This window comes from Coregonus clupeaformis, chromosome 23, assembly GCF_020615455.1.
Source record: "Coregonus clupeaformis isolate EN_2021a chromosome 23, ASM2061545v1, whole genome shotgun sequence".
Classification (NCBI taxonomy): Eukaryota; Metazoa; Chordata; class Actinopteri; order Salmoniformes; family Salmonidae; genus Coregonus; species Coregonus clupeaformis.
In genome coordinates, this window is record NC_059214.1 from 23,724,995 (window position 1) to 23,797,083 (window position 72,089).

Sequence of the window (72,089 nt, forward strand, 5' to 3'; positions counted from 1 at the left end):
TTGGCAGTGACTTTTCTACCAAAACAAGTGTGGTATAAAGATTAAAGACTGAAGCACTTAAAGGTTATACATTTCTACTTGCAAATCATACATGTAACATTTATACCTCAATCACATACTGTATCAGTAGTAAGGAATAAAAATCCACTACAGAAAAACTGGCAGGTAGATCTCCCCGTTTTATGATTAGTTTGTGTTCGCGAGGTTGACAACATTAGCAAAACATTCACATTACAAGTCTTCCTCAAGTCCATGCAACAGTTGTTTCACAACAGTTTTTGTGAATTAAATGTTTGTTATATTTCCTATACCATCCTGTGTTGTGTGGTTAGTCTTTAACCATTGATATGTTCTAGGCTATTTTGAGACCTTAAGGGAAAGATTCACCCATTTTGAATGTTATATCGTTTTTGTGCATTTCTGAGCGATGATCTATCGATTCCTGGGTTGATTTCCTGTTTTCATGTGTATCTGATCTATTCACTGTTCAAGCAGGCATGAAATACAAAACTCGTCATACCTGCTGTATTTCTGCCTGCTTGAACGGCAATAGCTCAGATACACATGAAATGACCCCAGGAATCGATATAACATCACTCAGAAATGGCATGTCCATCTTTTTGTGAGAAATTACACTGGTCACTCAAAACATTTATAAAGTATTTATAAAGTATAAATAGCCCACACTTCAGATGAGGCCACACAAAAAGACTAATGATTAATTATGATTAGTAAATGGTTAATAAGGACCTATATTAAACATCTTATGGAGTAATGACTAATAAATGAATAAACTATTTACTAATCTATTATGCTTTATTACGTAGAGTTATTACAAAGTGCTACCAGAAAAAGAAAACATATGTTGATCGATCTTCTGTGGCAGCAGTTATCACTTTCATAATTTGCCTACAGTACATGGCATCTGTAATGCTGACTGTTCAGATTGACAGTCGTGGCTTTTTCCACATCCAGTTTATTCAGTGACTATCTTCAGGGCATCAGATAAGTTAGTCACTCAAAAAAGGTATATTTCCAACACACACACAAAAATGTACAGAATGTCCCCAGGTGTGTGTGTGTGTGTTTGGGTCTGTGTTACATGAGAAGGTGTGTGCCAGAGCAGAGTCTAAATGTCATGAGACCAGATAGTGGGAGATGAGGTCTGATTAGATACAGCAGCAGCAGATAATAGCGCGTAAACATCAGTACAGCAGCTAACCAAACCATCCACACGAACCAATACAGGCTGACAAAATTGGACAGAAACACGATAGCATTTATCTTTATTGCAAGGCTTGAGTAAATGAGGCAAGTCTTTACAAGCACAAAAGCAACATACAGTAGACTACCTTGTCTTCATTTTGTTTTGACATAATAATCGACACGCTTTTCTTGAGAAACTTGTCTACTTACACAAAAGGTTGGAAATGTACATTTCAATTGATTTAGGACCTTAGTCAATATGTCACTATGGCAGCTGCCATAGACCGGTTGGTTGTTTAGCAACATAACCGAATTGTGCACAAATATGGGGCAAAACAGACAGTGTTGGCTTAGATTGACAACATGTAAACTATATTTAGTCTCCAATGTTTATTGAAAACATAAATAAAGTTGCACAATGAGCACTTGTCTCTCAAACACATCATTACAGTTGTAAGTTAGCTAGCAAATTTTTGCCATTTTAGCATTGACGTGACATCAGTGAAAATCCCTAAAAACAACACATTGTACCAAGAACAAGATAACACTAGCTGAAATTAGCCACTTACGATTCCCCACATGGCAGTTTCTATTCATTGTTGCTAGCCATCCAGAATCACAACACACTGCCTTCTGCCACATTGAAGCGTACACATCGTTTTTGTGACGTTCTCAGCTAACCTGTGTATATCTCTGCACAGCACTGGAATCATTCATTATATTTCTATGACTGGAATAAGGATTTTCAGAGACAACCTGGGGTGTTCTCTTCTATAACAGAATCCCAGACCTCCAACCGCACTTCAAGTCCTCAGACCTTCTGATCGTTCACATAGAAGAGTCATATTAACCGGGTTGTCAAAACTAGTCGAGTGGCGCGGCCAAGGCATCATGTAACGCACCCTCTTCCAGAAGCTTGAGTTGGGCAGCGTCGACCCACGCTTTCCCTCCTGCCACATTAAGGGGGCACTCTTGCGGACCAGGTGCTGCAGGCCGGGGGACAGGTGTGTGTAGCCCCCCTCCCCCATGTCTCCCAGCTGGATGAGTATGACGCTCATCTCACTGTGGACCAGAGCCTGGTGGAGCCCCACCTGACAGTCATAGTCCTCCGCTGAGGTCAACGATGACGAGTAGCCCCACTGGCCCCATGACCCTTGACCTCCTGAGCCTGACCTTGAGCTTGAGCTGGGGGTCAGGATGACAATCAGCCTCCTGCTCAGCCGCATGCAGGCCTCCACCAACTCCATGCGGTCTGGGGACAACAGAACAGAGAGGAGCAGGAGAAGTTAACTTTCGACTTTGGTACTGTTTATTACTGTTACATTTGCTTCTTAGAGGGCAAGACACAGTCTGAAAGAACCAACCTTCTCCAGGTAGGTCGTCTCTGCCGTGGATGAAGAGTCTAAAGCCACACTTCTGCTCCAGGACAGTCGGCAGAACGCTGCTCACAAAGTGAAACACTTTCTCGTCCATGTCTTTGTCTATGCCATCCATTTGGTAGACAATGTAAGCATCATAGACCTTCCCATCTGAAAACACAGACAAAGAGGAGGTTTATGTCAAACCTCAGCATGAAAGGAGTAGATTTGAGAGATTTGATTAAATTCTATTTGAACTGAAATTGAGTTATTTTAGTATAAATGGCCCATTACTTCTACACTAGTAGTGGGATTGACCCAAGGCGGGACCTGTTGCGAAAGGCCTACTGCAAACAACTGCTGTCACGTTCGTTGATGAATGGGTCAGACCAAGGCGCAGCGATATGCATACATGTTTATTTGAACCGAATAAACAACGACAAAACAACAAAGCGAAACGTGAAGTCCAAGGTACACAAACAACATACCTAACACGGAACAAGATCCCACAACCCACTAGTGCCAATAGCGACAGCTGCCTCTGATTGGGTACCACACCGGCCAACTTAAATCTAGACATACTAGATCTAAACATAGAAAATCACAACAAGGAATATACACACCCTGACTCAACATATAAGCGTCCTCTGAGTCAGGGCGTGACAACTGCACTGCACAATCAGTGGGCCGATTGAGACATTTACTGTACAGTACAAGGTTAGAGTGCTCCTGTGTGGTGACTAAAAACTAAATGTAGTAATATGTTTATATGGTACGCAATACTATACAGATAATGTAGGCTGAATAAGCATTTCTGTACAATGAAATATCTTAGTGAAATAGCATCAGTAAACTTTAGTCTATGGCTAGATGTTCTTACCCTCAGATCGATCATAGCATTTGAAAACTCCACGGAAGAGGAGAGCCAGATCGATGTCAAACACTTTGACGGCTACAGCAGCTAGCAAGAAGAAGAGCAGCAATGCCACACATAGACCCATAAATATAAACCCTGTTGGGGGAAGACATGGAGGACACAACACCAAGAAAGTTACAGAGTGTATATGTGTGATTTTGTTTGTGTGACATGTGGATGTGTGTCTGAGTGATGTTTGTGTAAGTGTGTGTGCACTAACATCTTGGTTTGAGAGTCACCACTGCATGAATCAATGTCTGGTCGTTTCTGGCAACACACTTGAACTCTGACTGGAGGTCCTTGATAGTCACTGTGTCTATGGTCAGGATAGCCGTGAAGATACTCCGCATTGAAGATACCTCCACCTCGCTACAGTAACACATACACACAAAATATTCACACAGTGAATTCTCACTGGTGAATCTGGGGTCTGTGTAAATTCTGTTACCATGTTCTCAAAAACAAGTGTGTGTATGCTTGTGTGTATGCGTGCATCCATGTGTGTGTGCGTACCTACCTGGTGGTGATCACTGAGTAGCCTTGCTGCTGCGAACCCACTGCCACTCCGTTCATCTGCCACGACACGTGACAGTTGTCTACAATGTTCTGCCCACAAAATGCTTCACACCTCAACTTCTTTGTGGTGTCTATGAAGAACAAGAGATACAACGAAGACGGAGAGATATACCGGGCAAACCAAATCAAGCACAACACAAGTATATGAAAGTATTTGAGCCAGGTGTGATCCCTACACAGGTCAGTGGTCTCTGTGCTTCCGTCTCTAGGCAGGTTGATCTGAGGAGGATGCGAGGCAGAGGGAGCTGAAGGAGACAAACGCACAGTTTAGTCAGAAAGATACTTTTGGATACATTCAAAATGTAGTCATTGATGTTTTTGATGATTGTTGCTGCCTCAAAGACCACACGTGATATGAGGGTTGCTTTTGATGTTGCTTTTGATCCTGTTTGTTTGTGTAGCCTAATAACCTACTGTAATTTAGCCTAGAGTTTCTATGTTTGCTGACCCTGCTGCCATCTTGGATGAGGTTTCAGTAAAGCTAAAATCAAATAAATAAGATGCTGAGTGGATTGACAGAGCTGTCATCAAGCCACGACCTACTTACCTTGGATCTTTAGTCTCCTGGATGCAGAAGTGTTGAGAACCCTCCCGTTGTGATCCCACGTGCACACACACGTATAGATGCCCTCGTCTGCTTTTGAGGTGCCATTCACCCACAGATTACTCTTAGACTCGTTTGGAATGAGACTGAAATTCTGAAATGAAAGACAAACAATTTGACAAACTTCTTTGCTGAACTAGCAGTAAGATACCTGATTCCACTAATCAAGAGCTTGATGATGAGTTGGGTGTTTGTGCTGGGCTAGAACAAAAACTGTGCAACACTTATGAGCTTTAGGACAGGAGTTGAGAACCAATGGTAAATAGTTTTGCAGGATTGAGGTTTGTGTTAGCATTCTGGTCATGTTCAGTACCTTATACCAGGCTAAGTTTTCTTTTCCATCCTGGCACAGTTGTTCCACGGGGTCAGGACATGGGATACGGATTTTGTTTGCTGAATCTGAGATATCACTGAACAGGACTGAGTGATCGAACGGTTGGGCTTTGACCACAATCACCTTTGTCACAAATATGACGCAGGTGTTTGCTGCCTTTCTCCTGGAACATATGAATATACACAGTGTACCAGTTATCCAAAACGGTTCTACCTGGAACAAACAGGGTTCTAACTGGGGGCCAGCCGAATAACCCTTTTAGGCTATAGATAACAAATGTTTTTTCTAAGAGTCTATACAGCCTGAAACTAAGCAGTGTAAAAACGTAGAAAGTTTCCTTACAAGCCAGAATGTTTAATACAATTGTATTACATTTTACCATACCAGTTGTCTGTGTGGTTGGTCCTTCAGTGGGTCGAATTTTGAGACAAAATATCGACAGGAAAGTATTATTTACCTGACTTTTTAGAGTACCGGTACTGCCGTTGATATTTCTATCATCTGGCACATGCTCAAAACCATGTAAACACCTGCAATTTTGGTCAGTATGCATATATCGGCGTGCATGTCCTTCCATCTTGTGCTTGGCCTTAGGTCAGGAGCAAACACATCTTTATTGCCACACACGAGACCCGCGTTTTGAAGACGGTTATAATAGTTTTTTGTGGATATTTTGCCTCAAATTTAAATTGGCAGAGTAAGTTCAAATACAGTGCATTCGGAAAGTATTCAGACCCCTTCCCTTTTTCCGCATTTTGTTACGTTACAGCCTTATTCTAAAATCGATTAAATTGTTGTTTTTCCTCATCAGTCTACACACAATACCCCATAATGACAGGTTTTTAGAAATGTTAGCAAATTAATAAAAAATAAAAAACTGAAATATTACATTTACTTAAGTATTCAGACCCTTTACTCAGTACTTTGTTGAAGCACCTTTGGCAGCGATTACAGCCTCGAGTCTACTTGGGTATGACGCTACAAGCTTGGCACACCTATATTTGGCGAGTTTCTCCCATTCTTCTCAGCAGATCCTCTCAAGCTCTGTCAGGTTGGATGGAGAGCGTCGATGCACAGCTATTTTCAGGTCTCTCCAGAGATGTTCGATCGGGTTCAAGTCCGGGCTCTAGCTGGGCCACTCAAGGACATTCAGATACTTGTCCCAAAGCCACTTCTGCATTGTCTTGGCTGTGTGCTTAGGGTCTTTGTCATATTGGAAAGTGAACCTTCGCTCCAGTCTGAGGTCCTGAGCAGGTTTTCATCAAGGATCTCTCTGTACTTTGCTCCATTCATCTTTCCTTCTATCCTGACTAGTCTCCAAGTCCCTGCCGCTGAAAAACACCCCCCAATGCATGATGCTGCCTCCACCATGCTTCACCGTAGAGATGGTGCCAGGTTTCCTCCAGACGTGACGCTTGGCATTCAGGCCAAAGAGTTCAATCTTGGTTTCATCAGACCAGAGAATCTTGTTTCTCATGGTGAGTCCTTTAGGTGCCTTTTGGCAAACTCCAAGCAGGCTGTCATGTGCCTTTTACTAACGAGTGGCTTCTGTATGTCCACTCTACCATAAAGGCCTGATTGGTAGAGTGCTACAGAGATGGGAGATCCTTCCAGAAGGACAACCATCTCCACAGAGGAACTCTGGAGCTCATTCAGAGAGACCATCAGGTTCTTGGTCACCTCCCTGACTAAGGCCCTTCTCCCCTGATTGCTCAGTTTGGCCGGGCGGCCAGCTCTAGGAAGTCTTGGTGGTTCCAAACTTCTTCCATTTAAGAATGATGGAGGCCACTGTGTTCTTGGGGACCTTCAATGCTGCACAAATGTTTTGGTCCCCTTCCCCAGACCTGTGCCCCGACAGAATCCTGTCTCAGAGCTCTACGGACAATTCCTTCGATCTCATGGCTTGGATTTTGCTCTGACATGCATTGTCAACTGTGGGACCTTATATAGACAGATATATGCCTTCCAAATCATGTCCAATCAATTGAATTTACCACAGGTGGACTCCAATTCAGTTGTAGAAACATCAAGGATGATCAATGGAAACAGGATGCACCTGAGCTCAATTCCGAGTCTGAATTCTTATGTAAATAAGGTATCCATTTTTATTTTTACATTTGCAAGAATTTCTAAAAACCTGTTTCCGCTTTGTCATTATGGGGTATTGTGTGCAGATTGATGAGGATTTGTATTTTATTTAATCCGTTTTAGAATAAGGCTGTAACGTATCAAAATGTGGAAAAAGTAAAGGGGTCTGAATACTTTCCGAATGCACTGTATAATATTATTCAACGTTCATGCAAGACAAGGGACATTTAGGTTTTTTTTTCTTTGTAAATGTGCATGCCTACCCTAGCCCTAGCTTCATGTACACATCCAGGTTCAACACTAACCCTAGACTCAACCCTCAACCTAACCCTAAGCCCCCCAAATAGGGCTCCCCCCACCTCCGAATTACCAATTTAACCCCTAAAACACACACACATCAACACACTGTTGTTGTATTACCAGTAGGTGTAGTACTGATCAGAGTCGTTGATTAAAAGGGGGAGGAAGAAGAGCACCGGCCCATGATGATGCACACGCCCTTCCTCAGAGGACGGGAGCTCCTGGGTTCCGTTTCTGTACCAGGTAAACTCAGTCACGTTGGCCCAATCCAACTCACTCAGGTTATGGTAGGCTGGCAAACTAAGGCCCTCCCCCTCTGTCACAGTAGTTGCATCCCCTCAGATCGGTTACATGGGGACTCTGCTAAAATATTAACATACATTACCCGACTAAAAGAGGTCTATTGTTCTAGGTACAATATATTCACTATGCTTTGTAATAATAGGACGTAAAATGTGTGAAATGTGAAGATGCTATACCTGTGTAATGACCTATTGTAGTGGGGTTTAAGGACATTTCTCTCTGTGCAGAAATCCTAGTCAAACTAAGGAGCAGAAACATGAGACCACCATCCACCAACTACAAGACAAGGGGAACAAAAAAAAGTTATGTTACCTTATTGTAAAGTTGGTCAGGAACTATCGTTCCAAACAAGACCCTATATGAAAACATCAGGACCATGCTTTACTTGTTTTTACAATAAATGACACTTATTTTCAAGAGGGAATACATATGCAGAATTTTTTTTAGGTTCGGAGTGAAGAATAACTGAAAGAGCATACCCTGAAAGTGTAGGAGCACATTTTCTGCAAAACAGGAACTTGCATCCACTGATACGAAAGACCATGAGTCACATTTCTCTTGAAAGATCTTGCTAGGATATCCTGTGTTAGATACTGCAGAAATGATTAAATCTGAAATGTTGACCAAATGGGGATTATTGAAATGGCAATGCAACATATTAACCATCACCACCACGCTTGACCTTTGGTATGATGTTCTTACTGTGGAATGCAGCGTTTGGTTTTCGCCAGGCATAATGGGACCCATCTCATCCAAAAAGTTGACTCAAAGTTTGCCAAAAAGCACCTGGACGATCATCAAGGCTCTTGGAAGAACGTTCTATGGACAGATGATTCAAAAGTATAACTTTTTGGACAACATGGTTCCAGTAATGCCTGGCGAAAACCACAACGCTGCATTCCACAGTAAGAACATCATACCAAAAGGTCAAGCATGGTGGTGGTGGTGTGATGGTTTGGGGATGCTTTGCTGCCTCAGGACCTGGATGACTTGCCTTAATAGAAGGAACCATGAATTCTGCTCTGTATCAGAGAATTATACAGGAGAATGTCAGGCCATCCATCTGTGAGCTGAAGCTGAAGTGCAGCTGGGTCATACAGCAAGACAATGATCCAAAACACACAATCAAGTCTACATGAAAATTGCTAAAAAGCAACAAAAATTGGAAGTTTTGGAATGGCCTAGTCAAAGTCCAGACCTAATCCCAATTGAGATGCTGTGGCAGGACTTGAAACGAACAGTTCATGCTTGAAAACCCACATGTCACTGAGTTAAAGCAGTTCTGCATGGAAAAGTGGGCCAAAATTCATCCACAGCAACGTGAGAGACTGATCAACAACTACAGGAAGCATTTAGTTGGAGTCATTGCAGCTAAAGGTGGCACAACCAGTTATTGAGTGTAAGGGAAAATGTAAATGTAAAATGGGGCAATTACTTTTTCACACAGGGGAATTGGATGTTGCATAACTTTGTTTATGAAATAAATGAAATAAATATGTAATTGTTGTGTTATTTGTTCACTTATGTTCCCTTTATCTAATATTAGGTTTTGGTTGAAGATCTGATAACATTCAGTATCACAAATATGCAAAAGTAGAGAAAATTAGAAAGGGGGCAAATACTTTTTCATACCACTGTACTGTATTTGCCAACAACAAAAAATCTATCGCTTTGGTGCTATTTTCATAAGCATGTTGTGAATTTTCAAAACTTAGTACAAAACTCCAAACTGCTAACACCTGTAATGCAGAAAGTCTTATATATTTTTAACATTTTATTGTGCATTTATTTTGTATGGAGACATCTATCACCACGCAACCATTGATCCAAACATTTATTCAATTACCAAACAACATAATTATATATTTTCAATTTATGACATTGTTGCCAAAACCAGATAGCAACCTCTGTCCAGTGAAGTCCACAAAGCATATTGCATGTACAGTAACAGACATGACCTACAGCATTGTCAAGCAAGTTAATGTTTCCGACATTTTCGGACCACTAAACAACTATTGATTTAGAACCAAAGAGTGTTACCGCAAGTCGCAAAGAAAACAGGAGCTGCCTCCACTATTCCAGCACCATTTCAACTTTAACATTTAAACATAATCAAATCACCTCTGCTTAGTCTAATACTGTGACAACTAAAATATACCAAAAACAATTTAGTCCAGTCAACGTAAGCTAAATATGATGTGGCTGTCCATGGATCTGATTTCTGTGTGCGTTTGTGCATGTAGAAAAGCATGTTGACTCACCCTACTTGTAGAGAAACGGCAATGCCATCCTCCTCGCTTTCATGTTGACAAAACGGTCTATGACTCTGTCATACAGTACACGTGTAACAGTTGTTAAAGTACTTTGTGAATTTCACCAGGTTCATATATTAATATAGCATGTTGATTTGTTATTATGCATGCCTGCATCCTGGGAATAGGGGAGTGTGTACTTACGTTTTGCCCTGCGTGCTCGTGCGCAAATAATTTTGATGCACTATGAGAGAGAGAATTCTGATTAATTCAAACAGCTAATACTAGCTTCAGGCTCTTCATGGGCCGCTTACTATTTAGCCATCAATATTCATTGATATGTGATTCAGACACTGCAATATTATGCATGTTTAGCTTCATGCATGTTTATCTTTAGTGTTCAATTGAGAACAGTATTGTATTTAGCTTAACTTGTGTGATGCAGTAGTGTAAATATGTTTAGGCCCAATTGCCTTGTATAGCCTTTGTGTATAACTTTGCATGGTTAATTATATTTCCATTTATCTCTTTCCTCCTAGAAACATCACACCCTGTTGTATAAGTACCCAAAGTGAACCGGAGTGCGTTGTGTGGTGACAAGAAAAACCCTTTGCCCTGACATCCTTTGGCTCTGCTCTTGCCAGACATCCTTGCCATTCACACATCCCTGAATCAGTACAGTGTGTTTAGTAGATGTCATCCAGTTTTTTAAATAACCACTTACCTCAATGTCTCGCCACTGTTTCATTGACTCTGAATGAGTAACAATAGTTGGATAGTCTGATTTCTTCACACAAAAGGGTAGCCAGCAGATCTGCACAGCTTGTTTGAGCTCCAACAAATAAATAAACTCTTCAAAGACAATGTTCTAGTGTTTGGCTGTTTATTGCCTTTATTAATGCACCCTTGACAACAATGACATTGATTACCAATTAATTATTCTACTTCAGACGAGCATCCATAGACTTGGGAGAGATTCACCTATCGTGCTTTTAAGACAACTGGCAACATGAAAAAACACTTGGTCAAATCATGACGTCAGTTAGCTCAAAATAAAAGTGACGTAATTAAGCACATGGAGTAATGAGTAGGATTGTGTTTTCACACATGCAAGAGCAGCTATGTTTCAATTAAACTTGTCCAGTGAAAGTTTACATAGAAAATAGATGTGACAATTGCATGCTAGGGTGCGTTTCCATTTAACTATACTGAAAACAGCTGTATGTAATGACGTCACCCAAATCATTAAACGTTGAATACAAATGTAGGTTGAAGTATTTCCATTACTCATTTAGGCAAATTGTGCATACAGCTGTATGCCCTCCCACTTAGGTTTCTTGTCTCAGGTAGCCCACGAAAGCCAGCATGGATATAATGCAATAATTGACATATCTTTGCCAAATTCTAATAATTCTCATCATTAACATAACGCCACAGATCTAGCTCCCATGCACTATCGGCTGCCTAGGCTAGTTCGTGCCATGGTGAAACCTGCATTCCTGTAGATCTGAAATAATTGGATGGTGAAACTTGCCAGGCAACCAGAAAAGCAAGGTGAAGCAATTCAGGCATTTGTTATGGGTGGAAGATGGCACAATGATGCCATCTGTTGGTATATGTTAATTACTGCAACTCCCGTGTTTTACCGGTGTACTTGAGATACCCGGATTTATTGCAATATACTGAACAAGACTGGTTACTTGCATCAATGCCTCTGTCTCGTCATTTAACATTCAAACATGGTGTCAGAGTCAGATAACTAACCATGCTTTCCGCAAATTAGAGTCACCTGTTCTGGTTTACAAAAAAAAGCTTAGTTGAGTAAAACGTCGCCGGAATTGTCCTTAGCTAGATTGAGTTTGCTAGTTAGCTTCTGTGTTGTTAGCACCGTTTAGACATGGCAGCGAACATTCCCCCTCCCGCCGTTATGAAGCTCAGCAGAGATTGGAGCACAAACTGGGATACGTTTAGAGGTGAATGGGAGGACTATGCACTAGCAACGGGACTTCGGGAAAAGGACAATGAGGTAGTGGCTGCCACTTTGAGGACTATAATGGGAGCTGAATGCCGACACGTATACAAACACAACCTGAACCTAACAGCAGCTCAGCAAGGTAACGCTACAGCTATTCTTGATGCTCTCGAACTTTACTTTAAGCCAGCAAAGAACGTTATCTACGAGCGTTATGTTTTCGGTTGTTGCAAACAGGAGGACGGGAGTCCATTGACAGCTTTGTCACTAAGCTAAGGGAAAAGGCAGCTACATGTGACTATGGTGCTTTAAGAGATGAACTGATCAGAGACAAGATAGTGCTTGGCATAACTGATGAGGGCACCCGCAGACGTTTGCTTAGAGAACGTGACCTGACACTGGTCTTGGCAGTGGAGACATGCCGTGCAGCAGAGCTTACAGATAAGGTCCATGGAGCTAGAAAGGCAACATATGGACAATGTCAATGCTACATTCAGGCAGCCAGTAAAGAAATTCCCTTTTGCCACAGCTAATGCTAATACTATAGCCAACTCTGCAGTAGACAACCCCAATGCATGCCGATATTGTGGCATTTCTCATGGACGAGGAAAAGAACACTGCCCAGCCTATGGAACAATATGCAAATCCTGTGGTACAGCTAATCACTTCCCAAGGGCCTGCATGAAAAGCTTGAGAAAGGTTGGTAAAGTGCACTCCATTGAAATAAACACAGATGAAGGGAACAACAGCACAGAGGATGTATATGCTAGCGATTGCATAGGGGCAGTAAGGGCAAAGAAAAAAAATTGTTTGTCACCCTGCTACTTAATAATAAACCACAGCAATGCCAGCTAGATTCAGGGGCCACGTAACATGAGCCTTAAAGAGAAAAGGAGGCTCGCGCCCAGAGACAAACTCACACAGAGTAGCACCAAGCTGAAACTGTATTCAGGCCAGTTCATGACCTCTTTAGGCCTGTTTGTGATAGAGTGTGTTTTACGTGGCCAGAAACACTCTTGAGTTTGAAATAGTTGAGGCTAGTCAACAGCCATTACTGTCAGGTTCTACATGCGAGGACCTTGGGCTTATTAACTTCACCATCCCAGCTGATCTTAACATTATAGACAAAGTCCAGGCTGGGCCCCTGAGCAAGGAGACTCTCCTAAGCAAGTACCATGATGTCTTCAACGCACCGGTCGAGTCAGTTCCCGGCGAAGTCCATTTTGAGTTGGATGCAGCAATCCAGCCTGTCCAGTGTGCACCCCGCAATGTACCAGTGGCCATGAAAGCAGCTACGAAGGCTCAGCTTGACAAATACGAAGCAGATGGCCACATCATATCCGTCACCGAGCCTACAGACTGGATAAGTAATATGGTTATCGTCAAGAAACCAGACAAGCTATGGATATGCATGATGCAGACAGGTCAAGCTAAGGCTAAGCATAAAAAGCTTCAGTTTAAAGTGCCAGATGTTCGCTTTCATGGGCACATCTTGTCCTCCACCGGATTGAAGGCGGATCCAGAAAAAGTGAAGGCTGTCTTGGATATGCCCCACACATCTGACGTGAAGGCAGTGCAGCGCTTCGTCGGATTCGTCACCTACCTGGCCAAGTTCCTACCGCTGCTCTCTGAAGAGTGTGAACCACTAAGGAGGCTCATGGACAAGGACACCATCTGGCATTGGCTCCCAAAACATGACACAGCGGTGAGGGAAATAAAACAACTGGTCACCCAGACACCTGTACTGCGATACTACGATGTGTCAAAACCTGTCACGATTCAGAGTGACTCAAGCCAGTATGGACTGGGCTGTTGCCTCATGCAAGAGGGCCAGCCTGTGGCATTCGCCTCTAGGGCACTCACTCCAACAGAGCAGAACTATGCCCAGATAGAGAAGGAGTGCCTCAGCATTGTGTTTGCATGCCAACACTTCCACCACTACCTGTACGGGCGTGACAATATTACCGCAGAGACAGATCACAAGCCCCTTATTGCTATATTTCAGCAAGCCTCTCCTGAATGCCCCCGAAACAACTGCAGAGCATGCTACTGGCCCTACAAAACTACAACCTCAAGGTGGTGTATAAGCCAGGGCCAGAGATGTATGTGAGTGACACGCTCAGCAGGGCTACTGTATCAGGCACTCACACACGCTCCATGCATGAACAACATGCAGTGTGCAGCTTACAAACAGAGCAAGTGGATGTTGAACACATCAACCAGGCTGACTACCTCAATGTTACGGACCAGCGCCTTATACAAATCAGACAGCACACAGACAGGGACGAGCAACTCCAGGCATTGAGGTCTGTGATTCTGATGGGCTGGCCCGACTGCAAGGAAGAAACTGCTTTAGCCATCAGAGAATATTGGCCAGTCAAAGAAGAGCTCAGTGTTCAAAACGGAGTAATATTCAAGGGTCAGAGAGTCGTTATTCCCCGGTCTCTGCGCCCTGAGATGTTGGTGCGCGTGCACTCAAGTCACATAGGAGGTGAGGCCTGTTACAGACAAGCACGTGACACACTGTATTGGCCAGGAATGCAGAGTGAAATCAAAGACTGTCAGTAAATGCACAATCTGCAATGAATATGCCATTGAGCAACAGAGAGAGACGATGTCCTACGAGCTACCAATGCGCCCCTGGCAGATAGTAAGTCTAGATCTCTTCCAGCACAGTGGCAAAGACTTTCTGCTGGTAGTTGATCATTACTCAGACTTCTGGGAGATTGACCTCCTCCCTGACCTCTCAGCAGAGACAACGATCAAACGCTGCAAGGCTCAGTTTGCCTGCTATGGCCAGCCAGATAGGGTAATTTCAGATAATGGACCCCAATTCACCGGATGTGAGTTCCGAAAATTTGCTGCAGAATGGGAATTTGAGCATGTCACTTCAAATCAAATCAAATTTTATTGGTCACATGCGCCGAATACAACAGGTGCAGACATTACAGTGAAATGCTTACTTCATCACCACGACACCCAAACGCTAATGGGAAGGCTGAGTCGGCAGTCAAAATCGCAAAGAACCTCTGCAAAAAAGCTCTGCGAGAGGGCAAAGATGCCTGGAAAGCAATCCTGCAGTGGCGCAATACCCCGACAGAAGGCATGGATAGCAGCCCGGGCCCAGCGCCTCATGGCACAGCGTTTAAAAGCAGCTCTGCCAGTAGCAAGCACTCTCCTGGAGCCATGTGTGGTGACAGACGTGCTGGTGAAGCTACGTCACAGAAGACAGGTCTCCAAGTTCATCTACGACAAATCAGCAAAAGACTTACCTGAACTCAGGGTGGGTGAAACGGTGCGAATGAAGCCACTACCAAGGGACCGGACGGGCCTCTGGAGACTCGGATCCTGTGTACAGAAAGTGGCACCACGCTCCTACTTGGTCGAAGTGAATGGATCACTGTACCGTCGTAACAGGGTTGACCTTCGGATTGCTGAGCCAGCATCTACTCAGAACTCTGATGGTCATAGGGGTCGCATGACAAAAGACGGAACCCCAGCAAGTCACATGGGGCCTGAGGCACTGGGCGAAGAGCCAGGGGATCACAGGTCGGCCACTCCCTCGCCCATCAATACTCCCCTTAGACAGTCAGGTGACAAGCCTGTGCGGGAGCCCACAGTCCACGCAGACAAGCAGTGTGCCACTAGAGATCCTGGTTCGAATCCAGGCTCTGTCGTACCCGGCCGCAACCGGGAGACCCATGGGGCGGCGCACAATTGGCCCAGCGTCGTCCAGGGTAGGGAGGGAATGGCCGGCAGGGATGTAGCTCAGTTGGAAGAGCATGGCGTTTGCAACGCCAGGGTTGTGGGTTCGATTCCCATGGGGGGCCAGTATGAAAAATAAAACAATAATGGTATGCACTCACTAACTGTAAGTCGCTCTGGATAAGAGCGTCTGCTAAATGACTTAAATGTAAATGTAAGCCCCCTGTCTTTTCACTCTGCGGGCGTCTGTCCCAGCCACCAAAAATACTTAATCTGTAGGTTTCCCATTAGGGATTGTTGACAGACAGAGATAAAAGTGAAGAGAGTATCAAAATGTGTTAAGTGGTTAACAAAAAAAAATATATATATATAATAATAATAATACTAAACTGTTCATGTTGGAAATTACTACTAGGTTTGTTTTGTTAGTGAATTGACAGCTCCTGTCCTATTTTATAAAAGGGAAGATGTTATGGTGGAAGATGGCACAATGATCCCATCTGTTGGTAAATGTTAATTACTGCAACAGTGTTTTACCGGTGTACTTGAGATACCCGGATATAATTGCAATATACTGAACAAGACTGGTTACTCGCATTAATGCCTCCGTCTCGTCATTTAACATTCAAACAGCATTCTTGAAAGTCAGGACAATCCTTGTCCTACAAAGAAAAAAACATTGTATAGTTGAACATTTTTGCTAGACGTAGGCTAGGTATTTAGAATGAAATGTGGAGTGGAGCTTTTAGTTACGTGAAGACATCACATGCACCGCGTAGCCTACCTTCAATAGTATTCGGCAATCATCATTTATTTGAAAAACACAGTTTATCACTTATCGCTATAAATAAAGTTCGACAAAAGAAAAATCCACCCGTCGAATGGATAAAAATGCTGTTGCTCTTTAGATGTCTCCTATATCTGACTTAACATTACGCGTCGCAAATATTTCTTTTGCAACATTGCTTTTGTCGAATAAACCTGGGTCAACGGAAACCTGCCTACTGATTTGCCTTCCCAATGAAAACTAGTTAGAAAATTCAACAAATAAAATGTTTAAAAGAGATGTTTCTAGATGATGTACCATGCTGCCTTGTTGACAACGTGACAGAGTGGCGCAGATTTCTGTTCGATTTGAGAAGGGGCTCCCCTCTCACCGCTTTCGCCGTTCATGTCACGGGCCAAAGACCAGTGCCCTGCAGCTCAGCATTATCGAATCCGCCCACTGTCCCCGACATTAGTACCATAACATCAACTATATTGTAATGACCTGGCTAGATCATAAAGGAACAAATGCCCAGACAGACGCTTGAGTTTACGAATTCCCGATTTATTACCAAACTCAACACAGGCTACTGTTTGACCGTAGCCTCGCCAAATAAATCAAGGATAACCATATAAAACAACCATGACCATCTCTTGTTAAGACCAGATGTAAGAGAGAGAACAATGGCTAAGCATGGTCTTATACTTACCTCACACCTGCATTCACCAGCTGCTCTCGGGCGAAGGTGTGGGCTGCTTCCAGGCGGTTCTGGAGTCTCCAGGGGCTGACCAAACGCCATCTTTGCAGATGGTCCTGGATGCAAGGAAGCTTGGCCCCAGTGATGTACTGGGCTGTACGCACTACTCTCTGTAGTGCCTTGCGGTCGGAGGCCAAGCAGTTCCAATACCAGGCAGTGATGCAACCAGTCAGGATGCTCTCGATGGTGCAGCTGTAGAACTTTGAGGATCTGAGGACCCATGCCAAATCTTTTCCAGTCTCCTGAGGGGAATAGGCTTTGTTGTGCCCTCTTCACGACTGTCTTGGTGTATTTGGATCATGATAGTTTGTTGGTGATATGGACACCAAGGAACTTGAAGCTCTCAGACAAACAAAGGAAAATAAAACCCACACCAACTTAGGTAAGGGAGTGCAAATAAACGTGGAGCAAACCAAACAGGTGAGACAAGATAAGTATTTTTCACAACTTAAGGAGAAGGTGCTAAACAGCAGTGTCGCTCATCCAACATCTTTCATGCCAACTGGAGCACTCGGCCAGCCACTCTTAAATAGCACCTGTGCCTGCATAGGTTAAACTAACGACTGACTAACGAGGCAACAGGTGCAACACATCCTGACCAACGAGGATGATTCAAATCAGGGCAAGCCACACCCAAAGAGAGCCAACCTGTAAATCGAAAACAAAATCGAAAACGAAATTGAGCAAAACCCCAAAGCCTATAACAAGAGGTTGTTTAAGAACATATATTGAACATTTTATTCCAAAACAGTTAAACTGTTGTAATATTGTGACGTGTAACTTCAGACACACTCTATGCTGAGTAAAATAACATTATTTATTCTCCAAAAATTCTAACATTAGCATTTCTTGGCAGTGACTTTTCTACCAAAACAAGTGAGGTTAAAATATTAAAGACTGAAGCACTGGAAGCATTTAAAGGTTATACATTTCTACTTGCAAATCATACATGTAACATTTATACCTCAATCAAATACTGTATCAGTAGTAAGAAAGGAATAAAAATCCACTACAGAAAAACTGGCAGGTAGATCTCCCCGTTTTATGATTAATTTGTGTTCGCGAGGTTGACAACATTAGCAAAACATTCACATTACAAGTCTTCCTCAAGTCCTTGCAACAGTTGTTTCACAACAGTTTTTGTGAATTAAATGTTTGTTATATTTCCAATACCATCCTGTGTTGTGTGGTTAGTCTTTAACCATTGATATGTTCTAGGCTATTTTGAGACCTTAAGAGGGAAAGATTCACCCATTTTGAATGTTATATCGTTTTTGTGCATTTCTGAGCGATGATCTATCGATTCCTGGGTTGATTTCCTGTTTTCATGTGTATCTGATATATTCACTGTTCAACCAGGCATGAAATACAAAACTCGTCATACCTGCTGTATTTCTGCCTGCTTGAACGGCAATAGCTCAGATTCACATGAAATGACCCCAGGAATCGATATAACATCCCTCAGAAATGGCATGTCCATCTTTTTGTGAGAAATTACACTGGTCACTCAAAATATTTATAAAGTATTTATAAAGTATAAATAGCCCACACTTCAGATGAGGCCACACAAAAAAGACTAATGATTAGTAAATGGTTAATAAAGACCTATATTAAACATCTTATGAATGGAGTAATGACTAATAAATGATGAATAAACTATTTACTAATCTATTATGCTTTATTACGTAGAGTTATTACAAAGTGCTACCAGAAAAAGAAAAAATATATGTTGATTGATCTTCTGTGGCAGCAGTTATCACTTTCATAATTTGGCTACAGTACATGGCATCTGTAATACTGACTGTTCAGATTGACAGTCGTGGCTTTTTCCACATCCAGTTTATTCAGTGACTATCTTCAGGGCATCAGATAAGTTAAAGTCACTCAAAAAAGGTATATTTCCAACACACACACACACACACACACAAATGTACAGAATGTCCCCAGGTGTGTGTGTGTTTGGGTCTGTGTTACATGAGAAGGTGTGTGCCAGAGCAGAGCCTAGTCTAAATGTCATGAGAACAGATGGTGGGAGATGAGGTCTGATTAAGATACAGCAGCAGCAGCTAATTTTTTATTTATTTATTTATTTTATTTCACCTTTATTTAACCAGGTAAGCCAGTTGAGAACAGGTTCTCATTTACAACTGCGACCTGGCCAAGATAAATAGCGCGTAAACATCAGTACAGCAGCTAACCAAACCATCCACTCGAACCGATACAGGCTGACAAAATTGGACAGAAACACGATAGCATTTATCTTTATTGCAAGGCTTGAGTAAATGAGGCAAGTCTTTACAAGCACAAAAGCAAAATACAGTAGACTACCTTTTCTTCATTTTGTTTTGACATACAGTGGGGAAAAAAAGTATTTAGTCAGCCACCAATTGTGCAAGTTCTCCCACTTAAAAAAGACGAGAGAGGCCTGTAATTTTCATCATAGGTACACGTCAACTATGACAGACAAATTGAGATTTTTTTTCTCCAGAAAATCACATTGTAGGGTTTTTAATGAATTTATTTGCAAATTATGGTGGAAAATAAGTATTTGGTCACCTACAAACAAGCAAGATTTCTGGCTCTCACAGACCTGTAACTTCTTCTTTAAGAGGCTCCTCTGTCCTCCACTCGTTACCTGTATTAATGGCACCTATTTGAACTTGTTATCAGTATAAAGACACCTGTCCACAACCTCAAACTGTCACACTCCAAACTCCACTATGGCCAAGACCAAAGAGCTGTCAAAGGACACCAGAAACAAAATTGTAGACCTGCACCAGGCTGGGAAGACTGAATCTGCAATAGGTAAGCAGCTTGGTTTGAAGAAATCAACTGTGGGAGCAATTGTTAGGAAATGGAAGACATACAAGACCACTGATAATCTCCCTCGATCTGGGGCTCCACGCAAGATCTCACCCCGTGGGGTCAAAATGATCACTAGAACGGTGAGCAAAAATCCCAGAACCACACGGGGGGGACCTAGTGAATGACCTGCAGAGAGCTGGGACCAAAGTAACAAAGCCTACCATCAGTAACACACTACGCCGCCAGGGACTCAAATCCTGCAGTGCCAGACGTGTCCCCCTGCTTAAGCCAGTACATGTCCAGGCCCGTCTGAAGTTTGCTAGAGTGCATTTGGATGATCCAGAAAAGGATTGGGAGACTGTCATATGGTCAGATGAAACCAAAATATAACTTTTTGGTAAAAACTCAACTCAGTCGTGTTTGGAGGACAAAGAATGCTGAGTTGCATCCAAAGAACACCATACCTACTGTGAAGCATGGGGGTGGAAACATCATGCTTTGGGGCTGTTTTCTGCAAAGGGACCAGGACGACTGATCCGTGTAAAGGAAAGAATGAATGGGGCCATGTATCGTGAGATTTTGAGTGAAAACCTCCTTCCATCAGCAAGGGCATTGAAGATGAAACGTGGCTGGGTCTTTCAGCATGACAATGATCCCAAACACACCGCCCGGGCAACGAAGGAGTGGCTTCGTAAGAAGCATTTCAAGGTCCTGGAGTGGCCTAGCCAGTCTCCAGATCTCAACCCCATAGAAAATCTTTGGAGGGAGTTGAAAGTCCGTGTTGCCCAGCGACAGCCCCAAAACATCACTGCTCTAGAGGAGATCTGCATGGAGGAATGGGCCAAAATACCAACAACAGTGTGTGAAAACCTTGTGAAGACTTACAGAAAACGTTTGACCTGTGTCATTGCCAACAAAGGGTATATAACAAAGTATTAAGAAACTTTTGTTATTGACCAAATACTTATTTTCCACCATAATTTGCAAATAAATTCATTAAAAATCCTACAATGTGATTTTCTGGAAATGTTTTCCTCATTTTGTCTGTCATAGTTGACGTGTACCTACGATGAAAATTACAGGCCTCTCTCATCTTTTTAAGTGGGAGAACTTGCACAATTGGTGGCTGACTAAAAACTTTTTTCCCCCACTGTATAACAAAGTATTGAGAAACTTTTGTTATTGACCAAATACTTATTTTCCACCATAATTTGCAAATAAATTCATAAAAAATCCTACAATGTGATTTTCTGGATTTTTTTTCTCATTTTGTCTGTCATAGTTGACGTGTACCTATGATGAAAATTACAGGCCTCTCTCATCTTTTTAAGTGGGAGAACATGCGCAATTGGTGGCTGACTAAATACTTTTTTTCCCCAGTGTAATAATCGACACGCTTTTCTTGAGAAACTTGTCTACTTACACAAAAGGTTGGAAATGTAAATTTCAATTGATTTAGGACCTTAGTCAATATGTCACTATGGCAGCTGCCATAGACCGGTTGGTTGTATAGCAACATATGCGACGTGTGCACAAATATGGGGCAAAACAGACAGTGTTGGCTTAGATTCTTGACAACATGTAAACTATATTTAGTCTCCAATGTTTATTGAAAACATAAATAAAGTTGCACAATGAGCACTTGTCTCTCAAATACATCATTACAGTTGTAAGTTAGCTAGCAGATTTTTGCCATTTTAGCATTGACGTGACATCAGTGAAAATCCCTAAAAACAACACATGGTATCAAGAACAAGATAACAAGATTCTGAGCCTGCCTGGCAGGGTTGGTCCTACAAAGCCAGAGCCCCCTGATGGGAGAGCATAATATACAAGGAAATTCTCAAAGCTGCTAATGAGAACCTTGACGACCTTTTACCTAGCCAGTGGGGATTCCGGTGGGGTACGCCCACCCAGGTAGTGGCAGTGCTGGCAACACTGGCTGCAGTAACCCATGGGGAGGGGGGTCACACTCGGACAATCAGAGAGGGGGTTTATCATTGTAGCCCAGGTGGCACAAAATAATCAAAGGTCTGACCGCATGGAGATGCTTGGGAAAATGGTTACAACAGGGGATCAGAGTGTTTGTGTCTCAGGTGAAGAGGGTGGATCTGATCTCCATCACCTAGGACTTGACATAGATTAAGTAGATTAATCAAATCTCACATTGTTATCAATTTCTGCTCAATCTGCATGCTTTCTCAATCAGCTTTAACTGTATGGGCACTCGTAAATCAAGTTATTTCTCGAGTTGGGCTCTGGGATATAACAGCCGTTGAGTATCTGATTTTATGGTGGATTGTGGAGGAGGGGGGTTGAGTGTGTTGGAGTATGTGAGTATGTGCGTGTGTGCTTGTCTGGCATCTGTTGTGGGGGGTGGGGATGTTGGGGGGGAGGGTATGGGATGGACCGCGGGAATTATTTGCTAGGATAATAATTGCTTGTCAATGAATTAAATGTAATACAATGGCAATCCGGGTTATATGTTAGAATCCTACGCGTGAACTGCCGACATTATTACGCATATTAATTGATAATGATGGAAAATAGGATATGCATAATTTTAAAAAATATATATATATATATATATAGAGGTGAAAGCATTGGAAATGCTTTTGGCGGTTAATCTGCTTCTGTTTTGTGGGTGGTACTGTGTGCTGTTTTCGATGGATGGGTCCTGGCCTCTCGGGGCCTTAGGGATACGGAGGGACGTGGGTGGGATGCTGATCACTGGGATGACGGCTCAACTTGGGATGGGGAGGGGCTTTAGCGGGGAATTAGTGGAGAACAATTGAAGGGTTACTCCGTAGCAATGCAAATATCACGGTACAGCTATATGGACACTCAATCATTACGCTATTTTTTTATTGGTAAATTTACAAACATATATAATGATAAATAGACTTGAAACTTGTATCTCATTATGGTGTATGGTGAAATAAGTATAGCCAGTTATAATTGTAATGGCTTAGCTGATAATTACAAAAGAAGAACAATATTTACACGGCTCAAAGAGAAGGAATATAATATCTATTGTATACAGGAAACTCATTCAACAATTCGAGATGAAGTAGCGTGGAAAAAAGAATGGGGGTGAAATATACTTCTCCCATGGGCAAAGAAATTCAAAAGGGGTGATGATATTAATTTATAGTAATTTCGATCCGAATGTGCAAATTGTACAAATAGATACACAAGGTAGATGGATTATTTTAAATATGTTATTGGACCATAAACAGATATGGCTCATTAACCTTTACGGACCAAATAATGATGATCCACAATTCTTTGACAATATATATAATAAATGATCAAGCCTGCAAGCAACTCAAGACAATATTATTATGGTGGGGGATTATAATACTGTTTTAAATAGCTCAATGGACCGTAAAGGAAATCACACCACAAACAATCACCCACATGCTCTTAAGGAAATTGTGAATGTCATGGATACATTAGAACTAGTAGATATATGGAGGCTTAAATATACTGATCTAGTGATATATACATGGCGGAGACTGAATCAAGCTAGTCGTCTTGACTTCTTTCTTATCTCATTCTCGTTGGCACCAAAAGTAAAAAAAAGTGTTGATAGGGGACAGAATGCGGTCAGACCATCATATAATAGGCATATACATTACTCTTACTGAATTTCCACGTGGGTGAGGATATTGGAAATGTAATCAAAGCCTATTGGATGATAATTTATTTATAATTAGAACAAAGGAATTTATAACTGACTTTTTCCAACATAACATAGGTACAGCGAATCCCCCTTATTGTATGGGACACCTTTAAATGTGCCTTTAGAGGCCATGCAATTCAGTACTCATCTCGAAAACAAAAGCAATTTAGGTCAAAAGAGTTTATACTAAGAAAGGAAATAGAAAGTCTAACAGAACAGATAGATGGCAATAAAAACTGTAACATAGAGGCTCAGAATAAATTAGAGGAAAAACAAAAGAAATGGAGAAACTTATTCAAGAAAGATCAAGTGTAATATATTATAAAAATAAAGCAAACTGGATGCAATATGGGGAAAAATGCGCAAAAATTCTTTTTTAATCTTCAACATAGGAATGCTACCAAAAATAACTTAATGAAACTGGTTACAATTGACGGAGTCACCCATAATTCACCAAATGATATTTTGAAGGAAGAAACAAAGTACTTTAAGCATATGTTTTCTTTTCAGTCGCCTCCATCTCCTCTAACTGAAGCTAATTGTAGAGATTTTTTTCTATTGATAATGTCAAATTAACAGCCACACAGAAAGACTCATGTGAAGGTGAAATTACAGAGGAGGAACTTCTGGATGCAATTAAAGACTTTAAGTCTGGGAAAACTCCAGGGTTGGATGGCATACCAGTCGAGGTATACCAAACCTTTTTTGATATACTAAGAGGACCGTTATTAGCATGTTTTAACCACTCCTATGTAAATGGTAGATTATCTGACACTCAATAAGAAGGTCTGATCTCATTATTACTGAAACAGGATACAAGTGGAAAATATAAAGATCCAGTCCATTTACAAAATTGGAGGCCCCTTACACTTCAGTGTTGTGATGCAAAAATCCTAGCAAAATGTATAGTGCATAGAATTCAAAAGGTATTGTCGGATATTATTCATTCTAATCAGACTGGTTTTTTACATGGAAGATACATTGGAGATAATATAAGGCAAGTATTGGAAACAATAGAACACTATGGAACATATGGGAAACCAGGCCTGCTATTCATAGCAGACTTCGAAAAGGCATTTGATAAAGTTCGACTGGGGTTTATATATAAATGCCTGGAGCATTTCAATTTTGGAGAATCTCTTATAGAATGGGTCAAAATCATGTATAGTAACCCTAGGTGTAAAATAGTAAATAATGGCTATTTCTCAGAAAGTTTTAAACTGTCAAGAGGAGTGAAACAAGGTTGTCCACTATTGGCATATCTATTTATTGTGGCCATCGAGATGTTAGCTATTAAAATCAGATCCAATAATAATATCCGAGGATTAGAAATACAGGGCTTAAAAACAAAGGTGTCATTGTACGCTGATGATTCATGTTTTCTTTTAAATCCACAACTAGAATCCCTCCACAGCCTCATAGAGGATCTATATACATTTTCTAACCTCTCTGGATTACAACCAAATTATGACAAATGTACTATATTACGTATTGGATCACTAAAAAATACAATGGTCTGATGGTGATGTGGATATACTCGAATACATATCCCAAAGAAATAAATGATCTCACTTCAATACATTTTAATAGAAAGTTAGCAAAAATAGATAAGATCTTACTACCATGGAAAGGAAAATACCTGTCTATTTGTGGAAAAATCACCCTGATTAACTCTTTAGTATTATCCCAGTTTACCTATTTGCTTATGGTCTTGCCTACGCCTAGCGAACAGTTTTTTAAATTATATGAGAAAAAAATATTCAATTTTATTTGGAACGGCAAGCCAGACAAAATTAAAAGAGCATATTTATATAATGAATATGAATTCGGAGGACAGAAATTATTAAATATTAAAGCATTAGACCTATCACTAAAGCTTCAGTCATACAAAAAGTTATACTTAAATCCGAACTGGTTCTCAAGCAAATTAGTAAGATTGTCTCACCCAATGTTCAAGAAAGGCCTTTTTCCCTTTATTCAGATTACAACTTCTCACTTTCAGTTATTTGAAAAGGAAATAATCTCCCAAATGTCACTATTTCTAAAACAAGCCATAGAAAGTTGGTTGCAATTTCAATTTAATCCTCCAGAAACGACAGAACAAATAAGGCAACAAATATTGTGGTTAAATTCAAATATACTAATTGACAAAAAACCTTGATTATTTGACAGAATGTTTAAAAAAGGTATAATCTTCGTAAATGATATCATCGGTAGGACTGGTGGAGTTATGTCGCACATGCAGCTGACAAAAACATATGGAAATGTCTGCTCTACCCAAAATTACAACCAAATAATTGCTGCCTTACCGCAAAAGTGGAAGAGGAAAGTGGAAGGGGGAGAAAGTAAGGAACTTGTCTGTCGGCCTTGCATTAAAGAACATAATTGGTTAAGGAAAACTGTGATAAATAAAAAAGTATATCAGTTTCACTTAAGGACCAAAGGATTGACAGCCGTCCCATATAGATTGCAAAATAGTTGGGAAGAGATCTTTGACGTACCGATCCCATGGCATAGTGTTTATGAACTGACACGCAAAACGACACCGGATTCAAAAATTAGAATCTTTCAATTTAAATTATTATATAAAATTCTTGCTACCAATAGAATGTTATTTATATGGGGGATACAATCTTCCCAGCTCTGCAGATTTTGCTGTGAAGAGACAGAATCATTAGATAATAATATAATAATATGCCATTTAGCAGACGCTTTTATCCAAAGTGACTTACAGTCATGCGTGCATACTTTTTTTTGTGTATGGGTGGTCCTAGGGATCGAACCCACTACCTTGGCGTTACAAGCGCCGTGCTCTACCAGCTGAGCTACAGAGGACCAGAGATCATTTGTTTTGGTTCTGTCCATTTGTAGCTTGTTTTTGGACACAGGTCCAGGAATGGCTAAAGGATTGCAATATTTACCTGGAACTAACCTTGCAGATAGCATTACTGGGTGATCTGAAAAGTCATAGTCAATCAATCAATAATATAATAATACTTTTAGCAAAAATGTTTATTTTTAATTCACAATCTGTAGAAGCAATGAGAATAGAAAGGTTCAGAACTTTTTGTAAAACATCACAGTACGGTTGAAATATATATGGCAAATAGAAATCCTATATGGATGGTGTTAAGAGATAGATGGGAGGTATTGAATAGAGTTGAAGGATGGGACTAATAACAAATAACAACAAATAATAACAAAGATAGCTAATAATGTAAGCTTACTGTGTCCATAATAAGTATATAGGTTGTATGTTGGGAGCTTTTGGGAAAGAGCACAGTTAGAAAGATATGGCATATAGAAGCAAACCGGATGGACATCATGAAAATGATCGGAGAGGTTGAGAGTAGAAGAAGTTCAGGAGCAATACAATTAAAAAAAAAAATATATATATATATATAATAGAATTATTGTAAAATTAACTCTGTCCATAAGGTGTAGATAGTAAGTATTAGGGGTGTAACGATTCGTTTTAACAACGATTCGATTTGTATCACGATTCGTGGTTGTCGATACGATTCAAGGGCGATATTGGTTCATTTAGAACGATCACGATCCGAAAGCGATTCAGTGACTTGAAATCGATTCAGTAACCTTTTAGCCAAAAATTCAACCAGTGTGACTGAAATAAATACCTGGATACTGGACAGTGCAGGTGAAGTTTCCTAGATTCCTGTTTCTTGTAAGGACCGCAATGGTGGCTTGATAATTTCTCGCTCGTCGGCTTCTCCTCTGTCGTCCGCCATGCTATGTTTTGTTGTCTTTGCGCCTTTGCGCTGCTGCTGGCGCGGGCGATGACGTCACGGATAGGCAGACTGAATCGAGTAATGTTTAAAGCCTTTATCATTAAAAGTGCTAAGAAAAAACATCCATATAAAGTCTGACGTGCTTAAATCCAATGGGTTATTTCCTAGTATCGATACAATCGATTTATTACATTTTAAAACAATGTTAGATTGATATATGTTGTCCAAAAGGCCAACTACTTGAGCACAGATCGATGTAGTTGGATCATAGGAATATAAATCGATACATCGATGTAGTAGATGGATCGTTACACCCCTAGTAAGTATAGACCGGAAGTAGAGGCCTGGGCATTGTTGTTCACTAATTTACTCCAAGTAGGGAAAGGATGGTGGGGTTGAAAAGTAATAAAGGGGAGTATATATATATAAAAAAAAACAAAAAAACATGGGGGATTGGAAGTGATGCAGACAATTACATTGATAGAAGATACAATCTATCTGCAATATTAAGCTGATCCATCCGCCCCCAAAAAAAAATAAAAATATATATATATATATATATAAAAAATAAAAATAAATAACAAGATAACACTTGCTGAAATTAGTCATTTACAATTCCCCACATGGCAGTTTCTTTTCATTGTTGCTAGCCATCCAGAATCAAAACAACACACGGCCTTCTGCCACATTGAAGCGTACACATCGTTTTTGTGACGTTCTCAGCTAACCTGTGTATATCTCTGCACAGCACTGGAATCATTCATTCTATTTCTATGACTGGAATAAGGATTTTCAGAGACAACCTGGGGTGTTCTCTTCTATAACAGAATCCCAGACCTCCAACTGCACTTCAAGTCCTCAGACCTTCTGATCGTTCACATAGAAGAGTCATATTAACCGGTTGTCAAAACTAGTCGAGTGGCGCGGCCAAGGCATCATGTAACGCACCCTCTTCCAGAAGCTTGAGTTGGGCAGCGTCGACCCACGCTTTCCCTCCTGCCACATTAAGGGGGGCACTCTTGCGGACCAGGTGCTGCAGGCCGGGGGCAGGTGTGTGTAGCCCCCCTCCCCCATGTCTCCCAGCTGGATGAGTATGACGCTCATCTCACTGTGGACCAGAGCCTGGTGGAGCCCCACCTGACAGTCATAGTCCTCCGCTGAGGTCAACGATGACGAGTAGCCCCACTGGCCCCATGACCCTTGACCTCCTGAGCCTGACCTTGAGCTTGAGCTGGGGGGTCAGGATGACAATCAGCCTCCTGCTCAGCCGCATGCAGGCCTCCACCAACTCCATGCGGTCTGGGGACAACAGAACAGAGAGGAGCAGGAGAAGTTAACTTTCAACTTTGGTACTGTTTATTACTGTTACATTTGCTTCTTAGAGGGCAAGACACAGTCTGAAAGAACCAACCTTCTCCAGGTAGGTCGTCTCTGCCGTGGATGAAGAGTCTAAAGCCACACTTCTGCTCCAGGACAGTCGGCAGAACGCTGCTCACGAAGTGATACACTTTCTCCTCCATGTCTTTGTCTATGCCATCCATTTGGTAGACAATGTAAGCATCATAGACCTTCCCATCTGAAAACACAGACAAAGAGGAGGTTTCTGTCAAACCTCAGCATGAAAAGAGTAGATTTGAGAGATTTGATTGAATTCCATTTGAACTGAAATTGAGTTATTTTAGTATAAAATGGCCCATTACTTCTACACTAGTAGTGGGATTGACCCAAGGCGGGACCTGTTGCGAAAGGCCTACTGCAAACAACTGCACTGCACAATCAGTGGGCCGATTGAGACATTTACTGTACAGTACAAGGTTAGAGTGCTCCTGTGTGGTGACTAAAAACTAAATGTAGTAATATGTTTATATGGTACCCAATACTATACAGATAATGTAGGCTGAATAAGCATTTCTGTACAATGAAATATCTTAGTGAAATAGCATCAGTAAACTTTAGTCTATGGCTAGATGTTCTTACCCTCAGATCGATCATAGCATTTGAAAACTCCACGGAAGAGGAGAGCCAGATCGATGTCAAACACTTTGACGGCTACAGCAGCTAGCAAGAAGAGCAGCAATGCCACACATAGACCCATAAATATAAACCCTGTTGGGGAAGACATGGAGGACACAACACCAAGAAAGTTACAGAGTGTATATGTGTGATTTTGTTTGTGTGACATGTGGATGTGTGTCTGAGTGATGTTTGTGTAAGTGTGTGTGCACTAACATCTTGGTTTGAGAGTCACCACTGCATGAATCAATTTCTGGTCGTTCATGGCAACACACTTGAACTCTGACTGGAGGTCCTTGATAGTCACTGTGTCTATGGTCAGGATAGCCGTGAAGATACTCCGCATTGAAGATACCTCCACCTCGCTACAGTAACACATACACACAAAATATTCACACAGTGAATTCTCAATGGTGAATCTGGGGTCTGTGTAAATTCTGTTACCATGTTCTCAAAAACAAGTGTGTGTATGCTTGTGTGTATGCGTGCATCCATGTGTGTGTGCGTGCGTGCATGTGTGTACCTACCTGGTGGAGTTCACTGAGTAGCCTTGCTGCTGCGAACCCACTTTCACTCCGTTCATCTCCCACCACACATGACAGTTGTCTTTAATGTTCTGCCCACAAAATGCTTCACACCTCAACTTCTTAGTGGTGTCTATGAAGAACAAGAGATACAATGAAGACAGAGAGATATACCGGGCAAACCAAATCAAGCACAACACAAGTATTTGAAAGTATTTGAGCCAGGTGTGATCCCTACACAGGTCTGTGGTCTCTGTGCTTCCGTCTCTAGGCAGGTTGATCTGAGGAGGATGCGAGGCAGAGGGAGCTGAAGGAGACAAACACACAGTTTAGTCAGAAAGATACTTTTGGATACATTCTAAATGTAGTCATTGATGTTTTTGATGATTGTTGCTGCCTCAAAGACCACACGTGATATGAGGGTTGCTTTTGATGTTGCTTTTGATCCTGTTTGTTTGTGTAGCCTAATAACCTACTGTAATGTAGCCTAGAGTTTCTATGTATGCTGACCCTGCTGCCATCTTGGATGAGGTTTCAGTAAAGCTAAAATCAAATAAATAAAATGCTGAGTGGATTGACAGAGCTGTCATCAAGCCACGACCTAGTTACCTTGGATCTTTAGTCTCCTGGATGCAGAAGTGTTGAGAACCCTCCCGTTGTGATCCCACGTGCACACACACGTATAGATGCCCTCGTCTGCTTTTGAGGCGCCATACACCCACAGATTACTCTTAGACTCATTTGGAATGAGATTGAAATTCTGAAATGAAAGACAAACAATTTGACAAACTTGTTTGCTGAACTAGCAGTAAGACACCTGATTCCACTAATCAAGAGCTTGATGATGAGTTGGGTGTTAGTGCTGGGCTAGAACAAAAACTGTGCAACACTTATGAGCTTTAGGACAGGAGTTATTGATCAGTGACTATGTCTCTATGCAATAAAAACATAAATAATAATAAATAAATAAATATATAAACTCAGCAAAAAAAGAAACGTCCCTTTTTTCAGGACCCTGTCTTTCAAAGATAATTCGTAAAAAATCCAAATAACTTCACAGATCTTTATTGTAAAGGGTTTAAACACTGTTTCCCATGCTTGTTCAATGAACCATAAACAATTAATGAACATGCACCTGTGGAACGGTCGTTAAGACTAATAAAGGTCACAGTTATGAAAAACTTAGGACACTAAAAAGGCCTTTCTACTGACTCTGAAAAACACCAAAAGAAAAATACCCAGGGTCCCTGCTCATCTGCGTGAACGCCTTAGGCATGCTGCAAGGAGGCATGAGGACTGCAGATATGGCCAGGGCAATAAATTGCAATGTCCGTACTGTGAGACGCCTAAGACAGTGCTACAGGGAGACATGACGGACAGCTGATCATCCTCGCAGTGGCAGACCACGTGTAACAACACCTGCACATGATCGGTACATCCAAACATCACACCTGTCGGACAGGTACAACTGCCCGAGTTACACCAGGAACGCACAATCCCTCCATCAGTGCTCAGATTGTCCGCAATAGGCTGAGAGGCTGGACTGAGGGCCAATGGTAAATAGTTTTGCAGGATTGAGGTTTGTGTTAGCATTCTGGTCATGTTCAGTACCTTATACCAGGCTAAGTTTTCTTTTCCATCCTGGCACAGTTGTTCCACGGGGTCAGGACATGGGATAGCGATGTTGTCTGCTGACTCTGAGATATCACTGAACAGGACTGAGTGATCGAATGGTTGGGCTTTGACCACAATCACCTCTGTCACAAATATGAGGCAGGTGTCTGCTGCCTTTCTCCTGGAACATATGAATATATACAGAGTACCAGTTATCCAAAACGGTTCTACCTGGAACCAACAGGGTTCTAACTGGGGGCCAGCCGAATAACGCTTTTAGGCTATAGATAACAAATGTTTTTTCTAAGAGTCTATATAGCCTGAAACTAAGCAGTGTAAAAACGTAGAAAGTTTCCTTACAAGCCAGAATGTTTAATAAATGTGTATTACATTTTACCATACCAGTTGTCTGTGTGGTTGGTCCTTCAGTGGGTCGAATTTTGAGACAGAATATCCACAGGAAAGTATTATTTACCTGACTTTTTAGAGTGCCGGTACTGCCGTTGATATTTCTATCATCTGGCACATGCTCAAAACCATGTAAACACCTGCAATATTTTGGTCAGTATGCATATATCGGCGTGCATGTCCTTCCATCTTGTGCTTGGCCTTAGGTCAGGAGCAAACACATCTTTATTGCCACACACGAGTCCCGCGTTTTGAAGTCGGTTATAAAAGTTTTTTGTGGATATTTTGTCTCAAATTTCAATCGGCAGAGTAAGTTCAAATACAGTGCATTCGGAAAGTATTCAGACCCCTTCCCTTTTTCCGCATTTTGTTACGTTACAGCCTTATTCTAAAATGGATTAAATTGTTGTTTTTCCTCATCAGTCTACACACAATACCCCATAATGACAGGTTTTTTGAAATGTTAGCAAATGAATAAAAAATAAAAAACAGAAATATTACATTTACTTAAGTATTCAGACCCTTTACTCAGTACTTTGTTGAAGCACCTTTGGCAGCGATTACAGCCTCGAGTCTACTTGGGTATGACGCTACAAGCTTGGCACACCTGTATTTGGGGAGTTTCTCCCATTCTTCTCAGCAGATCCTCTCAAGCTCTGTCAGGTTGGATGGAGAGCGTCGATGCACAGCTATTTTCAGGTCTCTCCAGAGATGTTCGATCGGGTTCAAGTCCGGGCTCTAGCTGGGCCACTCAAGGACATTCAGAGACTTGTCCCGAAGCCACTTCTGCATTATCTTGGCTGTGTGCTTAGGGTCTTTGTCGTGTTGGAAAGTGAACCTTCGCCCCAGTCTGAGGTCCTGAGCGCTCTGGAGCAGGTTTTCATCAAGGATCTCTCTGTACTTTGCTCCATTCATCTTTCCTTCTATCCTGACTAGTCTCCAAGTCCCTGCCGCTGAAAAACATCCCCATTGCATGATGCTGCCTCCACCACACTTCACCGTAGAGATGGTGCCAGGTTTCCTCCAGACGTGACGCTTGGGATTCAGGCCAAAGAGTTCAATCTTGGTTTCATCAGACCAGAGAATCTTGTTTCTCATGGTCTGAGTCCTTTAGGTGCCTTTTGGCAAACTCCAAGCGGGCTGTCATGTGCCTTTTACTGACGAGTGGCTTCCGTATGTCCACTCTACCATAAAGGCCTGATTGGTAGAGTGCTGCAGAGATGGTTGTCCTTCTGGAAGGTTCTCCCATCTCCACAGATGAACTTTGGAGCTCATTCAGAGACACCATCAGGTTCTTGGTCACCTCCCTGACCAAGGCCCTTCTCCCCTGATTGCTCAGTTTGGCCGGGCAGCCAGCTCTAGGAAGAGTCTTGGTGGTTCCAAACTTCTTCCATTTAAGAATGATGGAGGCCACTGTGTTCTTGGGGACCTTCAATGCTGCACAAATGTTTTGGTACCCTTCCCCAGACCTGTGCCTCGACACAATCCTGTCTCGGAGCTCTACGGACAATTCCTTCAACCTCATGGCTTGGATTTTGCTCTGACATGCACTGTCAACTGTGGGACCTTATATAGACAGATGTGTGCCTTTCCAAATCATTTCCAATCAATTTAATTTACCACAGGTGGACTCCAATCCAGTTGTAGAAACATCAAGTATGATCAAATGGAAACAGGATGCACCTGAGCTCAATTCCGAGTCTCATAGCAAAGGGTCTGAATACTTATGTAAATAAGGTATCCATTTTTATTTTTACATTTGCAAGAATTTGTTTCCGCTTTGTCATTATGGGGTATTGTGTGCAGATTGATGAGGATTTGTATTTTATTTAATCAATTTTAGAATAAGGCTGTAACATATCAAAATGTGGAAAAGGTCAAGGGGTCTGAATACTTTCCGAATGCACTGTATAATATTATTCAACGTTCGTGCAAGACAAGGGACATTTAGGGTTTTTTCTTTGTAAATGTGCATGCCTACCCTAGCCCTAGCTTCATGTACACATCCAGGTTCAACACTAACCCTACACTCAACCCTCAACCTAACCCTAAGCTCCCCCAAATAGGGCTCCCCCACCTCCGAATTACCAATTTAACCCCTAAACACACACACATCAACACACTGTTGTTGTATTACCAGTAGGTGTAGTACTGATCAGAGTCGTTGATTAAAAGGGGGAGGAAGAAGAGCACCGGCCCATGATGATGCACACGCCCTTCCTCAGAGGACGGGAGCTCCTGGGTTCTGTTTCTGTACCAGGTAAACTCAGTCACGTTGGCCCAATCCAACTCACTCAGGTTATGGTAGGCTGGCAAACTAAGGGCCTCCCCCTCTGTCACAGTAGTTTCATCCTCCTCAAATAGTTTACATGGGGACTCTGCTAAAATATTAACATACATTACCAGACTAAAAGAGGTCTATTGTTCTAGGTTCAATATATTCACTCTGCTTTGTAATAATAGGACATAAAATGTGTGAAATGTGAAGAAGATGCTATACCTGTGTAATGACCTATTGTAGTGGGGTTTAAGGAAATTTCTCTCTGTGCAGAAATCCTAGTCAAACTAAGGAGCAGAAACATGAGACCACCACCCAACAACTACAAGACAAGAGGAACAAAAAAAGTTATGTTACCTTATTGTAAAGTTGGTCAGGAACTATCGTTCCAAACAAGACCCTATAATAAAACATCAGGACCATGCTTTACATGTTTTTACAATAAATTACATACTTATTTTCAAAAGGGAATAAAATACATATGCAGAAAATATTTTTAGGTTCGGAGTGAAGAATAACTGAAAGAGCATACCCTGAAAGTGTAGGAGCACATTTTCTGCAAAACAGGAACTTGCATCCACTGATACGAAAGACCATGAGTCACATTTCTCTTGAAAGATCTTGCTAGGATATCCTGTGTTAGATACTGCAGAAAGAATTAAATCTGAAATGTTGACCAAATGTGGATTACTGAAATGGCAATGCAACATACAGTGAGGGAAAAAGTATTTGATCGCCTGCTGATTTTGTATGTTTGCCCACTGACAATGAAATGATCAGTCTATTATTTTAATGGTAGGTTTATTTAAACAGTGAGAGACAGAATAACAACAAAACAATCCAGAAAAACGCATGTCAAAAATGTTAAAATGTATTTGCATTTTAATGAGGGAAATAAGTATTTGACCCCCTCTCAATCAGAAAGATTTCTGGCTCCCAGGTATATTTTATACAGGTAATGAGCTGAGATTAGGAGCACACTCTTAAAGGGAGTGCTCCTAATCTCAGCTTGTTACCTGTATAAAAGACACCTGTCCACAGACGCAATCAATCAATCAGATTCCAAACTCTCCACCATGGCCAAGACCAAAGAGCTCTCCATGGATGTCAGGGACAAGATTGTAGACCTACACCAGGCTGGAATGGGCTACAAGACCATCGCCAAGCAGCTTGGTGAGAAGGTGACAACAGTTTGCGATTATTCGCGAATGGAAAAAAAACACAAAAGAACTGTCAACCTCGGCCTGGGGCTCCATGCAAGATCTCACCTCGTGGAGTTGCAATGATCATTTTACATTTACATTTTAGTCATTTAGCAGACGCTCTTATCCAGAGCGACTTACAGTTAGTGAATACATTTTTTTTATTTTTATACTGGCCCCCCGTGGGAATCGAACCCACAACCCTGGCGTTGCAAACGCCATGCTCTATCAACTGAGCTACATCCCTGCCGGCCATTCCCTCCCCTACCCTGGACGACACTGGGCCAATTGTGCGCCGCCCATGAGTCTCCCGGTCGCGGCCGGCAGCGACAGAGCCTGGATTCGAACCAGGATCTCTAGTGCCACAGTTAGCACTGCGATGCAGTGCCTTAGACCACTGCGCCACTCAGGAGAGAGAACGGTGAGGAATCAGCCCAGAACTACACGGGAGGATCTTGTCAATGATCTCAAGGCAGCTGGGACCATAGTTACCAAGATAAAAATGTGGTAACCCACTACGCCGTGAAGGACTGAAATCCTTTAGCGCCCGCAAGGTCCCCCTGCTCAAGAAAGCACATATACAGGGCCGTATGAACATCTGAATGATTCAGAGGAGAACTGGGTGAAGGTGTTGTGGTCAGATGAGACCAAAATCGAGCTCTTTGGCATCAACTCAACTCGCCGTGTTTGGAGGAGGAGGAATGCTGCCTATGACCCCAAGAACACCATCCCCACCGTCAAACATGGAGGTGGAAACATTATGCTTGGGGGTGTTTTTCTGCTAAGGGGACAGGATAACTTCACCGCATCAAAGGGACAATGGACGGGGCCATGTACCGTCAAATCTTGGGTGAGAACCTCCTTCCCTCAGCCAGGGCATTGAAAATGGGTTGTGGATGGGTATTCCAGCATGACAATGACCCAAAACACACAGCCAAGGCAACAAAGGAGTGGCTCAAGAAGAAGCACATTAAGGTCCTGGAGTGGCCTAGCCAGTCTCCAGACCTTAATCCCATAGAAAATCTGTGGAGGGAGCTGAAGGTTCGAGTTGCCAAAAGCCAGCCTCGAAACCTTAATGACTTGGAGAAGATCTGCAAAGAGGAGTGGAACAAAATCCCTCCTGAGATGTGTGCAAACCTGGTGGCCAACTACAAGAAACGTCTGTCCTCTGTGATTGCCAACAAGGGTTTTGCCACCAAGTACAAAGTCATGTTTTGCAGAGGGGTCAAATACTTATTTCCCTCATTAAAATGCAAATCAATTCATAACATTTCTGACATGCGTTTTTCTGGATTTTTTTGTTGTTATTCTGTCTCTCACTGTTCAAATAAACCTACCATTACAATTATAGACTGATCATGTCTTTGTCAGTGGGCAAACGTACAAAATCAGCAGGGGATCAAATACTTTTTTCCCTCACTGTATTAACCATCACACCACCACCACCACGCTTCACCTTTGGTATGATGTTCTTACTGTGGAATGCAGTGTTTGGTTTTCGCCAGGCATAATGGGACCCATCTCGTCCAATAAGTTGACTCAAGTTTGCCAAAAAGCACCTGGACGATCATCAAGACTCTTGGAAGAACGTTCTATGGACAGATGATTCAAAAGTATAACTTTTTGGACGACATGGTTCCAGTAATGCCTGGCGAAAACCAAACACTGCATTCCACAGTAAGAACACCAAAGGTCAAGCATGGTGGTGGTGGTGTGATGGTTTGGGGATGCTTTGCTGCCTCAGGACCTGGACGACTTGCCTTAATAGAAGGAACCATGAATTCTGCTCTGTATCAGAGAATTCTACAGGAGAATGTCAGACCATCCGTCTGTGAGCTGAAGCTGAAGCGCAGCTGGTCATGCAGCAAGACAATGATCCAAAACACACAATCAAGTCTACATGAAAATAGCTAAAAAGCAACAAATTTGAAGTTTTAGAATGGCCTAGTCCAGACCTAATCCCAATTCAGATGTTGTGGCAGGACTTGAAACGAACAGTTCATGCTTGAAAACCCACATGTCACTGAGTTAAAGCAGTTCTGCATGGACGAGTGGGCCAAAATTCATCCACAGCGACGTGAGAGACTGATCAACAACTACAGGAAGCATTTAGTTGGAGTCATTGCAGCTAAAGGTGGCACAACCAGTTATTGAGTGTAAGGGGGCAATTACTTTTTCACACAGGGGAATTGGGTGTTTTTATTTTTTTGTCATTTAGCAGACGCTCTTATCCAGAGCGACTTACAGGAGCAATTAGGGTTAAGTGCCTTGCTCAAGGGGATCATCCACAGATTTTTCACCTAGTTGGCTCGGGGATTAGAACCAGCTACCTTTCGTTTACTGGCACAACGCTCTTAACCACTAAGCTACTGTTGGGTTCTATTTTTCTCATAATTGGATCTGTATGTGATGAATAACTTAGAAGGAATGCATTAATGAGGAGCATAGGTTTGTACTATACTGATATAAATTGTTTCACATAACAGGCTGTGATTCATGTAAGGAACGTTAGGGGTAGGACAGATAAGACTTGTATTTCTTACAGATACGAACACTCTCTCTTTGTTGTCTGTGAAACTGTCCTTGAACGTGGGTACATGGAGTACAGATTGGAGGGGTGTCTTTTGGGTGCTGACTCCGCAGGTTATTATGATAGAAACTTATGCCTGGGAACGGTGGAGCGCCAAGGGGTGGAGCGCCAAGGGGTGGGACTAACCCGTGCGCCAACGGATTGGCTGAGTAAAGTCTAAACCACACTCAGTCCTTTACTCTGATTGGCCAACAGAAGAGGTGGGAACTCTCTGTCAGAGTATTTGAGAAAGAACCTGTAAACAATGTTTTAGTTCTCTGTCTGCCCTGCGTGGTTTTTCAGTGAGCCCGTATACGAACCTTCATACTTATCATACATACATTTTGCATATAATAAATTAAGCTTGGATTTAAGATATCTTGATTCTTATTCCAATACCAGATTTGAATTACGCAATTTCTAACACTACCTGCCGCCACAGTGTTGCATAACTTTGTTTATGAAATAAATATGTAATTGTTGTGTTATTTGTTCACTTATGTTCCCTTTATCTAATATTAGGTTTTGGTTGAAGATCTGATAACATTCAGTATCACAAATATGCAAAAGTAGAGAAAATTAGAAAGGGGGCAAATACTTTTTCATAGCACTGTACTGTATTTGCCAACAACAACAAAAAATATCGCTTTGGTGCCATTTTCATAAGCATGTTGTTAAATTTCAAAACTCTTAGTACAAAACTCCAAACTGCTAACAACTGTAATGCAGAAAGTCTTACATTTTAAACATTTTATTGTGCATTTATTTTGTATGGAGACGTCTATCACTACACAACCATTGATCCAAACATTTATTCAATCACCAAACAACATAATGATATATTTTCAATTTATGACATTGTTGCCAAAACCAGATAGCAACCTCTTGCATGTACAGTAACAGACATGACCTACAGCATTGTCAAGCAAGTTAATGTTTCCGACATTTTCGGACCACTAAACAACTATTGATTTAGAACCACAGAGTGTTACCGCAAGTTGCAAAGAAAACAGGAGCTGCCTCCACTATTCCAACACCATTTCAACTTTAACATTTAAACATAATCAAATCACCTCTGCTTAGTCTAATACAGTGACAATTAAAAGATACCAAAAACAATTTAGTCCAGTCAAGTAAGCTAAATATGATGTGGAGTGTGTACTTACGTTTTGCCCTAATTTTTATGCACTATGAGAGAGAATTCTGATTAATTCAAACAGCCTGATCTCCGAAGTCCACGTCTATAGTCCCAATCAATCACACACATCGCAGAGCTACAGCGGTGTAGTACAGAACAGGTTACATACGCTTTTATTTTTTGTTGTCCTAGGCTACCTGGCTGAAATGCTTGCTCGCTAGCCTAAACAAAGATTTCTATAACTAGACCAAGATAGACCACTGACCGTCGTTTCAAACGGGAACAAAGAGTCATAGTGGGCAAAACAAGCAAGGAGGTGGGCAGAGCTAAGCACTTTCCGTTAGGTAACGCCTACTCTGAAAGTGCTCGTGTGCAATAACTCAATTCGCCTTTGCACTCCTTCTAAACAACGCCATTTTTAAAGACTTTGGCAAAGGGTAAAGTCTACAAAACGTAGTCCACTATGTTTGTAACATATTCTAGTTTTGGGAACAGAAAATGTAATTGAGATCAAATGTTTAATCAATGAGAAAATTAGCAGAATGTCGGCCAGAATCCATCTCGTTCCATCTTCTCCACTGCCGGCCACTGAGCTTCCTCTCACTACCAAATATGCCAAGCGGATGCTTCAATAAAAAAAAAAAAAAAAAAATGTATTGGTCACATACACATGGTTAGCAGATGTTATTGTGAGTGTAGCGAAATTCTTGTGCTTCTAGTTCCGACAGTGCAGCAATATCTAGCAAGTAATATCTAACAGTTCCACAACAAAAACCTAATACACACAAATCTAAGTAAAGGAATGGAATAAGAATATATAAATAAATATATGGATGAGCAATGTCATTATCAGAGTGGCATAGGCTAACATGCAATAGATAGCATAGAATACAGTATATACATTTGAGATGGGTAATGCAAGATATGCAAACATTATTAAGATAGTATAGAATACAGTATATACATATGAGATGGATAATGCAAGAAATGTAAACATTATTAAAGTGGCATTATTAAAGTGACTAGTGTTCCATTTATTAAAGTGGCCAGTGATTTTGAAGTCTGTACGTCTGTGCTAGTGATGGCTGTTTAACAGTCTGATGGCCTTGAGATAGAAGCTGTTTTTCAGTCTCTCGGTCCCAGCTTTGATGCACCTGTACTGACCTCACCTTCTGGATGATAGCGGGGCGAACAGGCAGTGGCTCGGGAGGTAGTTGTCCTTGATTATCTTTTTGGCCTTCCTGTGACATCGGATGCTGTAGGTGTCCTGGAGGGCAGGTAGTTTGCCCCCCCGGTGATGCTTTGTGCAGACCGCACCACCATCTGGAGAGCCCTGCGGTTGTGGGCGGTGCAGTTGCCGTACCAGGCTGTGATACAGCCCGACAGGATGCTCTCAATTGTACATCTGTAAAAGTTTTTGAGGGTGGCAGGCCAAATTTCTTCAGCCTCCTGAGGTTGAAGGGATGCTGTTGCGCCTTCTTCACCACACTGTCTGTGTGGGTGGACCATTTCAGTTTGTCAGTGATATGTACGGCGAGGAACTTTCCACCTTCTCCACTGCTGTCCCGTCGATGTGGATAGGGGGGTACGCCCTCTGCTGTTTCCTGAAGTCCACGATCATCACCTTTGTTTTTTGTTACGTTGAGTGAGAGGTTATTTTCCTGACACCACACTCCGAGAGCCCTCACCTCCTCCCTGTAGGCTGTCTCATCACTGTTGGTAATCAATCCTACTATTGTTGTGTCGTCTGCAAACTTGATGGTTGAGTTGGAGATGTTGTTTCCTACCTTCACCACCTGGGGGCGGCCTGTCAGGAAGTCCAGGACCCAATTGCATAGGGAGGGGTTGAGACCCAGGGCCTCAAGCTTGATGATGAGCTTGGAGGGTACTATGGTGTTGAATGCTGAGCTATAGTCAATGAACAGCATTCTTACAATAGTGTTCCTCTTGTCCAGATGGCATAGGGCAGTGTGCAGTGGGATGGCGATTGCATCGTTTGTGGACCTATTGGGGCGGTATGCAAATTGAAGTGGGTCTAGGGTGACAGGTAAGGTGGAGGTGATATGATCCTTGACTAGTCTCTCAAAGCACTTCATGATGACAGAAGTGAGTGATAGGGGGCGATAGTCATTTAGTTCAGTTACCTTTGCATTCTTGTGTACAGGAACAATGGTGGCCATCTTGAAGCATGTGGGGACAGCAGCCTGGGACAGGGAGAGATTGAATATGTCCGTAAACACACCAGCCAGCTGGTCTGCGCATGCTCTGAAGACGCGGCTAGGAATGCTGTCTTGGCCGGCAGCCTTGCGAGGGTTAACACGTTTAAATTACTCACGTGGCCATGGAGAAGGAGAGCCCACAGTCCTTGGTAGCTGGCCGCGTCGGTGGCACTGTGTTATCCTCAAAGCGGGCAAAGAACTTGTTTAGCTTGTCTGGCAGCAAGACGTCAGCAAGACGTGGCTGGTTTTCCTATTGTAGTCCGGGATTGTCTGTAAACCCTGCCACATACGTCTCGTGCTTGAGCCGTTGAATTGCGACTCCACTTTGTCTCGATATTGACGTTTTGCCTGTTTGATTGCCTTGCGGAGGGAAACAACCACTCTGTTTGTATTCTGCCATATTCCCCGTCACCTTGCCATGGTTAAATGCGGTGGTTCGTGCTTTCAGTTTTTCGCAAATCTATACACGGTTTCTGGTTAGGGTAGGTTTTAATAGTCACAGTGGGTACGACATCTCCAATACACTTCCTTATAAACCCACTCACCGAATCAGCGTATACGTCTATATTATTCTCAGAGGCTACCCGGAACATATCCCAGTCCTCGTGATCAAATCAATCTTGAAGCGTGGATTCCGATTGGTCAGACCAGCGTTGAATAGTCCAAAGCACGGGTGCTTCCTGTTTGAGTTTCTGTCTATAGGAAGGGAGGAGCAAAATGGAGTCGTGGTCAGATTTGCCGAAAGGAGGGCTGGGGAGGGCCTTGTATGCATAGCGGAAATGAGTCTAACAATGGTCCAGCATTCCAGTGCGAGTGCTACAGTCAATATGCTAATAGAATTTAGGTAGCCTTTCTCTCAAATTTGCTTTGTTAAAATCCCCAGCTACAATAAATGCAGCCTCAGGATACAGTGAGGGAAAAAAGTATTTTATCCCCTGCTGATTTTGTCCGTTTGCCCACTGACAAAGACATGATCAGTCTATAATTTTAATGGTATGTTAATTTGAACAGTGAGAGACAGAATAACAAAAGAAAATCCAGAAAAACGCATGTCAAAAATGTTATAAATTGATTTGCATTTTAATGAGGGAAATATGTACTTGACCCCTCTGCAAACCTGACTTAGTACTTGGAGGCAAAACCCTTGTTGGCAATCACAGAGGTCAGACGTTTCTTGTAGTTGGCCACCAGGTTTGCCCACGTCTCAGGAGGGATTTTATCCCACTCCTCTTTGAAGATCTTCTCCAAGTCATTAAGGTTTCGAGCCTGACGTTTGGCAACTCAAACCTTCAGCTCCCTCCACAGATTTTCTATGGGATTAAGGTCTGGAGACTGGCTAGGCCACTCCAGGACCTTAATGTGCTTCTTCTTGAGCCACTCCTTTGTTGCCTTGGCCGTGTGTTTTGGTTTAAGTCATGCTGGAATACCCATCCATGACCCATTTTTAATGCCCTGGCTGAGGGAAGGCGGGTTCTCACCCAAGATTTGACGGTACATGGCCCCGTCCATCGTCCCTTTGATGTGGTGAAGTTGTCCTGTCCTCTTAGCAGAAAAACACCCCCAAAGCATAATGTTTCCACCTCCATGTTTGACGGTAGGGATGGTGTTCTTGGGGTCATAGGCATCATTCCTCCTCCTCCATACACGGCGAGTTGAGTTGATACCAAAGATCTCGATTTTGGTCTCATCTGACCACAACACTTTCACCCAGTTCTCCTCTGGATCATTCAGATGTTCATTGGCAAACTTCAGACGGGCCTGTATATGTGCTTTCTTGAGCAGGGGGACCTTGCAGGCGCTGCAGGATTTCAGTCCTTCACGGCGTAGTGTGTTACCAATAGTTTTATTGGTGACTATGGTCCCAGCTGCCTTGAGATCATTGACAAGATCCTCCCATGTAGTTCTGGGCTGATTCCTCACCGTTCTCATGATCATTGCAACTCCACGAGTTGAGATCTTGCATGGAGCCCCAGGCAGAGGGAGATTGACAGTCCTTTTGTGTTTCTTCCATTTGAAAATAATCGCACCAACTGTTGTCAACTTCTCACCAAGCTGCTTGGCGATGGTCTATTAGCCCATTCCAGCCTTGTGTAGGTCTACAATCTTGTCCCTGACATCCTTGGAGAGCTCTTTGGTCTTGGCCATGTTGGAGAGTTTGGAATCTGATTGATTGATTGCTTCTGTGGACAGGTGTCTTTTATACAGGTAACAAACTGAGATTAGGAGCACTCCCTTTAAGAGTGTGCTCCTAATCTCAGCTCATTACCTGTATAAAAGACACCTGGGAGCCAGAAATCTTTCTGATTGAGAGGGGGTCAACTACTTATTTCCCTCATTAAAATGCAAATCCATTTATAACATTTTTGACATGCGTTTTTCTGGATTTTGTTGTTGTTATTCTGTCTCTCACTGTTCAAATAAACCTACCATTAAAATTATAGACTGATCATTTCTTTGTCAGTGGGCAAACGTACAACATCAGCAGGGGATGAAATACTTTTTTTCCCGCACTGTATATGGTTTCCAGTTTGCATAATGTCCAGTGAAGTTCCTTGAGGGCCGTCGTGGTATCGGCTTGAGGGGGGATATACACGGTTGTAACAATAACCGAAGAGAATTCTCTTGGGCGATAATACGGTCGGCATTTGATTGTGAGGAATTCTAGGTCAGGTGAACAAAATTACTTGAGTTCCTGTATGTTGTTACAATTACATCATGAGTCGTTGGCAACAATGTCATACTCGTTTGGACCAGACAGCATCAGATATATGGCCTACACATAGAGAGACCGAGGGGCGCTGTTTCGCTTGCTTGGATGCTTTCTCCTGTAAGATACATTCCGCCTCTTGCGAATTGAAGGAAAATTATGAAACACAGAGAGACGAAAGATACATGATTTTATGTATTTTTATGTATTTTGGGGGGAAGCCTGGAATTCATGAATACATGGCACTGCTGTAACGTCTAATTTTCTTATTTTTGTTCAAGTTCTCGAAACTAAAGAATTAAGTAATGTAAAAAATTTGAAACTGAAATCTGACCGTTTTAAAGGTTGTTCACTTAAAAGTGGGATTAAAATGGATTTAATTGTGATTTTTTTTGTCAACAATCTACACAAAATAATCTTTAAAAAAAAGATAATACAAATTAAATAACTACAATATAGTCTTTGCATAAGTATTCAGCTTCCTGAGTCAATACATGTTAGAAACACTTTTGGATTCTATTACAGCTGTGAGTCTTCTTGGGTAAGTCTATAAGAGCTTTGCACACCTGGATTGTGCAATATCTTCCAATTAGTCTTTTCAAAATTCTTCAAGCTCTGTCAAGATGTTGGGGATCATGGCTAGACAGCAATTTTCAAGTATTGCCATAGACTTTCGAGGAGATTTAAGTCAAAACTGTAACTTGGCCACTCAGGAACGTTCACTCTCTTCTTTGTAAGCAACTCCAGTGTAGATTTGGCCTTGCATTGTATAGGTTATTGTCCTGCTGAAACGTGAATTCCTCTCCCAGTCTCTGGTGTAAAGCAGACTGAACCAGGTTTTCCTCTAGGATTTTGTCTGTGATTAGCGCCATTCCGTTTCTATTTATCCTGAAAAACTCTCCAGTATTTGCCGATGTCAAGCACACCAATACCATGATGCCTCTCACAGCCATTGAACTCTGTAGCGGATTAAAAATCACAAATGGCCTCAAGGTAACATCCTTGAGCAGTTTCATTCCTTTCCTGCAGCTCAGTTCAGAAGGACAACTGTATCCTTGATGTGTCTGGGTGGTTTAATACATAATCCAAAGCATAATTATTAGCTTGATCATTCTTAAAGAGATATTCAATGTCTGATTTGTTATTGTTACACATCTACCAATCACTGCACTTCTTTATGAGGCTTTCGAAAAGCTCCCTTGTATTTGTAGTTGAATCTGTGCTTGAAATGCAATACTTGACTGAGGGAACATACAGATGTTGTATGTATGGGGGACAGAGGAAGGGTTAGTCATAATTTTTTTTATGTCAACCCCTATTATTTTGCACAGTGAGTCCATGTAATTTATGTCATTTTTTAAGCTAGATTTTACTCCTGAACTAATTTAGGCTTGCCTAAACAAAGGGGCTGAACACTTATGCAACGACTATATTTTAGTTATGATTATTTTATTTATCTTAAATAATAATAATAATTCAGCTTTGACATTAAATATTCGTTTTTGTAAATTGTTGATTAAACAAATGACAATTAAATCAATTTTAATCCCACATTGTAACACAATAAAATGAATCCAGGGGGTCTGAAGACTTTGGCAAGGCACTGTATTAGTCACCCCCTTCACACAGCCATATCACATTGAAACACCCATGTGTTACAAATACCCATGGTTTATATGCAAGTCCTACCATAGACTTGGACTACTTACATGTGTCCCAAACTATGAAGAGTTGTATTTAATATAAATATAAATTATGAATATGTTGTATTGACTTTTAAATTATAATTGTATTTAGCAGATCATTTGCTCACATGCTTTGGCAAAAGTAGACCTTTTGAATGACAAACTGAGAATCAACTATCAAATCTCACTTTGACACCACCATGTCTAAATGGCGCTTTCACTAAGGAGGGGGGAAAACACAGATAATAATAGATCTCTTGCACAAGCAGGTTGAAGGGAGCGGGTCTCTTCAGTACAATCTTCAACTGTATCTGAAGAAAATACTGTACACTGGATTTCAAACTCAGCTCTTTATTATTTAAGCTTTAAAGCCTTCAGTGACTCCAGAAAGTCTTGCAAACTGGCTCTAACCAGAATAGAAAGAGGAGTGGGAGGCCGAGGTGCACAACTGAGCAAGAGGACAAATACATTAGAATGTCTAGTTTGAGAAACAGGCACCTCACAGGTCCTCAACTGGCAGCTTCATTAAATAGTACCCGCAAAACACCAGTTTCAACGTCAACAGTGAAGAGGTGACTCAGGGATGCTGACCTATGCAGAGTTGCAAAGAAAAAGCCATATCTCAGACTGGCCAATAAAAAGAAAAGATTAAGATGGGCAAAAGAACACAGACACTGGACTTTTTCATTGCAACTCTTCCTAGGTCAGCATCCCGGAGTCGCCTCTTCACTGTTGACGTTGAGACTGGTGTTTTGCGGGTACTATTTAATGAAGCTGCCAGTTGAGGACCTGTGAGGCGCACAGCCAAGACAAAGCAGGAGTGGCTTCGGGACAAGTCTCTGAATGTCCTTGAGTGGCCCAGCTAGAGCCCGGACTTGAACCCGATCTAACATCTCTGGAGAGACCTGAAAATAGTTGTGCAGCAATGCTCCCCATCTAACCTGACAGAGCTTGAGAGGATCTGCAGAGAAGAATGGGAGAAACTCCCCAAATACAGGTGTGCCAAGCTTGTAGCGTCATACCCAAGTAGACTCGAGGCTGTAATCGCTGCGAAAGATGCTTCAGAAAAGTACTGAGTAAAGGGTCTGAATACTTATGTAAATGTGATATTTCCGTTTAATATTTGTAATTTTTTTTAGCTAAAATGTCTAAAATCCTGTTTCTGCTTTGTCATTATGGGGTATTGTGTGTAGATTGATGAGGGGAAAAAACGATTTAATCAATTTTAGAATAAGGCTGTAACTTACCAAAATGTGGAAAAAGTCAAGGGGTCTAAATACATTCCGACAAGTCTGTATATAACTGTGTCTGTCAGTCAATGTAATTAGCTTTATGAAGATGTGCTATCTTTAATGAACTAATTGTCATTTATCAGCAATGTGGGTGGAGTTATATTACAGTCAGGAGAAATTGGACTTTGACTGTTGAGCGCCCACATGACCAGCATGTCAAAACGAAAGATCATGGAAATGATAGCAGGGTTGAATGAGTATACTTCAGTGAAGTCCAACAAAGGGAGAGAGAGGTTCTAAATGGCTTCCAGAGCAAAGAGACAGAATGGTCAGTTACTGAGTTATATCTAAGCTTACATTTTCAGTGCATTGTTTATAGTTTTCTCACATTGTATTTATAGGCCTAGTCATCAATAGTAATATGTTATGTTGATTCTAGCTAAAATATTGGTCATATATTGGAAATTTGGTCATACTGTAATGCCTAAATTCAAGTGTGTTATATTTTATAAAACATGCCCTCTTCTCTCTAGTAGGGGACCAGCGTAATCTCCCTGAGCTGAGAATCATCCTCCTGGGGAGGGATTGGCTGGAGAAGAGTCAAACAGGAAACACCATCCTGGACAGGAAGCTGTTTGACACCAGGAGGGACGTGGAGATGTGTGTGAGGAGACAGAGTCTAGTGAACGGCCGGCAGGTCACTGTGGTCAACACACCAGACAGATGCATCCAGTACTCCGTGCAGGACCCTCTCCTTGTCCACCGTAACATAGAAGCCAGTATGTCCATGTGTCAACCAGGTCCCCATGTCTTCCTCATGGTCATCCCTTTGAAACCACGCAAAGGCAGGGAATGGACAGTAGAGGGCCCCCTCAAGCTTTTAAACCACACAGTCTGGAGACACATTATGGTGGTGTTTACCAGATGTGAGAAACTCAGGGGAATGTCACTAGAGGATCACATAGCGAGACATGGGTTTCTCCAGGAGATGGTGGGGAAGTGTGGGCATAGGTACCATGCTTTAAACACTAAGGCCAACACATGGTGTGATGATGTCACTCAGGTCCCAGAGCTGCTGAGGAAGATAGATAAAATGGTGGCAGGTGGTCCTGGTTATGTTGTCATGAATGAGAGGTTTTCAATGGCAATTGAAGTTAAGAGGACAGCAGAGGATGAGAGGGCGAGCCTGAGACGGATGAAGGTTCAGAGACAGAGGGAAACACTCAGATCTCTGCTCAGGGGTGAGGATCAAAAAAATTCTAAATATATATATATATATATATATATATTTTTACCTAATGATTTCCCCCAAACCTTTACCCTTATATTTTAATTGGTTCGGTGCGATATATGAAATCATGGAAATAGATTATGTTATCTAAAATAAATATCTCCCATTCAGGTAAGTCCCACCAACTATCTGAAGCTGAGCAGAGAATCATCATAGTGGGACCGCGATGGGTTGGGAAGAGCTCATCTGGAAATAGCATCCTGGGTAAGGAAAACTTTGAGGCTGGACACACGACTTCTCACAGTGTGAAGAGACAGGGTGACATCGCCGTAAGGCAAGTCACAGTGGTGGACACACCCGGGTGGCATGGGCGATACTGCACTGAGGATACTCCTGAAGAAGTAAGACTACAGATTACCCAAGGTGCATCTCTTTGTGCTCCAGAGCCGCACGCTGTCCTCGTGGTCGTACGCAGTGACGAAACATTCACAGAGACAGACAGGTCAAGAGCAGAAGAACAACTGAATCTGATTGGCTGGTCAGTCTGGAGTCAAGCTATAGTGTTATTCACCTGGGGAGACAAGCTTGGAGACACAACCATCGAACATCACATCGAGAGATGGCCTGCCCTTCTGTGGCTTGTTGATAAATGTGGTGACAGGTACCATGTCTTTGATAACACAAGCACGGCTGGAGGCCCTCAGGTCAAAGAACTTCTGGAGAAAATTGAGGAGACAGTGGTGGGAAACGATGGTGGACACTGGCTCAAAATGTACTGGGAGCTCGGGGAGAGCAACAAGAAGTTGACAAAAAGCTCTGAGGAGATTGGGAGAAGACTAGAGAAGGTAGAGAAGGAGAATAACAAGCTTAAAAGTATGATTGAAGAGAAAGAGAGGAAAGTAGAGAAAATACATAAGAGATATGAGGAGAATGATGGAATGTTGAAAGAGATGGAGCAGAGAAGCACAATGAGAGAAAAGGAGACAGAAGAGAGACATATGGAGTATGAGCGAGAGAAAGAGGCCCTCAAACAAATGTGTGTGGAGAACGACAGAGCATTTGATCAGATGGAGAAGAAGCATAAAACAGAAAGTAAAGAACTGAGAGACAAGATAGAAAACCTGGAAAAGAGAACGTTTGAAAAAGAAGAGGAGTTGAATGCCACAATAGCTGATTTACAGAAACCGCTACAGGAGAATAAACACAGGTATGAAAGGAAAGAAGGGGAGATATCAAAACTTGAGAGAGATGTAGCGGAGTTTAACCATCAGAATAAAGTGAGAGAAGAGGAGTAGAATGCCACAATAGTTGTTTTACAGAAGGAGTTACAAGAGAATAAACAAATGAATGAAATGAAAGAAAGGCAGGTTTCAAAGCTTGAGAGAAAGGTAACAGAGATTAAGCATGAGAATAACGTGAGTGAAGAAGACATGATCAACCATCTGAAGATTAAGGAGGATCGAATGCAACTACACAGAGAGGAATCTACAGCACCTGCAGACATGGTGGACACCTCTTATCTAAGTGAGTGCGTGAATTGCCTCCATTTCAGATCTCATTTAGCTATAAATGTAGTTAAATAATGTAAAACATGGTGATTGTTAATGCTAAATCATAATGCATGCGCTCTCTTTTACAGAGACTCAACATAGACATTTGAGAAAGACACAGATGTTGTCACAGAAGGAAGACGAGAGGCAGAGGGACACAGCAGGACGAGAGCAGAGTGTTGGAGATGAACAGGGAGTAGCACCATGGCTGAAGGTTGGGGCAGCAGTACTGGGGGCAGTGGTTGGGGCCATGGCTTGCTCTGTGAGGGCACCACTAAGGGCAGCCACAGGGACAACTATAGGGGCTGCAGCAGGGTCTCTACTGGGGAGTTTACTGATACGAGGTGAAGAGGCCAGAGAGAAGGAAATGGAGTCTGATTCCCCTGATTAGCCATTGAAACAGATGGCCCAGCACATTGTATAATCTGTTTGAGAAGCAGAATTGTAGTTCTGTAAATAGTTTTAGGGAGACCCCTACTGGTAAAAGGAGCAGCTAACGTCTTTGCATAAAGGGATAGTTCGCCCAAATTACATATGGTTTCCTAATTACCTTGGGTGACTGTCCCAAACTTTTCGTAGTCCGTAGCGCTAAGGTTATCTTTCATCAATTACATACTTTTTTATGTTTTTGTTTACCTGATTTGTAGTATACTTGTATGTCTATTGTATGTATACTGCTGCAATCAAATTACTGTATTTGGACAGTAAAGATTTCCTGTATCTGAACTTTATATTCGTGCGTATTTATTTCACAGAGGCTTCGGATGCATAGCAATATGTCTGTATTGACCATTATAATGTATATTCATCTATAGAGGAAGATAAGGGATGGAGTAGGAATAAAGATAATCATCTCAGTTTCAACTGACTATGAGTTGCGATTGGATACGAAATTAATGGCTGATTCATTTTGACTACTGGGTCTCACTGTGACAATTTAACTATCCCACTCCCACTGTAACGACAGATACAGTGGGAGTGGGATAAACATTATGCTGACTTGGACGCCAGTAATTTCTGCTTACTTTAAAAATGTCCCATCTCCCACCCCCTAGGGGCTTTGGAGCGTTGTACCATTTAGACCATTTAGTTCAATGCTGATGTTAGCTAAATTAGTCTTCGTAAGAAGTGAGAGCGCACAGGACTCGCATCTAACTAATGAGCCTGTGAATGACTGGAGGGGGTCGTATTCAACCATATTCAGCTACATAGGCCTGGCCTCCTGGGGTATTTGTCCTCCCCCAGAATCCCTCGCTCTGAACTAGTCAGCTCGAGATGAGTGACGAGACCCACGTTTCAGTGCAGGAGGAGTGGATGGAGGGAAAGAGGGAAGAAGAGAAGGAACAAGTTATATGGGAGGAGAAAAGAGTAAGTGGAGAAATAGAAAACCGCCAGGGGTCAACTACGATGAAAGGTCACAATGATGACCAGATGACTAAATATTTACATCAGCAACGTCAACACAGCCACAACAACATTGCTGTAATTGAATGCAGAAGATGTGAGCAGTTATGGGAAAACTCAACCCCTCCAAGGGATCGTATTTGCTGACTAAATCTTTGTAAAGTAAAGATTTGTTTAGAGAAAAGCAGGCTGTTGACCAGGGACTACTTTTTCTATTTAAACCTCTCCTAACCTCGTCCCCAGAAGTGTCTGGTGAATAACATAGCCTGGACCTTTTAGCTTGGACCTTAACCAAGTTGAATCCTTGCCTAAACTTAACTGATTTGGTGTTCTTGAAGTCATTATTTTGACAAGTCAGGTCACTCCAAGTCATAATGAATCGTTCCAAAATCCGGCCTTTAGACAAACATCAAATATTGCAATGAGATGAGATCAAGTCGATTAAATGGTAAATGTCTGTTGAATACCCTCCAGTGACATTGATGTTGCAGCGTTTCATCAGTGTATTTATCACAGAGTGTGACATAATTGTTTTCTTTTCCCATTCAACCATGTTGAAAACCATGTTTTCGTAAAAGAAACGCATGCTTATTTAGCTTTTTTTTTTGTTGATTGACAGCATACACATAAATGGATTTCAGTGTGTGTGTGTTTTTTCCCCAAGTCGCATCTCTTCACAGGCCTGTGTTGAAACACAGCTGAGGATGATTCACCTGCTTATTACCCTCGTGCAGAATGTGAAGCGGCGCCATCCACGATTGGAGCGCTCAATACGCTCATTATTGGGATTCGTGGGCTATTATAGATGGTTCATTACTGTCTTTGCTAACATCGCAGCCCCTCTCAATGCTTTACTGACTAGGACCACGCAGTTGGGAAAGAAGAACCACCCGGTTGAGTGGACTGACACCTGTCAGAGGGCCTTCGAGGTGCTCAAGGGAAAGCTGGTGCGTGCCCCTATTCTAGCATGTGCATTAAAGAACATAATTGGTTAAGGAAAACTGTGATAAATAAAAAAGTATATCAGTTTCACTTAAGGACCAAAGGATTGACAGCCGTCCCATATAGATTGCAAAATAGTTGGGAAGAGATCTTTGACGTACCGATGCCATGGCATAGTGTTTATGAACTGACACGCAAAACGACACCGGATTCAAAAATTAGAATCTTTCAATTTAAATTATTATATAAAATTCTTGCTACCTACCAATAGAATGTTATTTATATGGGGGATACAATCTTCCCAGCTCTGCAGATGTTGCTGTGAAGAGACAGAATCATTAGATAATATGCCATTTAGCAGACGCTTTTATCCAAAGCGACTTACAGTCATGCGTGCATACATTTTTTTGTGTATGGGTGGCCCCGGGGATCGAACCCACTACCTTGGCGTTACAAGCGCCGTGCTCTACCAACTGAGCTACAGAGGACCAGAGATCATTTGTTTTGGTTCTGTCCATTTGTAGCTTGTTTTTGGACACAGGTCCAGGAATGGCTAAAGGATTGCAATATTTACCTGGAACTAACCTTGCAGATAGCATTACTGGGTGATCTGAAAAGTCATAGTCAATCAATCAATAATATAATAATACTTTTAGCAAAAATGTTTTTTTAATTCACAATCTGTAGAAGCAATGAGAATAGAAAGGTTCAGAACTTTTGTAAAACATCACAGTACGGTTGAAATATATATGGCAAATAGAAATCCTATATGGATGGTGTTAAGAGATAGATGGGAGGTATTGAATAGAGTTGAAGGATGGGACTAATAACAAATAACAAATAATAACCAAGATAGCTAATAATGTAAGCATACTGTGTCCATAATAAGTATATAGGTTGTATGTTGGGAGCTTTTGGGAAAGAGCACAGTTAGAAAGATATGGCATATAGAAGCAAACCGGATGGACATCATGAAAATGATCGGAGAGGTTGAGAGTAGAAGAAGTTCAGGAGCAATAAAAAATAAATAAAAATAAAATATATATATAATAGAATTATTGTAAAATTAACTCTGTCCATAAGGTGTATATAGTAAGTATAGACCGGAAGTAGAGGCCTGGGCATTGTTGTTCACTAATTTACTCCAAGTAGGGAAAGGATGGTGGGGTTGAAAAGTAATAAAGGGGAGTATATATATATAAAAATATAAAAAAAAACATGGGGGATTGGAAGTGATGCAGACAATTACATTGATAGAAGATACAATCTATCTGCAATATTAAGCTGATCCATCCGCCCCCAAAAAAAATATATATATATATATATATATATATAAAATAAAAATAAAGAACAAGATAACACTTGCTGAAATTAGTCATTTACAATTCCCCACATGGCAGTTTCTTTTCATTGTTGCTAGCCATCCAGAATCAAAACAACACACGGCCTTCTGCCACATTGAAGCGTACACATCGTTTTTGTGACGTTCTCAGCTAACCTGTGTATATCTCTGCACAGCACTGGAATCATTCATTATATTTCTATGACTGGAATAAGGATTTTCAGAGACAACCTGGGGTGTTCTCTTCTATAACAGAATCCCAGACCTCCAACCGCACTTCAAGTCCTCAGACCTTCTGATCGTTCACATAGAAGAGTCATATTAACCGGTTGTCAAAACTAGTTGAGTGGCGCGGCCAAGGCATCATGTAACGCACCCTCTTCCAGAAGCTTGAGTTGGGCAGCGTCGACCCACGCTTTCCCTCCTGCCACATTAAGGGGGCACTCTTGCGGACCAGGTGCTGCAGGCCGGGGGACAGGTGTGTGTAGCCCCCCTCCCCCATGTCTCCCAGCTGGATGAGTATGACGCTCATCTCACTGTGGACCAGAGCCTGGTGGAGCCCCACCTGACAGTCATAGTCCTCCGCTGAGGTCAACGATGACGAGTAGCCCCACTGGCCCCATGACCCTTGACCTCCTGAGCCTGACCTTGAGCTTGAGCTGGGGGTCAGGATGACAATCAGCCTCCTGCTCAGCCGCATGCAGGCCTCCACCAACTCCATGCGGTCTGGGGACAACAGAACAGAGAGGAGCAGGAGAAGTTAACTTTCGACTTTGGTACTGTTTATTACTGTTACATTTGCTTCTTAGAGGGCAAGACACAGTCTGAAAGAACCAACCTTCTCCAGGTAGGTCGTCTCTGCCGTGGATGAAGAGTCTAAAGCCACACTTCTGCTCCAGGACAGTCGGCAGAACGCTGCTCACGAAGTGAAACACTTTCTCGTCCATGTCTTTGTCTATGCCATCCATTTGGTAGACAATGTAAGCATCATAGACCTTCCCATCTGAAAACACAGACAAAGAGGAGGTTTCTGTCAAACCTCAGCATGAAAGGAGTAGATTTGAGAGATTTGATTAAATTCTATTTGAACTGAAATTGAGTTATTTTAGTATAAATGGCCCATTACTTCTACACTAGTAGTGGGATTGACCCAAGGCGGGACCTGTTGCGAAAGGCCTACTGCAAACAACTGCTGTCACGTTCGTTGATGAATGGGTCAGACCAAGGCGCAGCGATATGCATACATGTTTATTTGAACCGAATAAACAACGACAAAACAACAAACGAAACGTGAAGTCCAAGGTACACAAACAACATACCTAACACGGAACAAGATCCCACAACCCACTAGTGCCAATAGCGACAGCTGCCTCTGATTGGGTACCACACCGGCCAACTTAAATCTAGACATACTAGATCTAAACATAGAAAATCACAACAAGGAATATACACACCCTGACTCAACATATAAGCGTCCTCTGAGTCAGGGCGTGACAACTGCACTGCACAATCAGTGGGCCGATTGAGACATTTACTGTACAGTACAAGGTTAGAGTGCTCCTGTGTGGTGACTAAAAACTAAATGTAGTAATATGTTTATATGGTACGCAATACTATACAGATAATGTAGGCTGAATAAGCATTTCTGTACAATGAAATATCTTAGTGAAATAGCATCAGTAAACTTTAGTCTATGGCTAGATGTTCTTACCCTCAGATCGATCATAGCATTTGAAAACTCCACGGAAGAGGAGAGCCAGATCGATGTCAAACACTTTGACGGCTACAGCAGCTAGCAAGAAGAAGAGCAGCAATGCCACACGTAGACCCATAAATATAAACCCTGTTGGGGGAAGACATGGAGGACACAACACCAAGAAAGTTACAGAGTGTATATGTGTGATTTTGTTTGTGTGACATGTGGATGTGTGTCTGAGTGATGTTTGTGTAAGTGTGTGTGCACTAACATCTTGGTTTGAGAGTCACCACTGCATGAATCAATTTCTGGTCGTTGCTGGCAACACACTTGAACTCTGACTGGAGGTCCTTGATAGTCACTGTGTCTATGGTCAGGATAGCCGTGAAGATACTCCGCATTGAAGATACCTCCACCTCGCTACAGTAACACACACACACAAAATATTCACACAGTGAATTCTCACTGGTGAATCTGGGGTCTGTGTAAATTCTGTTACCATGTTCTCAAGAACAAGTGTGTGTATGCTTGTGTGTATGCGTGCATCCATGTGTGTGCGTGCGTGCGTACCTACCTGGTGGTGATCACTGAGTAGCCTTGCTGCTGCGAACCCACTTTCACTCTGTTCATCTCCCACCACACATGACAGTTGTCTTTAATGTTCTGCCCACAAAATGCTTCACACCTCAACTTCTTTGTGGTGTCTATGAAGAACAAGAGATACAACGAAGACGGAGAGATATACCGGGCAAACCAAATCAAGCACAACACAAGTATTTGAAAGTATTTGAGCCAGGTGTGATCCCTACACAGGTCAGTGGTCTCTGTGCTTCCGTCTCTAGGCAGGTTGATCTGAGGAGGATGCGAGGCAGAGGGAGCTGAAGGAGACAAACGCACAGTTTAGTCAGAAAGATACTTTTGGATACATTCAAAATGTAGTCATTGATGTTTTTGATGATTGTTGCTGCCTCAAAGACCACACGTGATATGAGGGTTGCTTTTGATGTTGCTTTTGATCCTGTTTGTTTGTGTAGCCTAATAACCTACTGTAATTTAGCCTAGAGTTTCTATGTTTGCTGACCCTGCTGCCATCTTGGATGAGGTTTCAGTAAAGCTAAAATCAAATAAATAAGATGCTGAGTGGATTGACAGAGCTGTCATCAAGCCACGACCTACTTACCTTGGATCTTTAGTCTCCTGGATGCAGAAGTGTTGAGAACCCTCCCGTTGTGATCCCACGTGCACACACACGTATAGATGCCCTCGTCTGCTTTTGAGGTGCCATTTACCCACAGATTACTCTCAGACTCGTTTGGAATGAGACTGAAATTCTGAAATGAAAGACAAACAATTTGACAAACTTCTTTGCTGAACTAGCAGTAAGATACCTGATTCCACTAATCAAGAGCTTGATGATGAGTTGGGTGTTAGTGCTGGGCTAGAACAAAAACTGTGCAACACTTATGAGCTTTAGGACAGGAGTTGAGAACCAATGGTAAATAGTTTTGCAGGATTGAGGTTTGTGTTAGCATTCTGGTCATGTTCAGTACCTTATACCAGGCTAAGTTTTCTTTTCCATCCTGGCACAGTTGTTCCACGGGGTCAGGACATGGGATACGGATTTTGTTTGCTGAATCTGAGATATCACTGAACAGGACTGAGTGATCGAACGGTTGGGCTTTGACCACAATCACCTTTGTCACAAATATGACGCAGGTGTTTGCTGCCTTTCTCCTGGAACATATGAATATACACAGTGTACCAGTTATCCAAAACGGTTCTACCTGGAACAAACAGGGTTCTAACTGGGGGCCAGCCGAATAACCCTTTTAGGCTATAGATAACAAATGTTTTTTCTAAGAGTCTATACATCCTGAAACTAAGCAGTGTAAAAACGTAGAAAGTTTCCTTACAAGCCAGAATGTTTAATAAAATTGTATTACATTTTACCATACCAGTTGTCTGTGTGGTTGGTCCTTCAGTGGGTCGAATTTTGAGACAAAATATCGACAGGAAAGTATTATTTACCTGACTTTTTAGAGTACCGGTACTGCCGTTGATATTTCTATCATCTGGCACATGCTCAAAACCATGTAAACACCTGCAATATTTTGGTCAGTATGCATATATCGGCGTGCATGTCCTTCCATCTTGTGCTTGGCCTTAGGTCAGGAGCAAACACATCTTTATTGCCACACACGAGACCCGCGTTTTGAAGACGGTTATAATAGTTTTTTGTGGATATTTTGCCTCAAATTTAAATTGGCAGAGTAAGTTCAAATACAGTGCATTCGGAAAGTATTCAGACCCCTTCCCTTTTTCCGCATTTTGTTACGTTACAGCCTTATTCTAAAATCGATTAAATTGTTGTTTTTCCTCATCAGTCTACACACAATACCCCATAATGACAGGTTTTTAGAAATGTTAGCAAATTAATAAAAAATAAAAAACTGAAATATTACATTTACTTAAGTATTCAGACCCTTTACTCAGTACTTTGTTGAAGCACCTTTGGCAGCGATTACAGCCTCGAGTCTACTTGGGTATGACGCTACAAGCTTGGCACACCTATATTTGGCGAGTTTCTCCCATTCTTCTCAGCAGATCCTCTCAAGCTCTGTCAGGTTGGATGGAGAGCGTCGATGCACAGCTATTTTCAGGTCTCTCCAGAGATGTTCGATCGGGTTCAAGTCCGGGCTCTAGCTGGGCCACTCAAGGACATTCAGATACTTGTCCCAAAGCCACTTCTGCATTGTCTTGGCTGTGTGCTTAGGGTCTTTGTCATATTGGAAAGTGAACCTTCGCTCCAGTCTGAGGTCCTGAGCAGGTTTTCATCAAGGATCTCTCTGTACTTTGCTCCATTCATCTTTCCTTCTATCCTGACTAGTCTCCAAGTCCCTGCCGCTGAAAAACACCCCCAATGCATGATGCTGCCTCCACCATGCTTCACCGTAGAGATGGTGCCAGGTTTCCTCCAGACGTGACGCTTGGCATTCAGGCCAAAGAGTTCAATCTTGGTTTCATCAGACCAGAGAATCTTGTTTCTCATGGTGAGTCCTTTAGGTGCCTTTTGGCAAACTCCAAGCAGGCTGTCATGTGCCTTTTACTAACGAGTGGCTTCTGTATGTCCACTCTACCATAAAGGCCTGATTGGTAGAGTGCTACAGAGATGGGAGATCCTTCCAGAAGGACAACCATCTCCACAGAGGAACTCTGGAGCTCATTCAGAGAGACCATCAGGTTCTTGGTCACCTCCCTGACCAAGGCCCTTCTCCCCTGATTGCTCAGTTTGGCCGGGCGGCCAGCTCTTAGGAAGTCTTGGTGGTTCCAAACTTCTTCCATTTAAGAATGATGGAGGCCACTGTGTTCTTGGGGACCTTCAATGCTGCACAAATGTTTTGGTCCCCTTCCCCAGACCTGTGCCCCGACAGAATCCTGTCTCAGAGCTCTACGGACAATTCCTTCGATCTCATGGCTTGGATTTTGCTCTGACATGCATTGTCAACTGTGGGACCTTATATAGACAGATATATGCCTTCCAAATCATGTCCAATCAATTGAATTTACCACAGGTGGACTCCAATTCAGTTGTAGAAACATCAAGGATGATCAATGGAAACAGGATGCACCTGAGCTCAATTCCGAGTCTGAATTCTTATGTAAATAAGGTATCCATTTTTATTTTTACATTTGCAAGAATTTCTAAAAACCTGTTTCCGCTTTGTCATTATGGGGTATTGTGTGCAGATTGATGAGGATTTGTATTTTATTTAATCCGTTTTAGAATAAGGCTGTAACGTATCAAAATGTGGAAAAAGTAAAGGGGTCTGAATACTTTCCGAATGCACTGTATAATATTATTCAACGTTCATGCAAGACAAGGGACATTTAGGTTTTTTTTCTTTGTAAATGTGCATGCCTACCCTAGCCCTAGCTTCATGTACACATCCAGGTTCAACACTAACCCTAGACTCAACCCTCAACCTAACCCTAAGCCCCCCAAATAGGGCTCCCCCACCTCCGAATTACCAATTTAACCCCTAAAACACACACACATCAACACACTGTTGTTGTATTACCAGTAGGTGTAGTACTGATCAGAGTCGTTGATTAAAAGGGGGAGGAAGAAGAGCACCGGCCCATGATGATGCACACGCCCTTCCTCAGAGGACGGGAGCTCCTGGGTTCCGTTTCTGTACCAGGTAAACTCAGTCACGTTGGCCCAATCCAACTCACTCAGGTTATGGTAGGCTGGCAAACTAAGGCCCTCCCCCTCTGTCACAGTAGTTGCATCCCCCTCAGATCGGTTACATGGGGACTCTGCTAAAATATTAACATACATTACCCGACTAAAAGAGGTCTATTGTTCTAGGTACAATATATTCACTATGCTTTGTAATAATAGGACGTAAAATGTGTGAAATGTGAAGATGCTATACCTGTGTAATGACCTATTGTAGTGGGGTTTAAGGACATTTCTCTCTGTGCAGAAATCCTAGTCAAACTAAGGAGCAGAAACATGAGACCACCATCCACCAACTACAAGACAAGGGGAACAAAAAAAAGTTATGTTACCTTATTGTAAAGTTGGTCAGGAACTATCGTTCCAAACAAGACCCTATATGAAAACATCAGGACCATGCTTTACTTGTTTTTACAATAAATGACACTTATTTTCAAGAGGGAATACATATGCAGAATTTTTTTTTAGGTTCGGAGTGAAGAATAACTGAAAGAGCATACCCTGAAAGTGTAGGAGCACATTTTCTGCAAAACAGGAACTTGCATCCACTGATACGAAAGACCATGAGTCACATTTCTCTTGAAAGATCTTGCTAGGATATCCTGTGTTAGATACTGCAGAAATGATTAAATCTGAAATGTTGACCAAATGGGGATTATTGAAATGGCAATGCAGCATATTAACCATCACCACCACGCTTGACCTTTGGTATGATGTTCTTACTGTGGAATGCAGCGTTTGGTTTTCGCCAGGCATAATGGGAACCATCTCATCCAAAAAGTTGACTCAAAGTTTGCCAAAAAGCACCTGGACGATCATCAAGGCTCTTGGAAGAACGTTCTATGGACAGATGATTCAAAAGTATAACTTTTTGGACAACATGGTTCCGGTAATGCCTGGCGAAAACCACAACACTGCATTCCACAGTAAGAACATCATACCAAAAGGTCAAGCATGGTGGTGGTGGTGTGATGGTTTGGGGATGCTTTGCTGCCTCAGGACCTGGACGACTTGCCTTAATAGAAGGAACCATGAATTCTGCTCTGTATCAGAGAATTATACAGGAGAATGTCAGGCCATCCATCTGTGAGCTGAAGCTGAAGTGCAGCTGGGTCATACAGCAAGACAATGATCCAAAACACACAATCAAGTCTACATGAAAATTGCTAAAAAGCTACAAAAATTGGAAGTTTTGGAATGGCCTAGTCAAAGTCCAGACCTAATCCCAATTGAGATGCTGTGGCAGGACTTGAAACGAACAGTTCATGCTTGAAAACCCACATGTCACTGAGTTAAAGCAGTTCTGCATGGAAAAGTGGGCCAAAATTCATCCACAGCAACGTGAGAGACTGATCAACAACTACAGGAAGCATTTAGTTGGAGTCATTGCAGCTAAAGGTGGCACAACCAGTTATTGAGTGTAAGGGAAAATGTAAATGTAAAATGGGGCAATTACTTTTTCACACAGGGGAATTGGATGTTGCATAACTTTGTTTATGAAATAAATGAAATAAATATGTAATTGTTGTGTTATTTGTTCACTTATGTTCCCTTTATCTAATATTAGGTTTTGGTTGAAGATCTGATAACATTCAGTATCACAAATATGCAAAAGTAGAGAAAATTAGAAAGGGGGCAAATACTTTTTCATACCACTGTACTGTATTTGCCAACAACAAAAAAATCTATCGCTTTGGTGCTATTTTCATAAGCATGTTGTGAATTTTCAAAACTTAGTACAAAACTCCAAACTGCTAACACCTGTAATGCAGAAAGTCTTATATATTTTTAACATTTTATTGTGCATTTATTTTGTATGGAGACATCTATCACCACGCAACCATTGATCCAAACATTTATTCAATTACCAAACAACATAATTATATATTTTCAATTTATGACATTGTTGCCAAAACCAGATAGCAACCTCTGTCCAGTGAAGTCCACAAAGCATATTGCATGTACAGTAACAGACATGACCTACAGCATTGTCAAGCAAGTTAATGTTTCCGACATTTTCGGACCACTAAACAACTATTGATTTAGAACCAAAGAGTGTTACCGCAAGTCGCAAAGAAAACAGGAGCTGCCTCCACTATTCCAGCACCATTTCAACTTTAACATTTAAACATAATCAAATCACCTCTGCTTAGTCTAATACTGTGACAACTAAAATATACCAAAAACAATTTAGTCCAGTCAACGTAAGCTAAATATGATGTGGCTGTCCATGGATCTGATTTCTGTGTGCGTTTGTGCATGTAGAAAAGCATGTTGACTCACCCTACTTGTAGAGAAACGGCAATGCCATCCTCCTCGCTTTCATGTTGATAAAACGGTCTATGACTCTGTCATACAGTACACGTGTAACAGTTGTTAAAGTACTTTGTGAATTTCACCAGGTTCATATATTAATATAGCATGTTGATTTGTTATTATGCATGCCTGCATCCTGGGAATAGGGGAGTGTGTACTTACGTTTTGCCCTGCGTGCTCGTGCGCAAATAATTTTGATGCACTATGAGAGAGAGAATTCTGATGAATTCAAACAGCTAATACTAGCTTCAGGCTCTTCATGGGCCGCTTACTATTTAGCCATCAATATTCATTGATATGTGATTCAGACACTGCAATATTATGCATGTTTAGCTTCATGCATGTTTATCTTTAGTGTTCAATTGAGAACAGTATTGTATTTAGCTTAACTTGTGTGATGCAGTAGTGTAAATATGTTTAGGCCCAATTGCCTTGTATAGCCTTTGTGTATAACTTTGCATGGTTAATTATATTTCCATTTATCTCTTTCCTCCTAGAAACATCACACCCTGTTGTATAAGTACCCAAAGTGAACCGGAGTGCGTTGTGTGGTGACAAGAAAAACCCTTTGCCCTGACATCCTTTGGCTCTGCTCTTGCCAGACATCCTTGCCATTCACACATCCCTGAATCAGTACAGTGTGTTTAGTAGATGTCATCCAGTTTTTTAAATAACCACTTACCTCAATGTCTCGCCACTGTTTCATTGACTCTGAATGAGTAACAATAGTTGGATAGTCTGATTTCTTCACACAAAAGGGTAGCCAGCAGATCTGCACAGCTTGTTTGAGCTCCAACAAATAAATAAACTCTTCAAAGACAATGTTCTAGTGTTTGGCTGTTTATTGCCTTTATTAATGCACCCTTGACAACAATGACATTGATTACCAATTAATTATTCTACTTCAGACGAGCATCCATAGACTTGGGAGAGATTCACCTATCGTGCTTTTAAGACAACTGGCAACATGAAAAAACACTTGGTCAAATCATGACGTCAGTTAGCTCAAAATAAAAGTGACGTAATTAAGCACATGGAGTAATGAGTAGGATTGTGTTTTCACACATGCAAGAGCAGCTATGTTTCAATTAAACTTGTCCAGTGAAAGTTTACATAGAAAATAGATGTGACAATTGCATGCTAGGGTGCGTTTCCATTTAACTATACTGAAAACAGCTGTATGTAATGACGTCACCCAAATCATTAAACGTTGAATACAAATGTAGGTTGAAGTATTTCCATTACTCATTTAGGCAAATTGTGCATACAGCTGTATGCCCTCCCACTTAGGTTTCTTGTCTCAGGTAGCCCACGAAAGCCAGCATGGATATAATGCAATAATTGACATATCTTTGCCAAATTCTAATAATTCTCATCATTAACATAACGCCACAGATCTAGCTCCCATGCACTATCGGCTGCCTAGGCTAGTTCGTGCCATGGTGAAACCTGCATTCCTGTAGATCTGAAATAATTGGATGGTGAAACTTGCCAGGCAACCAGAAAAGCAAGGTGAAGCAATTCAGGCATTTGTTATGGGTGGAAGATGGCACAATGATGCCATCTGTTGGTATATGTTAATTACTGCAACTCCCGTGTTTTACCGGTGTACTTGAGATACCCGGATTTATTGCAATATACTGAACAAGACTGGTTACTTGCATCAATGCCTCTGTCTCGTCATTTAACATTCAAACATGGTGTCAGAGTCAGATAACTAACCATGCTTTCCGCAAATTAGAGTCACCTGTTCTGGTTTACAAAAAAAAGCTTAGTTGAGTAAAACGTCGCCGGAATTGTCCTTAGCTAGATTGAGTTTGCTAGTTAGCTTCTGTGTTGTTAGCACCGTTTAGACATGGCAGCGAACATTCCCCCTCCCGCCGTTATGAAGCTCAGCAGAGATTGGAGCACAAACTGGGATACGTTTAGAGGTGAATGGGAGGACTATGCACTAGCAACGGGACTTCGGGAAAAGGACAATGAGGTAGTGGCTGCCACTTTGAGGACTATAATGGGAGCTGAATGCCGACACGTATACAAACACAACCTGAACCTAACAGCAGCTCAGCAAGGTAACGCTACAGCTATTCTTGATGCTCTCGAACTTTACTTTAAGCCAGCAAAGAACGTTATCTACGAGCGTTATGTTTTCGGTTGTTGCAAACAGGAGGACGGGGAGTCCATTGACAGCTTTGTCACTAAGCTAAGGGAAAAGGCAGCTACATGTGACTATGGTGCTTTAAGAGATGAACTGATCAGAGACAAGATAGTGCTTGGCATAACTGATGAGGGCACCCGCAGACGTTTGCTTAGAGAACGTGACCTGACACTGGTCTTGGCAGTGGAGACATGCCGTGCAGCAGAGCTTACAGATAAGGTCCATGGAGCTAGAAAGGCAACATATGGACAATGTCAATGCTACATTCAGGCAGCCAGTAAAGAAATTCCCTTTTGCCACAGCTAATGCTAATACTATAGCCAACTCTGCAGTAGACAACCCCAATGCATGCCGATATTGTGGCATTTCTCATGGACGAGGAAAAGAACACTGCCCAGCCTATGGAACAATATGCAAATCCTGTGGTACAGCTAATCACTTCCCAAGGGCCTGCATGAAAAGCTTGAGAAAGGTTGGTAAAGTGCACTCCATTGAAATAAACACAGATGAAGGGAACAACAGCACAGAGGATGTATATGCTAGCGATTGCATAGGGGCAGTAAGGGCAAAAGAAAAAAAATTGTTTGTCACCCTGCTACTTAATAATAAACCACAGCAATGCCAGCTAGATTCAGGGGCCACGTAACATGAGCCTTAAAGAGAAAAGGAGGCTCGCGCCCAGAGACAAACTCACACAGAGTAGCACCAAGCTGAAACTGTATTCAGGCCAGTTCATGACCTCTTTAGGCCTGTTTGTGATAGAGTGTGTTTTACGTGGCCAGAAACACACTCTTGAGTTTGAAATAGTTGAGGCTAGTCAACAGCCATTACTGTCAGGTTCTACATGCGAGGACCTTGGGCTTATTAACTTCACCATCCCAGCTGATCTTAACATTATAGACAAAGTCCAGGCTGGGCCCCTGAGCAAGGAGACTCTCCTAAGCAAGTACCATGATGTCTTCAACGCACCGGTCGAGTCAGTTCCCGGCGAAGTCCATTTTGAGTTGGATGCAGCAATCCAGCCTGTCCAGTGTGCACCCCGCAATGTACCAGTGGCCATGAAAGCAGCTACGAAGGCTCAGCTTGACAAATACGAAGCAGATGGCCACATCATATCCGTCACCGAGCCTACAGACTGGATAAGTAATATGGTTATCGTCAAGAAACCAGACAAGCTATGGATATGCATGATGCAGACAGGTCAAGCTAAGGCTAAGCATAAAAAAGCTTCAGTTTAAAGTGCCAGATGTTCGCTTTCATGGGCACATCTTGTCCTCCACCGGATTGAAGGCGGATCCAGAAAAAGTGAAGGCTGTCTTGGATATGCCCCACACATCTGACGTGAAGGCAGTGCAGCGCTTCGTCGGATTCGTCACCTACCTGGCCAAGTTCCTACCGCTGCTCTCTGAAGAGTGTGAACCACTAAGGAGGCTCATGGACAAGGACACCATCTGGCATTGGCTCCCAAAACATGACACAGCGGTGAGGGAAATAAAACAACTGGTCACCCAGACACCTGTACTGCGATACTACGATGTGTCAAAACCTGTCACGATTCAGAGTGACTCAAGCCAGTATGGACTGGGCTGTTGCCTCATGCAAGAGGGCCAGCCTGTGGCATTCGCCTCTAGGGCACTCACTCCAACAGAGCAGAACTATGCCCAGATAGAGAAGGAGTGCCTCAGCATTGTGTTTGCATGCCAACACTTCCACCACTACCTGTACGGGCGTGACAATATTACCGCAGAGACAGATCACAAGCCCCTTATTGCTATATTTCAGCAAGCCTCTCCTGAATGCCCCGAAACAACTGCAGAGCATGCTACTGGCCCTACAAAACTACAACCTCAAGGTGGTGTATAAGCCAGGGCCAGAGATGTATGTGAGTGACACGCTCAGCAGGGCTACTGTATCAGGCACTCACACACGCTCCATGCATGAACAACATGCAGTGTGCAGCTTACAAACAGAGCAAGTGGATGTTGAACACATCAACCAGGCTGACTACCTCAATGTTACGGACCAGCGCCTTATACAAATCAGACAGCACACAGACAGGGACGAGCAACTCCAGGCATTGAGGTCTGTGATTCTGATGGGCTGGCCCGACTGCAAGGAAGAAACTGCTTTAGCCATCAGAGAATATTGGCCAGTCAAAGAAGAGCTCAGTGTTCAAAACGGAGTAATATTCAAGGGTCAGAGAGTCGTTATTCCCCGGTCTCTGCGCCCTGAGATGTTGGTGCGCGTGCACTCAAGTCACATAGGAGGTGAGGCCTGTTACAGACAAGCACGTGACACACTGTATTGGCCAGGAATGCAGAGTGAAATCAAAGACTGTCAGTAAATGCACAATCTGCAATGAATATGCCATTGAGCAACAGAGAGAGACGATGTCCCACGAGCTACCAATGCGCCCCTGGCAGATAGTAAGTCTAGATCTCTTCCAGCACAGTGGCAAAGACTTTCTGCTGGTAGTTGATCATTACTCAGACTTCTGGGAGATTGACCTCCTCCCTGACCTCTCAGCAGAGACAACGATCAAACGCTGCAAGGCTCAGTTTGCCTGCTATGGCCAGCCAGATAGGGTAATTTCAGATAATGGACCCCAATTCACCGGATGTGAGTTCCGAAAATTTGCTGCAGAATGGGAATTTGAGCATGTCACTTCAAATCAAATCAAATTTTATTGGTCACATGCGCCGAATACAACAGGTGCAGACATTACAGTGAAATGCTTACTTCATCACCACGACACCCAAACGCTAATGGGAAGGCTGAGTCGGCAGTCAAAATCGCAAAGAACCTCTGCAAAAAAGCTCTGCGAGAGGGCAAAGATGCCTGGAAAGCAATCCTGCAGTGGCGCAATACCCCGACAGAAGGCATGGATAGCAGCCCGGGCCCAGCGCCTCATGGCACAGCGTTTAAAAGCAGCTCTGCCAGTAGCAAGCACTCTCCTGGAGCCATGTGTGGTGACAGACGTGCTGGTGAAGCTACGTCACAGAAGACAGGTCTCCAAGTTCATCTACGACAAATCAGCAAAAGACTTACCTGAACTCAGGGTGGGTGAAACGGTGCGAATGAAGCCACTACCAAGGGACCGGACGGGCCTCTGGAGACTCGGATCCTGTGTACAGAAAGTGGCACCACGCTCCTACTTGGTCGAAGTGAATGGATCACTGTACCGTCGTAACAGGGTTGACCTTCGGATTGCTGAGCCAGCATCTACTCAGAACTCTGATGGTCATAGGGGTCGCATGACAAAAGACGGAACCCCAGCAAGTCACATGGGGCCTGAGGCACTGGGCGAAGAGCCAGGGGATCACAGGTCGGCCACTCCCTCGCCCATCAATACTCCCCTTAGACAGTCAGGTGACAAGCCTGTGCGGGAGCCCACAGTCCACGCAGACAAGCAGTGTGCCACTAGAGATCCTGGTTCGAATCCAGGCTCTGTCGTACCCGGCCGCAACCGGGAGACCCATGGGGCGGCGCACAATTGGCCCAGCGTCGTCCAGGGTAGGGGAGGGAATGGCCGGCAGGGATGTAGCTCAGTTGGAAGAGCATGGCGTTTGCAACGCCAGGGTTGTGGGTTCGATTCCCATGGGGGGCCAGTATGAAAAATAAAACAATAATGGTATGCACTCACTAACTGTAAGTCGCTCTGGATAAGAGCGTCTGCTAAATGACTTAAATGTAAATGTAAGCCCCCTGTCTTTTCACTCTGCGGGCGTCTGTCCCAGCCACCAAAAATACTTAATCTGTAGGTTTCCCATTAGGGATTGTTGACAGACAGAGATAAAAGTGAAGAGAGTATCAAAATGTGTTAAGTGGTTAACAAAAAAATATATATATATATAATAATAATACTAAACTGTTCATGTTGGAAATTACTACTAGGTTTGTTTTGTTAGTGAATTGACAGCTCCTGTCCTATTTTATAAAAGGGAAGATGTTATGGTGGAAGATGGCACAATGATCCCATCTGTTGGTAAATGTTAATTACTGCAACAGTGTTTTACCGGTGTACTTGAGATACCCGGATATAATTGCAATATACTGAACAAGACTGGTTACTCGCATTAATGCCTCCGTCTCGTCATTTAACATTCAAACAGCATTCTTGAAAGTCAGGACAATCCTTGTCCTACAAAGAAAAAACATTTTATAGTTGAACATTTTTGCTAGACGTAGGCTAGGTATTTAGAATGAAATGTGGAGTGGAGCTTTTAGTTACGTGAAGACATCACATGCACCGCGTAGCCTACCTTCAATAGTATTCGGCAATCATCATTTATTTGAAAAACACAGTTTATCACTTATCGCTATAAATAAAGTTCGACAAAAGAAAAATCCACCCGTCGAATGGATAAAAATGCTGTTGATCTTTAGATGTCTCCTATATCTGACTTAACATTACGCGTCGCAAATATTTCTTTTGCAACATTGCTTTTGTCGAATAAACCTGGGTCAACGGAAACCTGCCTACTGATTTGCCTTCCCAATGAAAACTAGTTAGAAAATTCAACAAATAAAATGTTTAAAAGAGATGTTTCTAGATGATGTACCATGCTGCCTTGTTGACAACGTGACAGAGTGGCGCAGATTTCTGTTCGATTTGAGAAGGGGCTCCCCTCTCACCGCTTTTCGCCGTTCATGTCACGGGCCAAAGACCAGTGCCCTGCAGCTCAGCATTATCGAATCCGCCCACTGTCCCCGACATTAGTACCATAACATCAACTATATTGTAATGACCTGGCTAGATCATAAAGGAACAAATGCCCAGACAGACGCTTGAGTTTACGAATTCCCGATTTATTTACCAAACTCAACACAGGCTACTGTTTGACCGTAGCCTCGCCAAATAAATCAAGGATAACCATATAAAACAACCATGACCATCTCTTGTTAAGACCAGATGTAAGAGAGAGAACAATGGCTAAGCATGGTCTTATACTTACCTCACACCTGCATTCACCAGCTGCTCTCGGGCGAAGGTGTGGGCTGCTTCCAGGCGGTTCTGGAGTCTCCAGGGGCTGACCAAACGCCATCTTTGCAGATGGTCCTGGATGCAAGGAAGCTTGGCCCCAGTGATGTACTGGGCTGTACGCACTACTCTCTGTAGTGCCTTGCGGTCGGAGGCCAAGCAGTTCCAATACCAGGCAGTGATGCAACCAGTCAGGATGCTCTCGATGGTGCAGCTGTAGAACTTTGAGGATCTGAGGACCCATGCCAAATCTTTTCAGTCTCCTGAGGGGGAATAGGCTTTGTTGTGCCCTCTTCACGACTGTCTTGGTGTATTTGGATCATGATAGTTTGTTGGTGATATGGACACCAAGGAACTTGAAGCTCTCAGACAAACAAAGGAAAATAAAACCCACACCAACTTAGGTAAGGGAGTGCAAATAAACGTGGAGCAAACCAAACAGGTGAGACAAGATAAGTATTTTTCACAACTTAAGGAGAAGGTGCTAAACAGCAGTGTCGCTCATCCAACATCTTTCATGCCAACTGGAGCACTCGGCCAGCCACTCTTAAATAGCACCTGTGCCTGCATAGGTTAAACTAACGACTGACTAACGAGGCAACAGGTGCAACACATCCTGACCAACGAGGATGATTCAAATCAGGGCAAGCCACACCCAAAGAGAGCCAACCTGTAAATCGAAAACAAAATCGAAAACGAAATTGAGCAAAACCCCAAAGCCTATAACAAGAGGTTGTTTAAGAACATATATTGAACATTTTATTCCAAAACAGTTAAACTGTTGTAATATTGTGACGTGTAACTTCAGACACACTCTATGCTGAGTAAAATAACATTATTTATTCTCCAAAAATTCTAACATTAGCATTTCTTGGCAGTGACTTTTCTACCAAAACAAGTGAGGTTAAAATATTAAAGACTGAAGCACTGGAAGCATTTAAAGGTTATACATTTCTACTTGCAAATCATACATGTAACATTTATACCTCAATCAAATACTGTATCAGTAGTAAGAAAGGAATAAAAATCCACTACAGAAAAACTGGCAGGTAGATCTCCCCGTTTTATGATTAATTTGTGTTCGCGAGGTTGACAACATTAGCAAAACATTCACATTACAAGTCTTCCTCAAGTCCTTGCAACAGTTGTTTCACAACAGTTTTTGTGAATTAAATGTTTGTTATATTTCCAATACCATCCTGTGTTGTGTGGTTAGTCTTTAACCATTGATATGTTCTAGGCTATTTTGAGACCTTAAGAGGGAAAGATTCACCCATTTTGAATGTTATATCGTTTTTGTGCATTTCTGAGCGATGATCTATCGATTCCTGGGTTGATTTCCTGTTTTCATGTGTATCTGATATATTCACTGTTCAACCAGGCATGAAATACAAAACTCGTCATACCTGCTGTATTTCTGCCTGCTTGAACGGCAATAGCTCAGATTCACATGAAATGACCCCAGGAATCGATATAACATCCCTCAGAAATGGCATGTCCATCTTTTTGTGAGAAATTACACTGGTCACTCAAAATATTTATAAAGTATTTATAAAGTATAAATAGCCCACACTTCAGATGAGGCCACACAAAAAGACTAATGATTAGTAAATGGTTAATAAAGACCTATATTAAACATCTTATGAATGGAGTAATGACTAATAAATGATGAATAAACTATTTACTAATCTATTATGCTTTATTACGTAGAGTTATTACAAAGTGCTACCAGAAAAAGAAAAAATATATGTTGATTGATCTTCTGTGGCAGCAGTTATCACTTTCATAATTTGGCTACAGTACATGGCATCTGTAATACTGACTGTTCAGATTGACAGTCGTGGCTTTTTCCACATCCAGTTTATTCAGTGACTATCTTCAGGGCATCAGATAAGTTAAAGTCACTCAAAAAAGGTATATTTCCAACACACACACACACACACACACAAATGTACAGAATGTCCCCAGGTGTGTGTGTGTTTGGGTCTGTGTTACATGAGAAGGTGTGTGCCAGAGCAGAGCCTAGTCTAAATGTCATGAGAACAGATGGTGGGAGATGAGGTCTGATTAGATACAGCAGCAGCAGCTAATTTTTTATTTATTTATTTATTTTATTTCACCTTTATTTAACCAGGTAAGCCAGTTGAGAACAGGTTCTCATTTACAACTGCGACCTGGCCAAGATAAATAGCGCGTAAACATCAGTACAGCAGCTAACCAAACCATCCACTCGAACCGATACAGGCTGACAAAATTGGACAGAAACACGATAGCATTTATCTTTATTGCAAGGCTTGAGTAAATGAGGCAAGTCTTTACAAGCACAAAAGCAAAATACAGTAGACTACCTTTTCTTCATTTTGTTTTGACATACAGTGGGGAAAAAAAGTATTTAGTCAGCCACCAATTGTGCAAGTTCTCCCACTTAAAAAGACGAGAGAGGCCTGTAATTTTCATCATAGGTACACGTCAACTATGACAGACAAATTGAGATTTTTTTTCTCCAGAAAATCACATTGTAGGGTTTTTAATGAATTTATTTGCAAATTATGGTGGAAAATAAGTATTTGGTCACCTACAAACAAGCAAGATTTCTGGCTCTCACAGACCTGTAACTTCTTCTTTAAGAGGCTCCTCTGTCCTCCACTCGTTACCTGTATTAATGGCACCTATTTGAACTTGTTATCAGTATAAAAGACACCTGTCCACAACCTCAAACTGTCACACTCCAAACTCCACTATGGCCAAGACCAAAGAGCTGTCAAAGGACACCAGAAACAAAATTGTAGACCTGCACCAGGCTGGGAAGACTGAATCTGCAATAGGTAAGCAGCTTGGTTTGAAGAAATCAACTGTGGGAGCAATTGTTAGGAAATGGAAGACATACAAGACCACTGATAATCTCCCTCGATCTGGGGCTCCACGCAAGATCTCACCCCGTGGGGTCAAAATGATCACTAGAACGGTGAGCAAAAATCCCAGAACCACACGGGGGGACCTAGTGAATGACCTGCAGAGAGCTGGGACCAAAGTAACAAAGCCTACCATCAGTAACACACTACGCCGCCAGGGACTCAAATCCTGCAGTGCCAGACGTGTCCCCCCTGCTTAAGCCAGTACATGTCCAGGCCCGTCTGAAGTTTGCTAGAGTGCATTTGGATGATCCAGAAAAGGATTGGGAGACTGTCATATGGTCAGATGAAACCAAAATATAACTTTTTGGTAAAAACTCAACTCGTCGTGTTTGGAGGACAAAGAATG

General features: G+C 42.2%; 3 protein-coding genes, 3 long non-coding RNA genes and 1 pseudogene across 6 annotated transcripts; 1 reads left to right on the forward strand and 6 right to left on the reverse strand.

Annotated features, from left to right (window-relative positions):
- Positions 1-1,655: 1,655 nt before the first annotated feature.
- On the reverse strand, positions 1,656-7,898 carry LOC121536109 (interleukin-1 receptor-like 1). Its single transcript, XM_041843404.2, has 10 exons — positions 7,862-7,898; positions 7,503-7,698; positions 4,974-5,157; positions 4,604-4,754; positions 4,233-4,301; positions 3,998-4,127; positions 3,701-3,849; positions 3,445-3,576; positions 2,571-2,735; positions 1,656-2,458 (listed from the first exon to the last, which is right to left on the reverse strand). Exons 1-10 carry the CDS (start codon positions 7,896-7,898, stop codon positions 2,010-2,012), a joined length of 1,662 nt encoding a protein of 553 aa, XP_041699338.2. The 3' UTR covers positions 1,656-2,009.
- On the reverse strand, positions 7,898-8,280 carry LOC121536247. Its single transcript, XR_005994838.1, has 3 exons — positions 8,165-8,280; positions 7,998-8,040; positions 7,898-7,926 (listed from the first exon to the last, which is right to left on the reverse strand). It is a non-coding gene; the product is annotated as an uncharacterized LOC121536247 (long non-coding RNA).
- A 19,622-nt stretch (positions 8,281-27,902) lies between these two features.
- Positions 27,903-34,966, reverse strand: LOC123481264 (annotated as a pseudogene).
- A 12,299-nt stretch (positions 34,967-47,265) lies between these two features.
- On the forward strand, positions 47,266-50,472 carry LOC121536246 (GTPase IMAP family member 8-like). The gene is made up of 4 exons (XM_041843513.2): positions 47,266-47,293; positions 47,499-48,206; positions 48,368-49,720; positions 49,836-50,472. Exons 1-3 carry the CDS (start codon positions 47,266-47,268, stop codon positions 49,489-49,491), a joined length of 1,860 nt encoding a protein of 619 aa, XP_041699447.2. The 3' UTR covers positions 49,492-49,720; positions 49,836-50,472.
- A 2,929-nt stretch (positions 50,473-53,401) lies between these two features.
- Positions 53,402-55,546, reverse strand: LOC123481740 (interleukin-1 receptor-like 1). The gene is made up of 3 exons (XM_045206591.1): positions 55,146-55,546; positions 54,273-54,437; positions 53,402-54,160 (listed from the first exon to the last, which is right to left on the reverse strand). The coding sequence occupies exons 1-3, from the start codon at positions 55,264-55,266 to the stop codon at positions 53,751-53,753; spliced, it is 696 nt and encodes a 231-aa protein (XP_045062526.1). The 5' UTR covers positions 55,267-55,546; the 3' UTR covers positions 53,402-53,750.
- Positions 55,547-55,921: 375 nt separating this feature from the next.
- Positions 55,922-59,421, reverse strand: LOC123481741. Its single transcript, XR_006657250.1, has 3 exons — positions 59,210-59,421; positions 56,311-56,864; positions 55,922-56,008 (listed from the first exon to the last, which is right to left on the reverse strand). It is a non-coding gene; the product is annotated as an uncharacterized LOC123481741 (long non-coding RNA).
- A 184-nt stretch (positions 59,422-59,605) lies between these two features.
- LOC123481742 lies at positions 59,606-59,989 on the reverse strand. Its single transcript, XR_006657251.1, has 3 exons — positions 59,874-59,989; positions 59,706-59,748; positions 59,606-59,634 (listed from the first exon to the last, which is right to left on the reverse strand). It is a non-coding gene; the product is annotated as an uncharacterized LOC123481742 (long non-coding RNA).
- Between the last annotated feature and the right edge of the window lie 12,100 nt (positions 59,990-72,089).

What these genes read in the sequence shown, in the direction of transcription:
- LOC121536109 (XM_041843404.2), bottom strand. Translation starts at nt 7,898, where the DNA reads ATGTCCTTAAACCCCACTACAATAGGTCATTACACAG. An exon ending in CACAGAGACCACTGACCTGT is followed by an intron (nt 4,128 to 4,232) that starts GTAGGGATCACA and finishes TGTTCTTCATAG; the next exon opens with ACACCACAAAGAAGTTGAGG. An exon ending in ATGCTATGATCGATCTGAGG is followed by an intron (nt 2,736 to 3,444) that starts GTAAGAACATCT and finishes CTGTGTTTTCAG; the next exon opens with ATGGGAAGGTCTATGATGCT.
- LOC121536246 (XM_041843513.2), top strand. Translation starts at nt 47,266, where the DNA reads ATGGCTTCCAGAGCAAAGAGACAGAATG. An exon ending in CAGAGCAAAGAGACAGAATG is followed by an intron (nt 47,294 to 47,498) that starts GTCAGTTACTGA and finishes TCTTCTCTCTAG; the next exon opens with TAGGGGACCAGCGTAATCTC. An exon ending in ACTCAGATCTCTGCTCAGGG is followed by an intron (nt 48,207 to 48,367) that starts GTGAGGATCAAA and finishes TCTCCCATTCAG; the next exon opens with GTAAGTCCCACCAACTATCT.
- LOC123481740 (XM_045206591.1), bottom strand. Translation starts at nt 55,266, where the DNA reads ATGGGTCTACGTGTGGCATTGCTGCTCTTCTTCTTGCTAGCTGCTGTA. An exon ending in ATGCTATGATCGATCTGAGG is followed by an intron (nt 54,438 to 55,145) that starts GTAAGAACATCT and finishes CTGTGTTTTCAG; the next exon opens with ATGGGAAGGTCTATGATGCT. An exon ending in AGACGACCTACCTGGAGAAG is followed by an intron (nt 54,161 to 54,272) that starts GTTGGTTCTTTC and finishes TGTTGTCCCCAG; the next exon opens with ACCGCATGGAGTTGGTGGAG.